Source organism: Saccostrea cucullata, unplaced genomic scaffold, assembly GCF_032062105.1.
Source record: "Saccostrea cucullata isolate Sc308-1 unplaced genomic scaffold, CSIRO_AGI_Scuc_v1 ctg761, whole genome shotgun sequence".
Lineage (NCBI taxonomy): Eukaryota > Metazoa > Mollusca > Bivalvia > Ostreida > Ostreidae > Saccostrea > Saccostrea cuccullata.
In genome coordinates, this window is record NW_026941074.1 from 69,390 (window position 1) to 131,625 (window position 62,236).

The 62,236-nt window shown below is 34.1% G+C and overlaps 1 protein-coding gene across 1 annotated transcript; it reads left to right on the forward strand.

Annotated features, from left to right (window-relative positions):
- Positions 1 to 20,375: 20,375 nt before the first annotated feature.
- On the forward strand, positions 20,376 to 59,714 carry LOC134257058 (uncharacterized; the record flags this gene model as incomplete). The annotated part of the gene is made up of 5 exons (XM_062739708.1): positions 20,376 to 20,497; positions 23,990 to 24,057; positions 57,859 to 57,987; positions 58,135 to 58,240; positions 59,608 to 59,714. Coding segments are annotated over exons 2-5 (405 nt in total), but the record flags the coding sequence as incomplete, so codon positions are not given.
- Between the last annotated feature and the right edge of the window lie 2,522 nt (positions 59,715 to 62,236).

A 62,236-nucleotide genomic window follows, 5' to 3' on the forward strand; every position in this document is an offset into this window, starting at 1 on the left:
AAGCGGCATTTCTCCAAGACAGACCTTCTGGTAGAGTCAGCGGCATTTAGCGGCATTTCTCCAAGACAGACCTTCTGGTATAGTCAGCAGCATTTGTCCAACACAGACCCTTTGGTAGAGTCAGCAGCATTCTTTATGAGAATGATAGTAGGTCATGCTTACCTGCTTGGGGAAGCAAGATTAAAAGATTTTTAGCGGCATTTCTCCTAAACAGACCTTCTGGTAAAGTCAGTGGCATTTAGCAGTATTTCTCCAAGACAGACTTCTGGTAGAGTCAGCGGCTTTTAGCGGCATTTCTCCAAGAGAGACCTTCTGGTAGAGTCAGCGGCATTACGCGGCATTTCTCCAAGACAGACCTTCTGGTAGAGTCAGCGGCATTTAGCGGCATTTCTCCAAGACAGACCCTCTGGTAGAGTCAGCTGCATTTAGCGGCATTTCTCCAAGACACACCTTCTGGTAGAGTCAGCTGCATTTCTCCAAGACAGACCTTCTGGTAGAGTCAGCGGCATTTAGCGCCATTTCTCCAAGACAGACCTTCTGGTAGAGTCAGCTGCATTTAGCGGCATTTCTCCAAAACACACCTTCTGGTAGAGTCAGCGGCATTAAGCGGCATTTCTCCAAGACAGACCTTCTGGTAGAGTCAGCGGCATTTAGCGGCATTTCTCCAAGACAGACCTTCTGGTAGAGTCAGCGGCATTTAGCGGCATTTCTCCAAGACAGACCTTCTGGTATAGTCAGCAGCATTTGTCCAACACAGACCCTTTGGTAGAGTCAGCAGCATTCTTTATGAGAATGAAGTAGGTCATGCTTACCTGCTTGGGGAAGCAAGATTAAAAGATTTTTAGCGGCATTTCTCCTAAACAGACCTTCTGGTAAAGTCAGTGGCATTTAGCAGTATTTCTCCAAGACAGACTTCTGGTAGAGTCAGCGGCTTTTAGCGGCATTTCTCCAAGAGAGACCTTCTGGTAGAGTCAGCGGCATTAAGCGGCATTTCTCCAAGACACACCTTCTGGTAGGGTCAGCAGCATTTAGCGGCATTTCTCCTAAACAGACCTTCTGGTAAAGTCAGTGGCATTTAGCAGTATTTCTCCCAGACAGACTTCTGGTAGAGTCAGCGGCATTACGCGGCATTTCTCCAAGACAGACCTTCTGGTAGAGTCAGCGGCATTTAGCGGCATTTCTCCAAGACAGACCTTCTGGTAGAGTCAGCGGCATTTAGCGGCATTTCTCCAAGACACACCTTCTGGTAGAGTCAGCGGCATTTCTACAAGACAGACCTTCTGGTAGAGTCAGCGGCATTTAGCGGCATTTCTCCAAGACAGACCTTCTGGTAGAGTCAGCTGCATTTAGCGGCATTTCTCCAAAACACACCTTCTGGTAGAGTCAGCGGCATTAAGCGGCATTTCTCCAAGACAGACCTTCTGGTAGAGTCAGCGGCATTTAGCGGCATTTTTGCAAGACAGACCTTCTGGTAGAGTCAGCAGCATTTGTCCAACACAGACCCTCTGGTAGAGTCAGCAGTATTCTTTATGAGAATGATAGTAGGTCATGCTTACCTGCTTTGGGAAGCAAGATTAAAAGATAGCTTTCACCAATGTTTGCTTTTACGGAAAAAGCTGCATGATTAAAAATTGCTAACCTATCCCAGTTCTATATCTTGTACGAAATAAGCTAGATGCATTAGTATTAAACGTTTACCTATCCTAGTTTTATATTTTTTTTATGGAATAAGCTGCATCTTATATCTTTTTTACGGAATAAGCTGCATTTTGTATCTTTTACGGAATAAGCTGCATGGTTATAAAATGTTAATCTATGTCATTTTTATATCTTTTAATAGTTTTATGGAATAAGCTGCATTTTAATAAAAGAATTTACGAAATAAACTGCATGATTATTAAAATTTTAACATATCCCAGTTTCATGTCTTTCACGGAATAAGCTGCATTTTTTATCTTTTATGATTTAAGCATTTTAATAAAAGAATTTACGAAATAAACTGCATGATAATAAAATGTTAACATATCCCAGTTTCATGTCTTTCACGGAATAAGCTGCATTTTATATCTTTTATGGAATAAGCATTTTAATAAAAGAATTTACGAAATAAACTGCATGATTATAAAATGTTAACATATCCCAGTTTCATATCTTTCACAGAATAAGCTGCATTTTATATTTTTTATGGAATAAGCTGTATGATTTTAAAATGTTCACCTATTCCAGTTTAATATCTTTCACGGATTATAAGCTGCATTTTAAATCTTTTATGGAATATTATAAGCTGCATGATTATGTATCCCAATGTCATATCTTTTACGGAATAAGCTGCATTTTATATGTTTTACAGAACAAGCTGCATGATTACAAATTGCTAACCTATCTTTTACAGAATAAGCTGCATCAGTATAAAATGTTAACCTTTCCTAGTTTTATATCTTTTATGGAATAAGCTACATTTTATATCTTTTACGGAATAAGCAGTATGATTACAGAATTTTAACCTATCCAAATTTTATATCTTTTAATGTTCAATATTGGCCATGATTATAATATTTCTTAAGATTCTCATCCCTGCCCACCCTGAATTTATATCCCGATCTCGATTTTTTTTTCTTTGTCTTAATTCTCGTCGGGATTGGTATCTGTCTACCATTCTACTTTCGTTTTAAATTTTGTGAAAGTTGATATGATTTTGACGACTGAAAAAATAGCTGTAGAACGTATTGGTCCTATATTTTAAACAAAGGTCATTGGTTGAAAAAGATTGGTGATGATGTGGAGTAGGAGATAATTGAACATTTACTATGACCTTAAGGTATTATAGATAAAATTACACCGAATGACCAGGTCAATAAAAATCTTTGAAATTGAAGAAATAAAAAGTAGGCCTATAAAATAAATGTCGGCCGCCAGCCTTGATTTTATTTATTATGGCCCAAGCTGCATGATTGTAAAATGTTAACCTATCCCAGTTTTATATCTTTTACGGAATAAGCTGCATGATTGAATCAATAGGCAATGTATTCCTCTAAAATCAGCGCATGAAAGTTTTTGTAGATAATCCTTTACTTGAATTTTACAAATTGGACTTTAAAAAATTAATTTCAACTTTGCATGGTGTGCATCTGAAAGTCTTTTCTTTCTAACTTTATCGATAAAAAATAGTTTAACACAGTCGCATACTATGCTCATAGGGTTTATTTGTTGAATAAATTAAGATACAGCTACTTATAATGAGATAATATTGAAACATTTAAGCTTCTTCTGTTTATGTAATTTATAGAGTAATTACATTATTTTCTTTATTTAGTATTTTATTTGTCATATTTTCATAAATATAACTTAATTATTAATATGTTATACATGGGGTTATTGTTATACATGGGGTACCTACTTCAAATTTAATAGTCATACTCACATAATTGAGCAATATCAAATGCATGAAGCCAGATGTTTAACACCTTTTCCCTAATCATCTCCTGTTTTGTTATATTGGTGATAAATTTGTCTGTATCTGACTTCAAGATATCAATAACTGCAAATTGCTATCAGCATGATACTCATGCTAGTGTTGACCAAAATAAAGATGTTAATTGAATTATTTTCAAAGATACTACCAAAGTACAAAGAGCTCTTTGTACAATTTAAACTGATATTTAATTATTGGGGTAATATTTTTAGAATAATACTGGAAATACCATCAAACCAAATGAAAAAAGTATAAATTACTAATTGAGCAAGTCCCTGCCATTAAGGAAAATAAAAAATTATACTATTTAAGTATCCCTCATTCATAAAAGTGTAAACCATCTCTCCATTAATTACTGTATTTGAGTAAATCCATGTAAAAACAACAGATCAAACTGTAATTATGTTCCCCAAACGGAGTTTGGGAACATATTGTTTTTACTCGGTTTCTTATTATTATTATTATGTCGCCCCGAACGAAGTCGGGGACGACATATTGGTATTGTACGCATGTTTTTTTTTATCCAGGCTGTTTCTCGGAGATGGCTGGGGCAATCTTCCTGAAACTTTCCTCAAAGGACGATCACTGGTTGTAGTTGTGCAGTGAGGTCGTTCAGTTCCAACATGTCTACCGTTGCCATGGAAACCTGTAAAAAGCGACGAATTTTGTCCGAGAGTGTTCTCTCTGGTCCCTTAAACGTTCGTCATGAAACCCTTTTTATTTTAATGATTAGTATCTGTAGTTGTGCGCCATGCATTTAACATTTTCAAATAATCGATTATTGCCATGGAAACCAGGGGAATGTTTAAATTCTTTAATTTCGATTTTCTCAATAACTACTTAAGCAGTCGTTTTGAAACTTTCAATGTTAATTCCTTGCAATGTGTCAAAGTGATTTTTACTTTTAAAATAATTGTAATGAGTCGCTCACAGTTGTCATAGAAACGTAACAGTAAAAAGGTTAAGATGTAAACATGTGTTCTCCAAGGTCTAGGTCAAAGGGTTAAAGTTCTTCGTGTCCAATAAAAGTTCTTTTCACAAGGATTACATATTTGAAATACGAAAACCCTAGCCCTTACCGTTCAAACGTAAGGTACTATGTTCAAGACGACCCCCCCCCCTTTTGAAGCGCACTGGCAGTTAGAATACACATATCTAACATATACAACTTACAAGTAACGTTTTAAAGTTTCATTCATAAAATTCAGTTCTCCTGATGTGATTTCATAGTTTGCCAACCTTCATTCTTCTTCTGTCTTGTCTCTAGATTTTATAATTATTTTATTTTATCTATATATAAAATAACGATTGTCAACTGCATTTATTAGCATTTCGCATTTTTTTTTGTATATGTATTACTTGTATATTATTAATTTCATTAGATAATGCAAGTATAAATTAGAAAATTGGTACTTTATTTCCATAGTTTTTATTCATTCATAAATCCTAGGATCCGCTCCTTACAGGTGCGCTAAGCCTTGATCACTACTGTAAACAAAACATTCATCTCGCCCAAAATGTTCACGATTCCGCTAATCTGAAAAAGTTTACACATGATTTATTATCTCATAAGAAACATCAGCCCTGTACAATGCGGAAATGCTCAAATTGAAGGTGGCATGTCAGATTCGTTTTCCGGCAGAACCTCTAAAAATGAAAGTGAAATTCCAGAGTTCTCACTGGCGTTATAATACACAACATAATTCGGCTGATCTTCTTAAAAAATTACATTTGCAAAGCTTTATTGGTAGGAAAGATACTGCCAATTTACAAGTATGAGGCTCACTTCAGTACATCTGCCCAATTTCTTTTATGCAAGTCTGCAAATTTAGGAACTTGTAAATTTTTCCTGCACTACTCCTACCGATTCTAAAAATAAAATGGGATGTACCCAATTAAGGTCTTCCGTTTCCAACAGAAAGAACTGATACGGCTGGATGGTTGTCCAAGCTAAGCTAATGGACCATTGTTTTAGTGATGATAAAAATGAAAGTCTTGTCCAATACGGGGCGACATATGCTATTGCTTGCAATAGCAGACTTTCTAGTTATGTTCCCCAAACGAAGTTGGGGAACATATTGTTTTTACTCTGTTTCTTATTATTATTTTTCTTCTTCCTGGGCACTTATTTGTCCGCGAATGATCTTGTAAACTGTTCTTCCGATGTAGGTAAAACCTTTTTAAGGTAAGTAGACATGTTATGTAGATTTGCGGAATCAAGGTCATTTTGCGCGCACGTGCTTGTAAGAGCGCGCACGTGCAACACGTGAAATGACCAATGTAATAGATGAAGCCGTAACTTTTCTATTTTTTGATGAAATGTTTTGAAAATAATAATATAAGTATATATTAGTACTATAGACAACAGGATATGGTCAAATTATCATGAACTCACGCGCATGCACATGCGCTTCGCTCTGATTGGCTGAAACTAAAGTCTCAATATCTTTCTTATTTTTTGACAAAATACTTTGAAATTTTAAATATAGTCATACATTAGAAGGTTCTACAATGTGATATACAAGAATTTTCAGGAAAGCACGTGCATGCACGTGTGCTGCAATCTGATTGGCTTAAACTTTAAATGCCTATAACTTTCTTATTTCTCAATAAATCAGGATAAAATTTAGAATATGAATAGGTATAGTAGATACCTACATTATGCTTTTATCAAAATTGAAAGTATGGACATGCAAGCACTTGCGCATGCGCAATGCGTAAAATGACTAAAATACTTGAAAAATAGTAACATTCATCTCTGTATTATTTCCTTTGATTCTCAGGAATTCTTTAGCAAACATGCCATGATTATCTTGCATATGCGTGCGCGGGCATGTGAAACGTTAAATAATATATATAGTTGATATCATTGTAATTTTTATATTCTTAAATAGAATCCGTCGAATCTGAGCAAATAAAAAAAGTCTTACAGGAATAAGGCACAAAAAGGGATCTGGGGAGCGTTTGGGGAACATCTGTAACGGTCCCCGTTACAATTAGCACTAGTTATGTTCCCCAAACGGAGTTTGGGAACATATTGTTTTTACTCGGTTTCTTATTATTATTATTATTATTATTTTTTTTCTTATTTGTTCTCCGGTACTTTTTTGTCCGCGAGTGTTCTCAGAAACTGTTCACCCAACTGACCTAAAACCTTTTTAGGGTTAATAGGTGTGTAGTGTAGGTGTGCGGAACGAAGGTCATTTTGCGCGCATACGCCTGCACGTGCGGGCGCGTGATATGGGTGAAATGACTAATATATTTAATATAGCCATAACTTTAACATTTTTTGATGAAATGCTTTGAAACTCATTATATAAGGATATATTAATAGTGTTCATAATGTGACACTGTCAAATTAGCACGAACTCACGCGCATGCACGTGCGCTTCGCTCTGATTGGCTAAAACAAAAATCTCAGTATCTTCTCTGTTTTTTGACGAAATGCTTTGAAATTTAAAACATAGTCATGAATTAGGATATCCTACAATATGATATAGAAAAAATTTCAGGAAATCACCCGCATGCACGTGTGCTGCAATCTGATTGGCTGACACTTTAAATGACTATATCGCCTTTGTGTTTTGTCGAAATGCTTTGAAATTTAAAACATAGTCATACATTAGGATGTCCTGCAATATGATATACAAAAAATTTCAAAAAATTACGCGCATGCACGTGTGCTGCGATCTGATTGGCTGAAACTTTAAATAACTATATCTCCTTTGTTTTTTGACAAAATGCTTTGAAATTTAAAACATAATCATTCATTAGGATATCCTACAATGCGATATAGAAAAATAATCATGAAATCACGCGCATGCACGTGTGCTGCAATCTGATTGGCTGAAACTTGAAATGGCTATAACTCCCTTGTTTTTCAACCAAACAGGATGGGATTCAGAACAGAAATAAATATAAGGGACTCCTACAAGAGGGTATGGTCATCATGCACGTGCACGCACGTGCGTGCATTTGGAACGAATGAAATTAGAAATACACTTGAATGAGTGATTTTTAATACTTTTGGACTCAATGCTTTCACATAGAGTATATTACAGGGAATATGGAACTAAAAGGGAGTTGGGGAGCGTTTGGGGAACATCTGTAACGGTTCCCGTTACAATTAGCACTAGTTATTATTATTATTCTTTTTTTTCTTCTTTGTTCTCCGGTACTTTTTTTGTCCGCGAGTGTTCTCAGAAACTGTTCACCCAACTAAGTTAAAACCTTTTTAGGGTTAATAGGTGTCAAGTGTAGGTGTGCGGAACGAAGGTCATTTTGCGCGCATACGCGTGCACGTGCGTGCGCGTGAAATGAGTGAAATGACTGATATACTTATCATAGCCATAACTTTTACTTTTTTTTTTTGAAATGCTTTGAAACTTATTCTATAAGGATATATTAATAGTCTAGATAATATGACATGGTCAAATTAGCACGAACTCACGTGCATGCACGTGCGCTTCGCTCTGATTGGCTAAAACAAAGATCTCAATATCTCTTTTGTTTCTTGACGAAATGCTTTGAAATTTAGAATTTAGTCATGCATTAGGATATACTACAATATCATATATAGCAGGTATCATGAAATACGCGCATGCACGTGCGCTGCAATCTGATTGGCTTAAACTTTAAATGGGTATAACTCCCTTGATTTTCAACCAAACAGGATGGGATTCAGAACATAGATAGACATAGTGGACTCCTACAAAAAGGTAAGGTCATCATGCACATGCATGCACGTGCATGCACGTGAGATGGGTAAAATTAAAAATACACTTGATGAAGCGTATTTTTTAATACTTTTGGATTAAATCTTTATTATTTTATTATATTTATGTATATAGATAGTGTAGACAAGATAATATGGTCATTACACACATGCATTTAAATGTGCACGCGTGCAAATGCTAAAATTTGAATATACTCGGTAAACTTTAGGGAAACGTTGTTAAAGTGTAAAATGCGTAGAGTTTGTCTTTTTTAATGAAGTTTAAAGGGAGTATGGCACCAAAAGGGAGTTGGGGAGCGTTTGGGGAACATCTGTAACGGTTCCCGTTACAATTAGCCCTAGTTCAAATTGTTTTACCTATGATCTATACAAAACAGTATTTATGGATTTGTTCCTTAGTCCTACATCTTTTTCAAGATGAAGGAATTTACTGAAAAAAAAGAAAAAGAAATTAAAGCACTCAATCTTGTTAAACAAATTCTCTAAATGTTGTCAGAAGCACTGTCTTTTGGAAATGCCGCTAAATGCCGCTGACTCTACCAGAAGGTCTGTCTTGGAGAAATGCCGCTTAATGCCGCCGACTCTACCAGAAGGTCTGTCTTGGAGAAATGCCGCTTAATGCCGCTGACTCTACCAGAAGGTCTGTCTTGGAGAAATGCCGCTGACTCTACCAGAAGGTCTGTCTTGGAGAAATGCCGCTTAATGCCGCTGACTTTACCAGAAGGTCTGTCTTGGAGAAATGCCGCTAATGCCGCTGACTTTACCAGAAGGTTTGTCTTGGAGAAATGCCGCTAATGCCGCTGACTTTACCAGAAGGTCTGTCTTGGAGTAATGCCGCTAAATGCCGCTGACTCTACCAGAAGGTCTGTCTTGTAGAAATGCCGCTGACTCTACCAGAAGGTCTGTCTTGTAGAAATGCCGCTGACTCTACCAGAAGGTCTGTCTTGGAGAAATGCCGCTAAATGCCGCTGACTCTACCAGAAGGTCTGTCTTGGAGAAATGCCGCTTAATGCCGCTGACTCTACCAGAAGGTCTGTCTTGGAGAAATGCCGCTTAATGCTGTTGACTCTACCAGAAGGTCTGTCTTGGAGAAATGCCGCTTAATGCCGCTGACTCTACCAGAAGGTCTGTCTTTGACAAATGCCGCTTAATGCCGCTTACTCAACAAGAAGGTCTCTTTTGGAGAAATGCCGCTAAATGCCGCTGACTCTACCAGAAGGTGTGTCTTGGAGAAATGCCGCTAAATGCCGATAACTCTACCAGAATGTTTGTCTTGCACAAATGCTGCTGATCTATCAGAAGCATTGTCTTGGACAATTGCCCCACCCACCAACCCATTTCATCTCATTTCGTGACTTCTTACATGAAGTATGAACCTGTTTTAGTATATCTAATTATCCTTTTCTTTTACGCAAAGAATTTACCAACTTCTCTGGAAAACTTGTACACATGTATCTATTTTATTGTGACGCAACATTAGTCAAGTATATGACGTCACTGACACATCAATAGAAACGTGGATTCAAACTGAATAATAGAGCCAATTTTAATCTAAATATTACGTTTGAAGGCGAAAATGAATTCCATTTTGAAAATAAAATAGTCATTTTTTGTTAAATAATTTTATTTAAGTGTGTCTAAATATTTCATGAGGATTCCGATAGTTAGGTGTTTAGCAGATTTACCGATGCCATGTGAGATAACTCTTGCATCGCAAAGTTTCATAAAAACGTCGATATATTTTGCCAGAAATCTACTATCAAAAGTGTTTTTTCCCACTGATTTTATTTTTGAAACAGAAAGATGAACTTTTTCTAGATTTAGTTAAGAGTAAAATATAGTCCTGTTGTTTCTGACCAACTTTCAATGGTTTATATAGGGGAATTCAAGAACACGAAACAAAAGGATATTTTATGAAATAAGTAATTTTCAAATAAATCTTTAATTACATTATTCGTTTTAGACTGTATTGATATTGTTTTCAATAAAATATTAAATATTCGTCACATTCGATGTGCCGCCTATTAATACAATACTGCCTGGTTTTACGGTGAACTGCCTCTTTAAACATTAAAGGCGCTTCATTTTACTATGATGCGCCAAATATTGCACAATGAAAACTACAGTCGGCCCCCTTGAATGTTACTTTTTTGTACTATCGCTTAAGTAAATCTTTTAAAAAAACGAAAATAAGGCGAATTTTTAAAGTTTACCCTATTTAAAAGGTAAATCGAACGTTCCCTGTCAAATGTTTGCGGAGAAGATTTTATTTTTAAGTGAAGGAGTTGTTATCCATCATCTGACACGCCCTAAAGTTGTTAAGGTATGTATTTTGAATTTTGTGTTTATGATAATGTCAATTTTTTTTCCTGTTCAAGTATTTACGTATGATTAAATATACTCTTCAAAAAGAAACGCATAGTAGAATTAAGTGACACATTGAACATATAGATTTTTTTTAAAAAATAAGGTACGTCAATGGCACGATATTTTTTAATATCGTCGACATCGCAGTGAAATACAGATCCTCTTAATATAAAAAAATATTCATTATGGCAATGTTAGATAATGATATCTTTAAATATTACTTTGGTAAGCGATAATGAGTTCACAACTTGTAAACATTGCCTTCTCGTTTTCTGTTGTTTGCTTCGTTCACATCATCGATATCAAGTCGACATTGTGTCAACATTACCCTTCTTATTTTTCTTGTTTACATCGTTCACGTTATCAACATTGCAATGTTGGTCGATATCAATTCGACATTGTTTCAACATTGTCCTTCTTATTAAGGCCCCGCTTGGCGGGCGCCCTATAGTGATCAGACTGTCCGTTCGGCTGTCCTACGGTCCGTCCGAAATCACTTGTCTTTTTAAGATAATTTTTTCCCTTTTTTCCAGAACATTTACATAACTGGGCATACACAATGACTTCGATATATATCTGTTAATTGGCAATATCTGTGAAGTCGTACTGAATGACTTATACTATGTTACACAAATGTTCCTCTCCAAAATAAACCCTTTTAAACGACCTTACCTTTTAATGTTCATCGTTGAAAGCAGTGCCCTTTGAGATGGCCACCATCTCAATGATATCTAGTTTTTCTTGTTTACATCGTGCACATCGTCGACATTGCAATGTTGGTCTTTATCAAGTCGACATTGTGTCAACATTGCCTTTCTTAGTTATCTTGTTTACATCGTTCAAATCGTCGACATAGCAATGTTGGTCGATATCGAGTCAACATTGCCCTTCTTATTTGGTCACCTGAGTAACTCAGGTGACCTATTGTTATCTGTTTTCGTCCGTCATCGTTCGTCGTGTGTCGTATGTTAATATTTGAATATTTGCAGCTTCTTCTCTGAAACCAATGAACCAATTTCAACCAAAATTTGTATACAGCATATATGGTGGAAGGGGAACAAAAATTGTAATTTCATGGTCCCTTCCCCCCTGGGGCCTGAGGGGTGGGGCCAAAACACTTAAATTGAGGAAATCTTTAAAAATCTTCTTTACTCGTGGATATCAAGCAGGCAAACTGTAAGCATGAATGTAATGGGCATTGAGCCCTCTACTAAAATTGTGAAATTCATGGCCCCGGGAACAGGGGTCCTAGTGCTTGGATGAGGCTATATATATTACATAGTGACAATGGATCATTTGTTTGATAATCTTCATCTGTGCTCCTGGGTATTAAGGATTTCAATCTCTAATGGTACCAAATTCTCTACCCTTAAATGTCCGTCAAGTACACAATACTCTGATATTATATTGAAGCATTTTATAATGGAAAAGGATTGCCTACGAGAAATTTTCAAAAAGTTCATTAATTAAGCAGTAGTTAATTAACAAAGATTGCATTGAAGTCCATGGGAAAAAGCGTTTTTTTTTTTCAGAATAAAAATTCAAATAATATGAACATCAATAAATCCTGTGGTGGAAAGATGCATTGAAATATTATAAATAGAATGATAATTGTAAACAAATTTTTTTACCAGCGAAATTTTTTTAATTGATTTTTTTTATTAATTAAAAAGGAGGAGATAACTCTAACGAAAATTCAAGGTTATGAGTAAGAACGCATCCTAATAAACATACTTATATTAATAAATGAGAAGTATGTCTAAATAAACTGAGTATTTAATGCCAACATATCTGTTATGTCTTCAATTTCATTGAATTTCTTCCTATTAGGGATTGAAGACCTTAAATAATCTTACTAAGTATATAGTCTTAGGGCGAGTCTCTATTGATTATATAGTGAAAATGCATTTATTCTTCAAAAAATCTTCTCTGTTCCGGGGTATTAAATAAACTAACTAAGTACTAAATTATGATTTACAAGAGTGCCTCTTCCAAAATTGCGAAGTTTATAACCCCTTAGTAAGAGGTTCTGGTGTTAAAGCGGGGCTCTATTGATTATATAAGAATGAAAAAAAAAATTTTTTGAAATTTTTTCTCTCTGTCCTGATATCAAATAAGCTAACCAAGTGCATAGTTATGATGTGTAAGAGTGCATCTTCTTAAATTGTGAATTTTATGGCCCCAGGGTCAGGGGTTCTGGTATTGGGGCGGGACTCTCCAATTCCAAGAGGGCGGAACTCTCAAAAATTGCGCGATTGTACCCAAAACAGAAAAAAAATTTCATCCCAGTATGTGCAACCTCTGTAAATAAAATGAACGGAGACTGCAAATAATTGTAACTTTTCTAAGTCTAAGAGGCATAACTGTCAAAAATGGCGCGATTGTTCCCAAAACAGAAATTGAACTAGATATTTACGAATACATGAGTATACCATATTTTATATCAGTATGTGCAACGGTGTCAAAGAAAATGAGCGGAAACTGCAAATATTTGAAAATTTTCTAAGTCCAAGGAGCATAACTCTGTCAAAAATGGTGTGATCGTACCCAAAACAGAACCTTTGTTAGATATTCATGTGATATATCTGTATACAAAATTTCATTTCAGTATGTACAGCGGTTGCGAAGAAAATTAATGAACAGAAATTTAGTGGACCGGCAGACAGCAGCAAGGCAATAAGCCCTCCATTCATTGAAAGGGGGGGGGGCATAAATAAACATTAATTGTTCAAAAATTTCCCTCTGCTCCTCTGTTATAAAGGGGAAGTGCATTTTCTCTTTATTACTCTGATCTACCTCTGGGTATTTAGCAAATAGAGTAAGCATGCGAAGATTATAAATATGATAAGCAATGGCGCCTCTTTTAAAATTGTGAATTTTATGGACTCTGGTTAAAATCACGTACCGAATTCAATTGTTGGAAAGTAGTTACATGATACTCAGGTAATCTCTAAGGCCCATAGGCCCCTCGCAGTGTTGGTCGATATCGAGTCGACATTGTGTCAACATTGCCCTTCTTATTTTTCTTGTTTACATCGTTCATGCACATCGTCGACACCGCAAAGTTGGTGCGATATCGAGTCAACACCGTGTCAACATCTTGTTCACATCGTCGACACTGCCATGTTGGTCTATAATGAGATATTGTGTGAATATTACATTTTTACTTTGTTTACATATTTGTGTTAACCTGTATGAAGTCGACATCATGTCAACATTACGCTTATTTCCCTTATGTGTATATATCAACATTACGTTAATTTCTTTGATGTTTATCTATCTTGGTAAAAACTTTGACAACACATTTGAAGCATAAAATCATATTATATAATACCGTTCACAGTAGCTCAGTCGGTAGAGCGCTCGCTCCGTGATCGGGAGGTCATGAGTTCGCATCTCGGCATCGGCTGACCTAGTCGTCAAAATTGGTAGCAACTGTTCCTTCGCCATGCGCTTGGCACTTTGAAGTGAAAGTTGCGGGTCCTTCGGATAAGACCTTAAAAACCGAGGCCCCGTATCAGCGGCAGGCGTTGGAACGATAAATATCCCTTATTGCTCAATGGCCCTGAGTGCCGAGTAAAGGGTCAAAATTTAAAGCCCTTCACCGGCATACGATGACGTCTCCATATGAATGAAAAATTCTCGAGAGGGACGTTAAACAATATACAATCAATCAATCAATAATATTATATAAGTGTCGAATATTATTTTCGTTCACAGTAGAAATAATACCGGTATCAATGTAGACGATGTAAAAGCGATATCGCATAAAAATTGTTTACACTGCGATGAAGACGATGTCGACCTGTAGAAACAAACCAATGAAGACGATATAAACGCGATATTGTTTCAACATTGTTTGTCGATGTCGACATAAAATGTAGAAATAAAAACTTAAACGATGTAAACGCAATATCGCATCAACATTGTTTACATTGCAATGTCAACGTCGACGATGTCGTCATGTAGAAATAATAACAATGTAGACGTTGTTAACATTATCTGAAAGCAATTGTTTTAATTTTATATAGTATTTGGGTGGGATAATTTCTGCATTTTTCAAGACAGCTTCAACGACAAAAACCTCATTTGGAAAAAAATTGTCAATAAATATTTCTAAATTTACGATTGAATGTCAGTTATTCATCGTTATTATTTACAGCATAAATATCACAGGGTGAAGCTTACTTTAATTTTGCACAGGGCATCGTTGAATTAGACGTAAGCATGATAAAAACGCTTCACGTTTGTTTTTTTCTGAATGAGGGAAATCAACTGTGACGTCACATGAAAATATAAACGTTCATATTTTTGTCATTAAATTAGTTAATTACAAATTTGCAATAAAATTTTCCGATGTCATACATGCAGCTCATAATGCTTTTATGAAAAAGTGGTATGCTTTTAAATGTTTGAACATTGACGTTTCTTGGAATTGAATTGAATATTAGGACTCCTAGAAAATAAATGATTTTATTAAATATTCAACTTACTGATTTTCTTACGAGCATTTAAAATTATTTCAATTTTATCAGAAACTTATAGAACTGGGGGTGAGAAAGCTTATAAGAGGAGACACTGACGAGAATAGGAAAAGTGAACAACAGTATTTTCTTCGCTTGTATCAATGTAAGTTATTTTATTTTTTTATTCCTAAAGGTCGTTATAGACTACAAAGATGAGGTTACAAAAAAAATAAATTTAAAAAAACATGACTTCAACTTTTCAATGTCAACTTTCCTTATTTTTGAAATTAAGTCTTGATCACCGGAATATGACGTTAATAAACTAAATTTTACTCAGTACTCACGGGTATGATCAGTGTGCAATCAACTATTAAATTCGATGCACACTATTGACATATAATTTTATAAATGTAAAATATTTTTAAAAACCTCGTTTAAAGTTCATATTTCTAAAATTTAAGGGTCGATATAATTGCCTTCTCAGCAAATATTACCTAACAATTCTACCAATTGGTTATATTATGCTTTTGTTTCTAAATTTAACCACAAAATGGTCTTCTGCCGTATTAAAACATAGAGCGGGGCTTAACGGGAAATAATGAATTCCTACAACTTTTGGCACCTTGTCCGTGATATACCTATATATCTTCATTATAGATGGGTTTTTTTAAAGATAATTTGATTTTGATGCATATCTTTGGCGTTTTGAAGCTAATGTCCACTAACGCTTATCCGTTAATGCAGATATGGCCATGAAAGTGTGCCATCGATGAAGTAGGTCACCGTGACCTTATTTTTGAAATTATTATATAATTCTCAAAACATTGAAGGTCATTATTTCAGATGAGAGGAAATTTACAATTTGATGCATTTTAATGCTGAAAATAAATTTGAATTATGCAGGCATCCTTTTTAGCTCACCTGAGCCGAAGGCTCAAGTGAGCTATTCTGATGAAAATTTTTCCGTCGTCTGTCGTTGTCGTAAACTTTTTCATCTTCTCAAAAACCACTGAGCCAATTTCAACCACACTTGGCACAAAGAGTCCTCGGGTAAAAGGAATTCAAGTTTGTTCGAATGAATGGCCATGCCCTTTTCCAAGGGAAGATTATAATGAATTAGAAAAAAATTAATGGCGTTTTAAAAAAATCTTCTTCTCAATAACCACTGGGCCAGGAAAGATGAAACTCATGTGGAATCATCCTAAGTTTGTTCAAATCATGACCTCCGGGGGTAGGATGGGGCCAAAATGGCCGATCAAAGTTTTACATAGGAATATATTGGGAAAATCTTTAAATATCTTCTTCTCAAGAACCACTGGGCCAGGAAAGATGAAATTCATGTGGCATCATCCTCAGATATTGTAGATTCAAGTTTGTTCAAATCATCACCTCTGGGGGTAGGGTGGGGCAAAAATGGCCAATCAAATTTTTACATAGGAATATATAGAAAAAATCTTCTTCTCAAGAAACACTGGGCCAGACAAGATGGAATTCATCATTCTCAGGTAGTGTAGATTCAAGTTTTTTCAAATCATGACCCGCGGGGGTAGGACGGGGCCAAAATAGCCGATCATAGTTTTACATAGGAAAATATTTGGAAAATCTTTAAATATCTTCTTCTCAAGAATCACTAGGCCGGGATAAATGAAAGTCATGTGGCATCATCCTCAGGTATTGTGGATTCAAGTATGTTCAAATCATGACCCCCGGGGGTAGGGTGGGGCCAAAATGGCCGATCAAAGTTTTACATAGGAATATATAGAAAAAATCTTTAAAATTCTTCTTTTCGAGAACCACTGGGCAAGAAAAGATGAAACTCATGTGGCATCATCCTCAGGTAGTCTAAATTTAAGTTTAAGTCATGACCCCTGGGGGAAGGGTGGGGCAAAAATGGCCAATCAAATTTTTACATAGGAATATATAGAAAAAATCTTCTTCTCAAGAAACACTGGGCCAGACAAGATGGAATTCATCATTCTCAGGTAGTGTAGATTCAAGTTTTTTCAAATCATGACCCGCGGGGGTAGGACGGGGCCAAAATGGCCGATCAAAGTTTTACATAGGAAAATATTTGGAAAATCTTTAAATATCTTCTTCTCAAGAATCACTAGGCCGGGATAAATGAAAGTCATGTGGCATCATCCTCAGGTATTGTGGATTCAAGTTTGTTCAAATCATGATCCCCGGGGGAAGGGCGGGGCCAAAATGGCCGATCAAAGTTTTACATAGGAATATTTAGAAAAAATCTTTAAAATTCTTCTTTTCGACAACCACTGGGCAAGAAAAGATGAAACTCATGTGGCATCATCCTTAGGTAGTCTAAATTTAAGTTTAAGTCATGATCCCTGGGGGAAGGGTGGGGAAAAAATGGCCATTCAATTTTTTATATAGGAATTTATAGGAGAAATCTTCTTCTCAAGATCCATTGAGACAGGAAAGATGTGGAATCATCCCCAGGTAGTGTAGATTCAAGTTTGTTCAAATCATGACTCCCGGGGGTAGGTCGGGGCCAAATGGCCGATAACAGTTTTACATAGGAATATATGGAGAAACCTTTTAATATCTTCTTTTCAAGTACTTCAAAGCCATGCTAAGTGACATTTTTAGGGAATCATCCTCAGGTAGTTTAGATCCTATTTTGATCAAATCATGACCCCCTGGGGGTTAAAATTCAAGCCCCCCCCCCAGTAAACTGGTATCTGATATGTGCTTTTTCCTTGCCAATTCCTCAGGTGAGCGATGTGGCCCGTGGGCCTCTTGTTTAATAATTGTATACATGATATAGTTTGTACACTTAAAGATTGTTATGAGTTTTCAACGAACTTTGTCAAGTGATGCATCATAAAACATAAAAGTACTTATACCAAAAAGAAAGTTTGAATGGCTTTCGTTTTTACTTTTATGACTATACTCTAACATTGAATATACCTATTTGCCTAGAATAATTAATTTTTTTAAGTTTTTCAATTGATGCACCTCGGGTTTTTGAAATGTCATACCTGAAGAAATACTTTATTTTTCTAATTTTTTGACCATATTTTTAATACATTAACTTCGTGCCTGTGAATCATCAGTTAATCCGTCATGCGTGTGTTAAAAATTGATTGATTGATTGTATGTTGTTTAACGTCCCTCTCGATAATTTTTCGATCATATGGAGACGCCACCATTTGCCGTTGGAGGGCTACAAATTTTGTCCTATGCTCGGCACTCAGGGCCTTTGAGCACTGAGAGATCTTTTTCGTGCCACCACCTACTGTGACACAGGGGACTCGGTTTATACGGTCTCATCCGAAGGACCAGTCTCCACGACCCGCAGTGGGATTCGAACCCGCGAAGTGAGGATTGACTCCTTACTTCGCGACTCTAGAGCAGACGCTCTAACCACTGCGCCACGCGGGCTGTGTGTTAAAAATAAAAAATAGGTTATGATAACCTGTTTTGGGAATTTATTGTTATTTTCGATACTATAATCAAACTTTGTCAAATAATGCATCAAATATATTGCAAGGGATGCATCTGATTACAAAGTTGACTTAAAAATGAAGAAGAGCTTATGTCCGTTGAGATAAGCCTAAAGGGGAAAACCTTCCTATCCCAGGAGGTCCTAATTATTTGTTAGCTCAACTGATCTGAAAGCTCAAGTGAACTTTTGTGATCATCCATGGTCCGTCTGTAAACGTGTCAAGAACTAATAGGCCAATTTTAATCAAACTTGGTACAAAGCATTCTTGGGTGAAGGAAATTAATTTTTTTAATTTAAAATAAAAGTTCCCTTCCAAAAAAGATGATCAGAAAATACAAAAATAGAGTTGGTCATTAAAAAATCTTTCTTTTAAGAACCATTGGACCAGAAAAGCTGAAACTTATGTGGATGCATCCTGGGGTAGTGTGATTTTAAATCGTTCAAATAATATGATCCCGGGGGTAGGGCGGGGTCACAATAGGGCATCCAAGGTTTAGAAATATATATAAAAAAAACTTTTAAAATCTTTCTCTCAAGAACCACTGGGCAAGAAAAGCTGAATCTTGTATGATAGCATCTAGGGATTAGTGGATATTTGAAATAATGCAAATCATGACCCCCCGGGGCTAGGGCGGGTTCACAATAGGAAATCCAAAATTTACATAGAAATTTAGAGGAAACATCTTTAAAAATCTTCTTAAGAACCACTGGGCCAGATAAGTTGAAACTTATGTGAAAGCATCCTTGGGTAGTTAGTAAAGATAACAAATTGATCAAATCATATCCCAAGGGGTAGAACGGGGTCACAAAAAGGAATCTAAGTTTTGTATGGAAATATGGAGGAAACATCCCTAAAAATCTTATTTTCAAGAACCGGTGGGCCAAAAAAGCTGAAACCTATGTGGAAGCATCCTAGGGTACAATAAATTCTAAATTGTTAAAAGCATGACCCCAGGGGTAGGGCAAGATCACAATAGGGAATCCGAGTTTAACATAAAATTATATTGGAAAATGTTGAAAAAATTTTCTTGTCAAGAATCAGTGGGCCAGCCAGGAAAGCTGAAACTAGGGTGGAAGCATTCTGGGGTAGTGTAGATTCTAAATTATCAAAATCAAAACGGGAAGGGGAGGGTAGGGAGTCCACAATAGATAAAAGAAGAGGGGAAATCTGGTAAAGAACTGCATCACAAAAGTTACTCAGGTAAGCGATGTTGCCCGTGGGTCGCTTTCTTACAATTTATATTGTTTCACATTACTTCTAAACAGATAAGTGTTATGATTACTTTTAATGTCAATGTAAAATCATAATATGATCGAAAAATATTTTAATTAATTTTTAAACATAAAAGCATTTTAATTTCATATTAATAGTTTAAAAATCAGTTATGTGAAATTCACAGCATTCAATAAGCTTAAGTTTAACTGTGAACAACTACTGAGTAAATAAGAAATAATTGGAAGCTACATTTATTATTTCAACAGATCTGAATGAGAAAATTCCTTTGCCGGTCTTTATTTCTCTACGGAATGGTGTACTTTCTCCAGACGCATATAATCATGCCTCCAACGATAATATCCCTGTCATCTGTTTTAAGGTTTTGTCTTTTTTCATATTTTTTCGTATGTTATGATAAAATTATGCCATAGACTGTGGCACTGAAAAATAACTAAGCATAAAGGGTTAATAAGTTCTTTCTCAATTTAGAGAAAAACAGAAGACGTTTTCGTGTTTACAATCAAGGATCACAATACTCAGATCATCGAGCACAGACTAAATCTGAAAACGCCTTTGAAATTGGTGACATTAAAGAATCGCAATACTCAGATCTTCGAGCACAGACTAAATCTGAAAACGCCTTGGAAAGTCATTCAGTGGAAACGTTTCTGGAAAGCAGAGGAACTTAAAAAGGATGATGAAATAACAAAACTTTCTGACATTGGCCACAACCTTGAACATTTGGATGCTTTAGTTTGTCAACTATTGATTGGAGGTAATTGTGCACCGGGGACGAAAATGTCCAATTCATACAAACACTAAATTAGATATAAATAAGACCAAAACTAGTTTTGTGCAATTCGATTTAAACTAAATACCTTCTAAATTGTTAAACAAATCGCAGAATAGCGTGATGTACATTTTCCTAAAGAGTACTTGTGTTTATCTGTACATCATTTTTTTAAGGAATTTTTATTAAAATGAATACGAAAAATTAGTATAATTTAAATTTTCTTTCCATCAAATGAAACTAATATAACTTTGTATTACTGTCAAAATTGTGATTTCTAAAAATAATTACAAGGTATTTAACACTTTTCTTTAAGAAAAGCTTTAAGGAAATTCAAAGTACTATGATTGAAATTAATTAAGCTACGTCATAAGAATAAAATGTTAAAGGAACGAACATTAATCAAGTCGATTGATTGTATACTGTTTAACGTCCCTCTCCAGAATATTTTACTGACATGGAGACGTCACCATTGCCGCTGATGTGCTGCACATTTAGGCCAATGCTCGGCACTTACAGCCTTTGAGTCTTTATTGTGCCACACCTGCTGTGACACGGGACCTCGGTTTATACGGTCTCATCCGAGGTACCGTCCCGATTAGTCGCCTTTTACGACAAGCAAAGGGGTACTGAAGACCTATCCTAACCCGGATCCCGACGGGGGGTAATCAAGTCGAAAAGTCCACTAAAATAAAAATTTAGAGCAAGTTCAGTGGTTCTCAGAGGTCGTATCAGGTATCATGGGGAAGAAAGCTTCAATTACAAATAATTTTATTTTACTTGTTACACGTCATTTGATTGGATTTTATCTATTTGGTGTAACAAAGCTTGCCTACGTCACAATGAATTACGTCAAAAAACGTATTAATCCGCTTGACGTTACTTTTAAATTTAATCAATATGAAGCCTTATTCTTGGGGGAAATTGTCTCATTGTCTCACAGATATTAAATTATAAGGAATGAAGCTTATTTCAACTTATATTATCCGATGTAACAAAACTTGGAACAGTTTACGCTTTTTTTATAAACTGCTTCGCGGTTTATAATGCGTAAACTGCCCCAAGTTATGTTATATCGTATAATATGTTTAAATAAGCTTCATTCCTTAACATAAACCACAATTTGTCCTTATATATTTGGCAACATACGGCACATTTTTTTTTGCTGACAAAGGGATTCTTATTTTATTCTAAATTTAATTGTAGTAAGTTCATTGCACGGTTGTTACATGTGTAGTGGTTTAGATTTTTATTTCATAGCCATCGTTTCGTAATTCCTATTTTACAAGTATTTGCAGGTATATCAGTCTGATAATTCTATTTACCTTTTGTTTTCAGTTGTTACTTAGGTAAAAGCCCTTTATTATTTGTCTTTTGTAAGTTAGGACATGAGTTGACTTTCCACATGTTTTGCTTTCTAAACAGGAAATGTCATCCATGTTGGCAGTCTTTCCGTAGTACTTTTGATAGCTGCGTTCTGATTGGTTTATTTAGCTTTAGGATCTTTGATAGTCATTGGCTTTTATTTTGGGCCTAGCTAGGGTATTTAAACCCGTGTTCGAGCAGTTTTCTTCACTTGGGTTGGGGAACACAGCCTAATGGTTAGTTCCTCTTTTCTGTGCTAAGAAAACCTTATGGTTTATGAGCACTGTTTGAGTAGATACTTAGTGAGCTAAGAAAATCTTATTGTTTCACAAGTTCTCTAGGTTTTGGCTTTAGCTTTAGTTTCACGTTTTTCTCATGTTAGGAAACAGTTAGGATGTAGAGTATTCTAAGTAATTTAAGTTTCGATTCCCGGTCCAGCCATACATTTTCTCCTTTCCTGTTACAGATTTGGTGCCGTGCCATGCCCTGGAATTGACAGGTGAAAGACCTGCCAGGGATGAGCCTGGGTTGGGGTCTTTGGAGGGCCAAAGACCTTTAAGGAGGGAGGAATGTAATGGTTCGGGCCGTGGATATCGGCCTGGATAGCTCAATCGGTAGAGCACCTGACTAGTGATGCAGGGGTCCCGGGTTCGATTCCCGGTCCAGCCATGCATTTTCTCCTTTCCTGTTACACATGTATACCTCAGTGTCGCGGCATCAGTTTTTAAAGGGAGAAGCAAGATACTTGTTTTTTTTTTTTTGGCTTTGTTTTGTAGTTGACGTTCGGGGAACATACCCCGTGACCCAGGGAACTTGCATTTTACAATTTTGGAAAAGGCAGCCTAATTCAACAAACCATGAAATTGGGTAATATATTTAATGCCCAGGAGCAAGAAAGATGATTTTTGCAAAGATATAATGCATTTTCACTAATCTTTTTAGCCCGGCCCTAGCACTAGAATCCCTAATCCCAAGGGCCTAGTGTTTTACAATTTTTATAGTGGACTCAATGCTGATTACTAACATGTCAACAGCGTGATGTCTAAAAGTTAAGAAGAGGATTTTTGTAAGATAGTTTTAGTCCAACCCCTCAATTCCCAAGGAGGAGGGACCATAAAATTCACAAATATTGTTTCCCATTACCCATGGATACTTTCTTTTCAAATTGGTTAAGGGGTTGCAGAGAAGAAGCTAATAATGTTGAATTGGTGATGCACGACGACAGACAGAAACAGTTAGGAATATGTCAAAATTTGTATCTCTCCACCCAGCAAGTAGTGGCGTTTCCACATAAGTGACAAATTCTTAAGAGGGACTTTAAACCATCAAAAAACCGACGTGAAGCAAGGAATACCTTGACTGATGTAACCAAACACAAGCAAATCTTGAGTCACCTGATCCCTCTTAAGTTCTCAGAGATTAGCGATGTCTCTGTTTATAAATTCTAAAGTCAAATTTGATTTCTGCACAAAATGAATTACCTTCACTTTCACAATTTTAATGTAATACGCAACGTAGTTTAAACGAAAATGGGTTTTTCCTTGGAGTTGAAGAGTTTCACTAAATAAAGGACCCGTGTGCAATACCTTGAATGTCTAAATAATGGATTTGAATTGTACACCTCTTTTATAACAAATTTTGATGAAAAAAATCTGGAATTTGTTTTATAAGTTTTGTACATTTTTCTTTGAATAATGCAACCATTTTCATGATTATTTTTATCAAAACCCCTGGTGCATTGTAACATGCTGATTTTCTGTCTAAAAACAAGTAATGGAGTTATAAGTTTAAATTTAGAATACCGATATCTTGAAAACTTATCAGTAGGTAACGTACCTTGCATATGTCCTTGAGTACGAGAATTAGTGCTTCTTTCAATTTCTTATAATATAATATCGTTTGCACTTAAGGGTTAATGAAAACTTAATACATCTAAAACTATGCTGAATTGAAAATAATTTTGTATTATCATGTATTATGCCTATAATCTTGACGGAAGCCCGCTACAAAATGGCCTTCGTAAGTAACAGACAACTCTGCATTTTCTTTACCTCAAAAACTGTTTATGGACAGTACAGTTGAGTTCACACTTATATTAATTTTGTTCTTCAGTTTACATGTATAGGTACCTGAAGACGAAAAAAGGCGATGGCGGCGAAAAGGAGAAAATGGATTTTTTTGTAAGTAAAAAGATTGTTTTTTGTTATTTTAAGATGGATAAATAGATTACCATTACTATGTGTCTAACACCATTTCTTCCAGCCAGTATATAAGGATTCATAAATTTTCGAATGTACAAGTGAAGGGTAAGGCTAAATTTGTTCAAGTTGATTCGATAAACAAATGGATTTTTAATTTTTTGTTTCAACAACCGTCAGTAGAAGAAACAATATTACTGATAAAACTTATTTATGTGTTTATTTTAATTATTTTTCTTTTTGAATTCAGTGTTACAGTGCAAAATGTAATAACAACGCGAAATGTAATAAACCTCGATTATCACATTTTGCGTTATTACATTACATCAACGGAAAATTTAATATCACAAAAAGTAACAAGACACTTTTAAGGATTATTACGTTTCGCGTCATTACATTTTGCGTAGATATCAACGCAAATTGTAAAAACGCAAAATATAATAACACAATTATAGGCTTTCGTTTCCGGATAAAGGCTCAGAGACCACTAGAGCTGGAGCAGAAATTTTACTTGTTTTAGATAACAGAAGGATTGAAGTTGTGCTCAAGGGTTTTTTTTTCGATTTCTGCATTCAAAATGGCGCTATCGGGTAAAAAATTAGAACGCCTAAAAGAGCGAAAATTTACAGATATTTTCCTTTTTATCTTGAAAACTAAAAATATTTTGTTAAAATATGTAGAATAAAAGTTGTGCATAATTACAAGCGCTTTCATTTGATATCATTGAAAAGGGGCTGGCCCCTAAAATAAGGGATCTAGGGCCCTTGGAAGTTTTTGTTTAATATCTAAAAAAATATTAAGAATTTATAATACGTCAAATAAGCCAAGTTGTTCAAAATGTCAAGCTTTATTTAATGAGGTTGGCAAAATACGTCCTGGAACGTTACTTCCGGTCAAACCGGGAGTAGTCAAAAATTGCATATTTTTGTTGTTCTTGACAGGTTTTTGGATATCATATGTCACTGGAAGCTTAAATCCTAATTTTCCGTCCGTTGACGGTACTTCTGGTCAAACCGGAAGTTGCCAAAAATAGCTTGATTTTGCAAAAATGAACATAGATTTTGAGGATTAAACCATTTTTCGACTTCATTACTCTTTTTGTTTCAAATGAAAGTTACTTCCGGTAAAACAGGACGGAAGACCTACTCGTTGCTTTGCAACGAGCTCGGCTCTAGTTTTATTTATGATTATAACCATCGATAACTAAGCCGGCATTTCTTCGATTTGTAACAAACTTCTCAATGCATGGTTACCATAATGTTTAGATGACGCTTGATAATTAAATTTCGGCTTCAGAGTTATTTATAATTATGTACTCGTTTTAATTAGATAGTGAGTAAATTCTGTTGATTAGAACTCATATACCGAACCATACCTGGCTAAGTCGGTATGTAGTTGTAATGAGTTGTTTTTGGCTGATTCAGTATGTAGCGGTAATTAGTTGTTTTTGCAGGGAAAATGTAGCGGTATAATGATCGGTCGAAAATCTGACAAAATGTATTGACAGTGTGCTTTTTTTTTGTTTTTTTTTAGACAAATGCAATGAATCTAAAAAAAAAACTATTTATTTGTACTGGCAGGTGTGAATGTAAAGCGGGAAGGGGTTTATTGACAAATGATACCATACTGTTCCATGAAAATCACCAGCATTGCAGACGAGCAAAAAAAAAACATTAATGCAATTATTAACATACAAAGTAAACACCCGACTCTATCCCTGCCCTTCACATACACGTCTAATTTGTTAACCAATGTATACATACATATCAAGAGATTTATTTTTGGTAATTAAATAAATTAAGTGTTATTGGTTAGAAATTTTATAAGACTATAAAAATAAGCCAATCAAAGTTAAATTAATTCTTTATAAATAAGTACAGTGAATTCAATATAACTAAAATCAGAGTCAGAAAAAACGATACTATTAGATGTATTTATGTCCTAAAAAACCCTAATATTGGTCTCAATGTTTTACTTTTAAATATTTTTACAGCGTGCGTGTTTCCCATGTTGGTAACATGTATATATTTAAGTGAATGAATGTTCTATTTTATTATACGCAATCAAATAATTAAATTATATTTGGTTTTATTACATATTGTGTTATTACACTTTGCGTTGTCTTCAGTGCAAAAATAAAAACTACGCAAAATGTAACAACGAAAAAGCACGTTATAACATTTTGCGTTGATCGCGACGCAAAATGTAATAACGCAAAATGTAAAAATTTACAAAGTATGTTATTATATTTTGCGGTATTACATTTTTGGTTGATCTCGACGCAAAATGTAATAATTGAGGTGAATTACATTTCGCGTTGAAACAATGCAGCTGTTCATGTTAAGAATTTTACAAAATGTTAAGTGTGTGTGTGACCTTCTTCCTGCATTTCTACATTGCTGGATCAGTAAACATGACTTCAACAGAAGAAGCCCATGGCCACATCGCTCACCTGAGCACTGTAGCTACGGAAAAAAGCAGAAATCAGTTTATTATTGTACACTTTAAACCAAAAGTATTCATAACAAATCCTTGAAAGGGGGAGGGCATGATTTGAACAAACTCTACACTAATTAAGGAAGCTGGAAAATGTATAAATATGTAATTACATCAATTGCATATTAATCACTAGGAATTGAAAATAATATCCTGCATTTTTCAATATTATATACAGCTTAAAACACTTTTTGAACTCACTTGGTTTTTGCACAAATTAATGTCACATTTTTCTTGCGATAAAATTTAAAATTATTGAGATTCAGTGCGCGGCATAAATCTTATATTGTTAAATATTTTATGCTAAAAGAGCCTATTCTCTAAAATCGTTATACAATGTATATCTTGGGTTTTAAAACTCCGTTTTTTAAAAGGGATATTTTTTAATTAATTGCATCATGTTTCTTAAGAAATTAACAACGTTTTTCAGTAAACATGGCGTTATGAAAAGCAATTGCTCTGCTGGCATAATCCATGTTGCGCGCTAGCACATTAACACTATGATGGAAAAAGACAAAATTTTGATAAAGATTATTACTCCAGAATGCTCTATATGGTGAATTTAAGTTCTTATATTTTCTTAGAACCGAAAAGCTTCTGAAAATAGATATTCTATTATACAGAAACGTTGCTTTTTGAAATGTTGAAACGCCCAAATGTGAAGAGTTATCGTTCTTTGAACAAAATGCGAAAATGAAAAATATAAAAGTATGGCAGTTCTCTTCAATTAAAAAAAAAAAGTTTTGTTATTCAATTCAAAATACTGACCAAAATAAAATTTTTAAAGATGTAAATAATCAATTTTAATTTATTCTGAATTTCTTTTTTTCCAAAGAATTTTATTAAAAACTAATATTTATTCCTTTTGCAAAACATTTCATATATATATATATATATATATATATATATATATATATATATATATATATATATATATATATATATATATGTGTGAAAAAAATGACAAGGCAACAATGTTAGTCAAACGTAAGCGCTTTTTTCATTATTTCTTCAGACGATTTACATTTCAAAACAATTCAAAAATATGACGTTATAACGTTACCTGTTGATAACGTCAACAACAATGCAATGACGTCACAATGCTTATAGAGGAACGTATTATAGAGTCAAAGTAAAATAACATGATTCATAGCTTAATAAATAATAAAGTCATGAGACAGCCTATATCAAACTATTTAAGGATGGTTTTATAATCTTGATAAATTGTTTTTCTTTTTCCCGTCTTTCTAAAACGTTCTCTGTTTTGAGTTTATAAAAGGGATAAACTGTGAATTGTCCCTGTCCACAAACAGCAAGATGTTCACTGAGTTTTATTTTTCTGTACTCGGGTTGGTTGATATGCTGTCTGTGTATACGTACATACGAGTGCGTAGGGCAGTCCCGGTTTCTCTATGTATAATTCTCTGCATCCGGCGGATGTATACAATTAGTGAGGTTTTTTGATGCACAGGTCATATCTGCATGCAGTAAAAATAAATTTCAGAAAAATAAAACTCAGTGAACATCTTGCTGTTTGTGGACAAGGACAATTCACAATTTATCCATTTTATAAACGTTACGTCATCAATTTTAATTTCGCGCCATTTTGTCCTCTTGTTGGAGAAAACAATAAATTTACCATTCTGAAAAAAATATCAAGAAAACGGGTAATTCATTTTTCTTTTTCTTTAATTAGAAGACCTTAACAATATATTCTAATTTGAAAGAAATAACCGACTTTAAATCGCTTCCACATAAGAAATTGAAAGGGTTTATTGAATACATGACACATAATTTTAAAATATCCACAAAGAGACAAAGGAATTTAACTGAGGAATGTTTTTAAGTTTTGTGTGAGTAATTGGTAGCAATGCCCAAGCAAGGGGGAGATAACTTTCCAGATTTCCTCAGCCTCGTTTTGATTCCGTATCAAAAAAGAGCTTGAAAAGTACGGCTAAATACACTACTTTCTCTCGTGTTTTCAAACGTTTTGATGACTTTTCTGTGAAGTTTGAGATGCCCCCCTAGCATTACCAACCCTGAATGTTTGAAGTATGGCGCGATTTGTCGTTTTAAAAATAGATTTAAAATTTAAAAAATCTCTAATTGAGTACAGTGTCAAAACATTCAAAAATAGTTTCTTCTGATATACCACTACAAATGCATATCACTTACAGGCAAGAATTTAACCGTTCTTGTTCGCCACACGAATTTTCTAAGGCGTACTGGAGCAAATTCGGATTGTAGCAGCCAGCAAACACGTGTGTAGAAAAAATGTACACAACGTGATTTGAACGTATGATGGTCTGTTTACTTCATTGTCAAGATGATTCAATGTTATATTCTTGTTTTTGAATTATCCTAAAGCATTTTAATAATGAAATTCCGTTCAAAGGCTATTTCGTGCGCGAAAACGAAAGTAGGGTTCATCTCAAAGTGAACAAGAATAAATTTCAAGATTGACTTGCATTGGTGAAGAAAACAGTGAAAGTCAAATGAAAACTTCATTTATAATCATACTTTGATTTTTATTGCTAAGTTCATTTCTTTAAATGACAACACAGCCTACGAATAATGAGACATAAGCTATTCTGTATAAATAAAGAAAACAAAGGAAGACAACTCTTGCATTTGACATTCTGTGTCAAATTTTCTTCTGTGTCTCAACAGTGGCATGAGAAAATTATGACATTTAAGATAAAATTAACAAAGTGGTACATAGGTTATATTCTAAAATTGTTTTGATCTAGTATTTCTGCATTATCTGCTTTTAATCTGCTGATGTACACTTTCCAATCATTTTCCTCGGAAAGATGGATAACTCTGTAAGAATTCTGAATTTTTTAAACATTCATTTAAGGCTCATTTTTCACCCAATTTAAGAAATGATTTCTGATATGGAATCAGTGGGTCATACTTTACACAATGGACATAAAAAACTAACAATTTTTTTACTCTTTAAAAATCACTGGGTATTGCTATTATTGGTGTGTGAATCACACAGACTTGTCACGTAGGCATATTTCATGAAGCGCGCTAGTGCTTCATGAAAAAATATGCCTGCGTGCAAGCATGTGTGATTCACACACCAATAATTCACAATAAAGTGAAAAACATTCCTTATATTTACATTTTACATGTTTGGTAGCAATTAAAATATACTCAATATTTGAATTTCGCAGTACAGTTAAAGCAACATTTTCTGTAAAAAGTCACCGAAAATGATACACTTAATGTTTAATTGTTTAATTTTTCGGCAAGACATTCTAATTAAAATAGCTTTATGTTATCTTGAAGAGTATGTCCATCGCTATTCACATCGGTATTTTTGTCATCATGTGACCCTTTTAAGTCACATGGTCTCCGATTTTAGGTCAACAAATGAATTGTCAAATCTAACCAAAAAAGGTCAGGGGCAAGGCAAACAAAAAAGTAACTGCACAATGTTTTAAATTGTCCCTATGTATCTATACTTTTGCAAAAACAATGCTCATTCAGTTAGTTTTCCGATATATTTAAGTTATTCAACTAAAACAGACAGTAGCATATGAAAAATAGGGTATTTTCCTAATTTCATAGATAATTATAAATTACCTAAAGGATTACAAAGAAATGAGCATCACTTTTTGAAAACTATATAGTAAAACGAATAATTTAAAATATAAACCTACTTTTTAGATTGTCGCCTGGCCCTTGTACTTTTTGATTAAAAATTGAAATCTTGGTACAGTCAATCTAAATAAAGATTTCAAACGCATCGCCGACCCAGCATGGGAGATAACTCTTTAGTACTTCATTGGCGTCGGAAGCAAATTGAAAGTGGGGGGGGGGGGGCTAAGTGTAAGAAGAATTTTTTTGTACTTCCCTTCCAAAAAAACTGACAAGCATAAAAAAAATGTCTATTTCCTAAACACGAAAATCCTTCCGAACACACACTTTTTTAACAATTTTAACCTATACTAAGACGTATCTGTGCAAAGTGAGGGGGCTAAACTAGAATATATGTTCAATATCTATACTAAGTTCATGTTTGGAAAAAAAAGTGGGGGGGCTAAGCCCCCCCCCCCCAGCCTCCCGGTTCCGACGCCTATGTACTTGATATAGTTTGTTTACTTCGTAGATTTTAAATAAATATACTTGAGGACTGCTTTGGAATTTTTTACTAAATCAAACTGTATGCATCAAACATCCTGAACATTTGGTTCTTCTATTTTGTGACTTCGTTCTCTATACAATATATAAATGATGTATGCTAAAAGACGTCTTTTAGACCTTCCGCATTTCCTCAAATATGTGTCAACACACAATATCATGCAGCTACACGTAGTGTAAATTTTGCTGCAGCATATAATCCAAAACGCCGATTGTTAATAAAAATGGAATTATTCAATTATAATTTTAAATAGTCAATTGATAGGCTCCATCAATGCAACATTTAATTTGAAGTTCTATACAACTCTGTCACTACTATACATACACTGGACAAAATTGCTAACGCACCACCTAAGAAAATTAATTTTTTACTTTTAAAAACCTTTTTATGGTCTATTTGATATATAAATATCTTACTTTAACAAAAAATAAGGCTTATTAATGCTAAACCTTATAAATAACTACAATGTTTATTGAAGTGTGACCAATTCGTAGAAAAAGATATAATCGTGTCTATTCCATTTTTGAAGAAAACGATTTCAATTTTTTCTTTGTTTTTATGTTCTTTACATTTGTACTAATTTAAAAAACAGGGAAAAAGTACACCGTATGCGGCGTTTGACGTTAGAAGAGCGTGCAAAAGCAGACAGGATGGCGTCTGCAGGGGGTTTCTTTAGAAAAAAAATGTAAAAAATAAAAACAATAGAAAGGTTATGAATTTCTCTCTTAAAAATTGTTCCGAATAGATTAACAAACATAAAAATACTTACTATAGATAATCACGGCATTAAGTTTGCAGCATAAAAGAAATTTTAAACTGTTCCACAAAACTGGGTAGACCGGAAGTGGAGTGGATTTGGTATGGACACTAAGGTATCAGATGATTACTAGGAGATATGAGAGTCAATGACTCTTTGTAATTTGATTTTTAAGTGAGGACTACTCCTACAATGTAGGGCAATCTCACAGACCCCTTAAGTGATCAAGAATTTCATACATGTGCAAAATTGGTGCGCAGTACACAGCTGGAAATTGGTTTTCGGACAATAAGGGTTTTCGTGGGTTTGTTCATGATGCCAAGACATTTGTCACTCCCACTGCTTTTGTAATCATGGCATATCATATACACTAGAACTGATCCGGCAAATGTTCTACATACAAATGAAAATTTACAAGTGGTGCGTTAGCAATTTTGTTTAGTGTACACTTGTGTACACATCAGAAAATGTTTTGGTTTGTTTCATTTTATTTTCGCATACGAGGTTCTATCATGATGGCTTTCATTTAAACCTTCAACTCCTAAGGAATTTAAGTTGTACGTTTTAAGAACTAAGTGGATAGCAATAATATTTCTGTATTTGGTAAGAAGACTACCATTTCATTCCGAAAGAGGAGGGGGGGGGGCATTTCTCGAAAATGTTGAAAATACACATGTCCCGGACTGGATAAGAAATAAATAATCTGCCCCAGACCAGCGATCACCTCTTATGAATTAGAGAGTTTTTTTTTTGCTTGCCAGACATTTTTTCAGTGAAGAGGAAAATAAATAATATTATTTTTTAAAAAATGACTTGGGAAAACATGCCAACCAACCCTCTCCTTCAGAATAAAATCGTGGTCCCTTTACATGTACCTGTTTTGAATCAATAATCTCCTTTTTAGTTCCTTTAATAGAAAAACAAATTAACACTATGTACATGCTGGAAATAATACCTTGATGGAGATTGACATCCACCACACAAAACAATAATTATACAGTATAAGTAAATGTATATGAAAAAGTCAAAGCATAATTTATTGATCAAGAAAATTTATTTCATAAACAGCTTTTCAAATTCATAGGTAGACTTTATAAGGAATACTGAGAAGGTGAAAATTATTTCCATCACTTCATGTTCTTGTGGATGAAGTCAATTATGAAAATACAAGTATGAGAAAGTCAGGATATACATGTATACATACCGTTATTGAGAGTAAATTGGTGTTTAAAATTAAATTAAATTCAAAACAATGTATTAAAACATGAAGCATTGAATGCACGATTAATTGCAAAATAAATTAAATGCAATTCTACTGTTATATTTTATGATTTTGCCAGGAATATTGCTTGATTTATAATAGCTAATATCATGGAGCATACCATTTTCCTTAAATGATGGATTAACTTGCTGCCTGAATGAATTCATAGATCCAATTCTTTGAGAATAGCTGCAACACATTATAATGCTATGAGATTACTAAATGAAAATATAGAATAATAGAATAAAATGACATTACACTCACAAAACAAATCATGATATACAAGATATTTAATGTGTTACAAAACATTTCTGGGAAATTAAAACCTCTGACATTTACTAGACAAAGTAATAAGAAAAAAAATCATTCTTTCATCTTTACCAAAATGAAAAATAAATGTCATCACATGCTTAAAATATGTGAAATACTTTAGATGCATACATACCCTGCGGAGAAATGGAAAGGATTTTTATTTATTCATCCTCAAGCCTGGAACTCTTGACAGCTAGCTACAATAGTAGAAGTTTTATATATCATATAATTAAAACAAAAAAGTTCCAAAATTTAGTTACAGAATTTCATTGACTTAACATGCAATCAAACTAAAAAAAAAATTTATTTCCTCCATTAATTTAGAAATTCTATAAATTTACAAACATAGATTTAAACTGTAGGTTTTGTTTTCAACATGATGATACAGAAAATATTTTATAATTATATTATGTAGCATGTTTATATACTGTCAGAAAGAAAATAACCTAACATGTTCAGTAAATCATTTTCAACTCATTTACTAAAACAATGAAATTTCAAATTTAATTTAGTGTAAATATGTATTACTGTTGTCACAGTTGATCGCCATTACTACACATAATGTCTCAAAGAAAATAAGCGAATTGACAAGAACTCTGTACATGTACCATATATTTATGGTCCAATTACATAATAAATTCTAATATACTTTGTATGTGTATGTTGGAACTGTTGGGGGGGCATAATATACACACAATCGCAATACACTGCATTAGGTTTTCACTGACTGTGATACATGTAAATGATCATATACACACTTGCTATCGGTTTTTTCTATAAAATATTTAGATATACATGCGCATACATACCTGAGCTAAATGTACTGTAGAGATGGATCTAGGGAGCTAGATGATGATCGTCTCAGTCTTCCATTATCTTCCGAAATAATGTTCTCATATTCTCGTAATAGGGTTAAACAATGCTTTTCTCTTATCTTATCCCTATATTCTTATCAGATTCCCCGGTTATTGCATTAAAATCCACTGCATATCTCAGCTGATGTCGCCACATTTGTAGATGTAAACAACATTCCGTGTCATCGAGTGCAAGCGTTTGGCTGAAGCCGAATGCTGCCAAGCGGCACATAAAAAAGTGAATTATTTTATAGATATGCTATTCTTTGTAGAAGAAAATCACTATTAAGTATTTATTTAAACATGAAAGTACATGTATTGAAGTTTGCTACAAATTCTTGCAAATATCGGTAAATAGTTATTTTGAGCTCTATTTCCTTATAAGGATTAATCAGGGTTGAGCAACTGTCATGACGTCAGACCTCATTATGACCTCATTACCATATTTTTAGCTCTACTGGTCAGAGACCAAAAGAGCTTATGCGATAGTTATGCGTCCGGCGTCCGTCCGTCTGTCTGTATACAATTTTTCAAAATGCTACTCCTCCCACAGTTTTGGTCCAATTTCAGTATAACTTGGCACACAAGTAGACTACACTAAGATACATAAATCTGTGTATCGGTTTTTGATTTTGATGAACGCTGTTGCTGTGGTTACTAAAATTAGAAATTTCTGTGAAATTCTTTCAAAATGCTACTCCTCCTACAGCTTTGGTCTTATTTCAATATAACTTGGCACACAAGTAGACCACACTTAGAACAAAAAGATACTTTATCAACGATCATTATTCTATTTATTGCTGTTGTAAAATTTCAAATCCGAGCTGCTTAAGTACTTTTCTCTTCCTTTGCTAAAAGTTCAAACCAGTAGAGCTTCAGTCTCGACAGATACATCTGGTTTTCATGTGTTGCCTTAATTGTACTGCGTTATCGCTGTCTTATATCGCTGCATTTCTAATACCGTCGCTGCAGCCTCATTGTGACGTCATGTTAACGCATGTTTCTCCGTGTTTTTTTTTTAGCTCTACTGGTCATAGACCAGAAGAGCTTATGCGCTAGTAATGCGTCCGTCCGTCTGTCTGTCTGTCTGTCAGTAAACAATTTTTCAAAACGCGCCTCCTCCTACAATTTTAGTTTGATTTCAGTATTACTTGGCACACAAGTAGACTACACTAAGATACATAGAATAGTGTATGGGTTTTGATTTCAATGAACGGTGTTGTCATGGTTACTAAAAATAGAATTTTCTGTGAAATTCCTTAAAAACGCTACTCCTTCTACAGTTTTGGTCTGATTTCAATATAACTTGGCACACAAGTAGACTACACTAAGATGCATAGAAAAGTGCATGGGTTTTTGATTTCGATGAACGGTGCTGCCATGGTTACTAAAAATAGAATTTTCTGTAAAATTCCTTAAAAATGCTACTCCTTCTGCAGTTTTTTGTCTGATTTCAATATAACTTGGCACACAAGTAGACTACACTAAGATACATAGAATAGTGTATGGGTTTTGATTTCCTTGAACGGTTTTGCTATGGTTACTAAAAATAGAATTTTCTGTGAAATTCCTTAAAAACGCTACTCCTTCTACAGTTTTGGTCTGATTTCAATATACCTTGGCACACAAGTAGACTACACTAGGATACATAGAATAGTGCATGGGTTTTTTGATTTCGATGAACGATGTTGCCATGGTTACTAAGAATAGAATTTTCTGTAAAATTCCTTAAAAATGCTACTTCTTTTACAGTTTTTTGTCCGATTTCAATATAACTTGGCACACAAGTAGACTACACTAAGATATTTAGAATAGTGCATCGGTTTTTGATTTCCTTGAACGGTATTGCTATGGTTACTAAAAATAGAATTTTCTGTGAAATTCCTTAAAAAACGCTACTCCTTCTACAGTTTTGGTCTGATTTCAATATAACTTGGCACACAAGTAGACTACACTAAAATACATAGAATAGTGCATGTTTTTTTTTATTTCGATGAACGGTGTTGCCATGGTTACTAAGAATAGAATTTTCTGTAAAATTCCTTAAAAATGCTACTTATTCTACAGTTTTTTGTCTGATTTCAATATAACTTGGCACACAAGTAGACTACACTAAGATATTTAGAATAGTGCATCGGTTTTTGATTTCCTTGAACGGTATTGCTATGGGGTCTAAAAATAGAATTTTCTGTGAAATTCCTTTAAAACGCTTCTCCTTCTACAGTTTTTGTCTGATTTCAGTATACCTTGGAATACATGTAGACTACACTAAGATACATAGAATAGTGCATTGGTTTTTGATTTCGATGAACGATGTTGCCATGGTTACTAAAAATAGAATTTTCTTTGAAATTCCTTTAAAACGCTACTCCTTATACAGATTTGGTCTGATTTCAATATAACATAGCACACAAGTAGACTACACTAAGATACATAGAATAGTGCATGGGTTTTAGATTTTGGAGGACGGTGTTGCCATTGTTACAATAAATAGAAATCTCTGTGAAATTCATTTAAAACACTACTCCTTCTACAGTTTTGGTCTATTTCAAAATAATTTGGCACACAACATAGGCGTCGGAACCGGGGGGGCTAGGGGGGGCTTAGCCCCCCCACTGTTTTTCCCAACATATACTTAGTATAGACATTGAATACATCTTCGAAAGTTTAGCCCCCCACATTCCTTAGAAACGTCTTAGTATAGGACAAAATAGGTAAAAGTGTTGGTATTTGGAAGAAAATTTGTTGGTACTAGACTTCAAACCTTGCCCCCCCCCCCCCCCCCCCCCCACACACACACACACACAATAGGATTTTCGTGTTTGGGAAATAATAATCCCCTTATTTTTTTTTTTTTTTTTTTTTTTTTTTTTTTTTTTGCTTGTCAGGTTTTTTTGGAGGTACAAAAATTTTTTTCTTACACTTAGCCCCCCCACTTTCAATTTGCTTCCGACGCCAATGCACAAGTAGACTAAACAAAGATACATAAAATAGTACAATGGTTTTTTTATAAGTACAAACAAGTTAAGCTACAGTCTCGACAGAGACTTCTGGTTCTAGGCGTGAGTATGCACCAAAATGAACTTAAAATCAATTTCACAGTTGGCTTAGTAGTAGAACACAACGAATGTAAATATTTGAAGATAAACTTCAGTTATATAATACCTGAATCGGTACATGATGTCGCCAATTACATATTCTCGTTCATCAATTTTGGCTTTTATTTCTGCAAGAAACGACCGTAACATTGAAGTTCTGCATGTTTGTATGTTACGATTTCATTTCATCCATTCTGTTTGTTCAAATGACCAATATAAATTTAAATATTTTTTTAAGCACGAATCATCGATTTTAACAACTGGGGATGTAGCTGGTATAAGATTTTTTGGCTTGCTTATCGTGTTACATCATATTCTCGCTATTAATTAAATGTAAGAAATTCAGCAGGTATTGACAACCAGAGGACAGGCGCAAAATATTGTGTTGGTCGCAATTTCAAAGAACCCCCACCCCCGGGCAAATATCCTTTAAATATCTTTATTACTCCCAATGTAACTCAAACCACAGTACAAATATTATATGATTTCTATTTTTTTCTTACAGTTATGCGAGCGATTTCAAATAAATCATACATGTATATCAATTAATGCATCCCTTTGCTCAAACATTCCTCACCGATATAATTGTGAAACATACTTAAATACAGTGGGAACCTTGACAGTTATCTATTATGAAGGATCAACAACATTTTTTTGCATAATTGTGTTCTCTATTTAAAAAACATATTTGTATTGAAAACGTTTATACTTCATGTAATACTTGCATGCATGTAGATGCACATTGTAAGCTTTATATTGACAGAATGTTTAGTTGTACCAAAACTGATTTTAAGGGCCTAGCCTTAAAAGTCTTTGTACACAAAGCAGGCAATTGTGTTAAAGATACTTTTATAAGTTAAAAATCATTACAGAGATAAATCTCTGTGATACAACTACAGTAATAAACTCTGAAGAAAAATAATGTAGTAAGTTTCTTGGATTTCTTACGAATGAGCATCTTCATTTGATTTGAATCAGACATTGATCCGTATATTGCATGTGTACAAGTTTCCGATCAAGGTAACTTTAAAAGACGAATAAAACATACTATTGAAAGTAAAGAACGTCTAAGTCGATGTATTCCAGTTTTGATTTGGAGGAAACTTTTTAAAATGAGTTCAGAACAATTTAGGCTTTTTTTATAAACCATTTCTACGGGCATCGTGCATTTGATAATATGTAAGGTATAAGATAAGATATTCTTTATTTCCTCCAAATTAATGGTGAGTTTGTATGAATTAACAGATAATTAACTAATTAACAACAAAAATTGCGAAAAAAAAACATATATATATATATATATGTACAATTTTTTGCTAGGACATTACAGGTTTCGACAGTCTATGGCAAACAGACTTTTGTTTTTATAAACTGTTGAGGCAACTATTATCATTATGCATTTCCATTTTGTGACTCAGCTATGTTTAGGACCAATATGGAAAATGTAACCTTTGCACCGTTTAAATATGTATTGCTTCTTTAAAAAAAATTAACAAAGCAACTGAATACTTGTAGAAAATGTAATATAGCTATCAATTATGGATAGGATTGGGCCGTAGTTATTACCAGTTATATCGCACGTATCAGCTGTTTGTCACGTGACTTGTATAAAAATAGAATTGTTAAGATGAAAGTAGGAAATGGGGATAGTGCAAGGGCATACGCTTGTTTTTAGCTCTACTGGTCAGAGACCAGAAGAGCTTATGCGATAGTTATGCATCCGGCGTCCGTCCGTCTGTCTGTCTGTCTGTCGTCCGTCTGTCTGTCCGTCTGTCTGTAAACAATTTTTCAAAACGCGCCTCCTCCTGCAATTTTAGTCTGATTTCAATATAACTTGGCACACAAGTAGACTACACTAAGATACATAGAATAGTGCATCGGTTTTAAATTTCGATGAACGGTGTTGCCATGGTTACTAAAAATAGAATTTTCTGTGAAATTCCTTTAAAACGCTTCTCCTTCTACAGTTTTGGCACAGGAGTTCGCGTACCTATCAATTTTACCGAAAATTTCAGGAAATAAAAAAAATACGTAATACCTATAATAATAACACAAGGAGTGCAACGGTTGTCCGCGACGCCATGACGTGACGTCACGGGCGGTCCATTTACCCAAAAGGAATAAAAATAAACAATAATACACAATTAACTAGAGATAACTACATTGCGTTTAGATACGAGTACAAGTACTTGTACCTCCCCGTTTTAAATTTTCTTGAATGTCTACCAACTTGTCTCTGGTTTATTTTCGCATATGACCTCAATCATCTAGATTAGCATTTCAGGCAGTTTTGTTTCTTTTTGGGTAAATGGACGCGCCCGTGACGTCACGTCATGGCGTCGCGGACAACAGATATTTGAGCGAAGTTGAGGAGAAATGTCACCGCTGCTGCTGTAAAACATGAGTTTGAAATCTTATGCATTAAGAGCCATAAAAAATGGTCCCTTCCAAAAAGATTGGTTTGTGTTTTATAATTTTCGATTGAATATTCATTGTTCGACAGCCTTTATATTAAGCAAGGGGTACCCAGGTGACGTAAAATGCGTTGCACTCCTTGTGTTATTATTATAGGTATTACGTATTTTTTTTATTTCCTGAAATTTTCGGTAAAATTGATAGGTACGCGAACTCCTGTGGTTTTGGTCTGATTTCAATATAACTTGGCACACAAGTAGACTACACTAAGATACATAGAATAGTGCATCGGTTTTTGATTTCGATGAACGGTGTTGCCTTGGTTACTAAAAATAGAATTTTCTGTGAAATTCCTTAAAAACGCTACTCCTTCTACAGTTTTGGTCTGATTTCAATAGAACTTGGCGCACAAGTAACCTACACTAAGATACATAGAATAGTGCATCGGTTTCTGATTTCGATGAACGGTGTTACCATGGTTACTAAAAATAGATTTTTTTGTGAAATTCCTTAAAAACGCTACTCCTTCTACAGTTCCAGTTTGGTTTCAAAATAAGTTGGCACACAAGTAGACTACACAAAGATATATGAAATAGTGCAATGGTTTTTGATAAGTACATACCAGTAGAGCTACAGTCTCGACAGAGACTTCTGGTTCAAGAAAGAAATTGATACACGTTAAAAGATGTTTATATCCTCTACCCAAAAAGTGCTGGGAGCTACTCAGTGCTGTTTGCGAAGTACTTAAAATTTTGCCAAAAATGCTGATAATAGCAAAATATTTCCACTTCGCTTAAATTCTGCTATGATTAAAATTAATGTTATGCAGAAGAGGATCAGCTCCCAGCACTTTTCAAAATATACACTACATGAGCAATAAATATTCCAAATTTCAGCTCAAACAGAATAGTCTATGCCCTTGCACTTTTCAAGTAAATCACGAATACGCTCATCGTTTTAGCGATAATCTCTATACTCCTTATCCCTGTGCAGCTTCAATGCTACTAGATAAATTCATATTCTATACACATTGTATTAAATAAATTATTTTCTTTTAGTTTTAATGATTAGGTCTTAAAATTAGCAATGGTATCATATTTATTTAAGCATTCTTGTAATTATTAAACCAGTGAATCTACTCCTCTGGATCACTAGTGCTGCGTCATGTCAAGGCTGATGACGTCATATTTGACAAAAGGCTTTCTTCTATTACTCGTTTGTATCGCTATCAAGTATTGCAATTTTACAAGATTTTATGAATAATCGATAAAAATAAATAAATTCAAGTTGTTATTTACGCATGATCATGCTGTTAATAAATTTTTGTGGCTTGTTAAATTTCAATGACGTCACAATTAAACTTCCAATACGATGTACAAGGAATGTGAACTCTGACCTTCCTTAACATAGCCGAGGAATGATATGTTTTCAAAGCATGTGCCTTGAACACAACCCATTAAAGATAAAAACTGTAGTTCAGGATCTTGATCCTCAAACAAAACATACTCATTTACATCAAGTATCTCTAAAATGTCTTCAAACATATTTTCTCTGTCGTCTAATAGTGTAAAGCAACTTAACATCAAGTGCATATTATAGTTACAGTCCCTGAAACGTACTAAATTCCCATTTTTCCGTTCGCTCACCGTTCGTTCAGCGTGCGTTCACCGTTCGTTCAGCGTGCGTTCACCGTTCGCTCTCCGTTCACAGTATTGCGTTCACCGTGCGCTCGCGTTCACCGTTCGCACTTCGTTCCGTTTACATTGCGTTCACTTTGCGTTCACCGTTCACTTATGGTTCAGTCTTTATTGTCATTCGGAACTCCGAAGTGAAAAGACTTATCGTTTTGATAGTAAGGATTTACACGTTTTTTGATTATATAACTTAGATATCGTGTTTTAAAAATAATTATTTCACTGCAAAAATTATCTATGGTATTTTTTATTATTTTTTTTTTGTCATTACTCAGCTGTTACTTTATTCATGAAATTTCCCTGGAAAATAATACATTAAGTACCTACTGTACATGTATGTAGAACGATGCTAAAATAATAAATTTCAAAAAGGCAATGCACAATTGCTTTACGCACGGCAAAAATTTGTTATAATGTTCAAGACGACAAATCACCAATGGATGTATAATAATTAATGCAAGTCTTTTACAGGACATGAATACACAAAACATTATTCCAACAGTAACACATGTTTCAAACTACACGTAGATCTTAGAATTATGAACAGTACTGCTCATATTCAGTTAATTAAAAATTTTAGGGCTTATTAAATTGATAGTGTGGTTTTGAATTTTAGAAAACACCAACTTTTGAAAAAAAATCTTTTATTTCAGATGGAAAATTCCTTCCTTCACTGTATAAAAACAGACCTGCCTACCCTTCCGCTTTTGGCGTAATTCTTCCGCTTTTTACCACAAAATTACGCTATTACGCCACTGAAATTAATATTACGCTTTTGATATTTTGGTTTAAATCCATTATAAACGTCTAAATATGAGTCAAAGTACAACCTGCTGAAATGATACGAGAAGTTTTAGTTATAAGTTTAAAGTCATCATTTCGTAAGTTCTATGGTCGATACAAGGACCTTGTCAGCAAATACAATTTTTCATTGAGTCAAACGCTGATTGAAGTTTTTCATACCAATTGTTAGTCCATTATTTATACACTGAATTGACGACGGATTTTTTCCGTTATTTCCTGATCATGACAACGAGCACATGGCGGGTGTGACCGGTCGGCAGGGGGTGCTCACTCCTCCATGGCACCTGATCCCACCTCTGATCGATGTTTTGGAGGTCCGTTTTTGCTCTGCTCTGATTTTGTAGATTTAATAATGTTCGTTATCTCCATATCCTTCTTAAAGTAATTAATGGAGGATCAGTTTGATAACTAACGTTATATATCTAATACTTACATGTAAACCGGTATGGCAAAGATTCGGGATGACTCCTTACTTCGCGACTCTTAAAAAACACTCTTACCACTGCGCCACGCGGGCGACGAAGAACACGAGAAGGTAGTGCTTACGTTAACTATTAAATGACATTGCAATAAGAACATCCATTTCAATGCTCAATTTTAACATTGCTTTAACATTGCTTTGAACCTGATAGAGAAATGGAAGTGTTGAAAAGAAAAATAAGTGTTATGTACAATTTGTATAAAAATGCAAACGCAAGCTTTAAATTAAGTGATTTGATACAAAATGACCAAATGTTTCATTAAGGGTTTGCGGTTGATTTGAGTTAAATATAGGATACTGATATTTTACAACACGTTCTTGCCAATAGATGATTCGAAAAATAAAAGTTTATGCCAGTCTTGCTTAGTAATGTACAATTTTGGTGGGTTTGAAAGAAAGAAAGTATTATTGTAAAACAACAAAGTAGGAAAACATGATTGATTACGCTTTTACCTCTGAAATTCCACCAAAAATTTTCTGAAATTACACCCTTGAAACCAAACGGGTAGGCAGGTCTGTAAAAATAAATGTTTGCCTTTCAGTATAATTAAGCTTTCCCCCCCCCCTTGCCTTTACTCCCGAAATAAAATTCTTATAATTTTCAGTACACTATACTTAATATTAAATGTGTATTGTAACTCAAGAATATCAGTCTGAAAACCAACATCAAACAGTCATTAAACAATTATATTTTTGAATGAATTTGTGCCAACAATAGTATTTTCAAAACGAAATACGGCTTACATGTAATACTGATTTAAGATTTCAAAGCATTATAAATATTATTCATTGATTTTTTTCTGGAACTAAATATAAGTAAGACTTATTTTAATATTTTATATTGTAAATAATTATCTAAGTAATTCTTACACTTAAGAAAACGGATTTGTTTGTTCTATCAGAAGATGTACATGTAAGTGGACCGTAAAATTTGATTAAATTGGATTTCATAATATGCAGAAAATGGAATACGGTTGGAAAAAAACGCAGCATGAAATGACTTAAATTACAAGTTATATCCATGTGTCCATTGATTCAATGCTTGCGAATCTCTAAAAATGATTTTACCAATTATCTATCAATTTTTCATTTGCAGAAATTAAAAAAAAGCTCCAGAACTAAATACTGATAAACAATTTCCCGAAAATTATGTCGTGTGTATGTACATTCACCGACGAAATATTTATGTAAGCTTTAAGAAATGTTTATTTGTATATATATATATATATATATATATATATATATATATATATATATATATATATATATATATATATATATATATATATATAAATATATATATTTATTTTTGGTGTATTTAAAAATTTTCAAATTATCTTGACCACAATAACCAATAAACAAGAATGAACATCTAAAGTGTACGGTTTATCACGATAGGGCACCCTATATTTGACGTGAACATAGTTCTTAAGGACTTACTATATTATTTGTATACAAGCGATAATTAGTTCGTTCATGTATGTACCGCGTACAATGTAATTAATTCATTCTATAAGAAATGGTTTTATCTTCTGAAGTCCACATTATTTTATTCGTTAAAAGAATAAGCATGTTAACTATAATATTGATAGATTAATTTTATATTCAAACTACACGCGTTCGGTAACAAATACACGTTATACGGCAATTAAAATCGTGTTGTAAAATAAATCATAGGTACATATATGTACAGAAAAAATACTTTTTTTATTCATTTAATTTTTAATTCATCTATTGTTAATTTTTATATTAAAGCACCTGAAATTAGAATTAAAAAATAATAGAATAATTTCAATACAAGGAAAAGATCGGAGGCATTCCGAATAAATCGTTCATCTTGCGTTCACCGTTCACTTTGCGCTTGCGTTCGCGCTCCGTTCGCGTTCTGCGTTCACCGTTCACATATCGTTCACCAAGTTGCGTTCAGCGTTCGCACATCGTTCACTCACCGTTCGTTCTGCGTTCGTTCACCGTTCGTTCAGCGTTCAGGTGGGAAAGTAGAACGTTTCAGGGACTGTACTTGTTACCTTATTACAAAATTTACAAACAATTTTCATCGATGAAACCTGAATAAAAAAATTCATTAATAATCTTTTTGAGGGATCCTCTCTAGCAATCTGCCACAATTTATTTGGGTTCAACATAGTGTGTATTTTACTGAAAAAAGACATATCAGGATTTACAGACAGAGCAGCACGCCATTGGTTTTCCTCTGCTGTCCATATTGTTTTGATAATCATTCTTGAAAATTCTTTTTTACTGTATATAATGCTACAATTGTTTTCAAACATATCTAAGAGATTGTATTTGCTAGCCGTTTGTAACATGTTTTTGGTTACAAAAATTTTTTCAGATACATGAATATCAGAAATAAACTTATTGATCTGATAATGTACAGAGTTTTGTTCTGACCTATGGAGTCTACCAAGGAAAAGTAGGCGAAATTTATCAATGTAGCCCTGTATGGTCCACAGTCCAATATTCGATATGCTTGAAAGCGATGGAGAAAACTCTGAGAATCCTTGAATAATCCTGGCGAAGTGTCTTTGAACATATTCAAGTTGTTGCATGTCTGTCAGTGGTAATAACGGCTATATCTCGCAAGAGTAGAGGGCAGACGGTAGCACGACCCGTTTCCATATTTTTGCGGACACAACGAGATGAATGTCAGAGTTATTAACACCAATAGAATATAAAGAGTGGATTTTTGATCTCGTTGTTTTACACACTCGTTCTGTAAATTTGTCACTTTTCATATTTGCCTAGAGAAGACAACCAGCATACACTGTACTTTCAGACGGAGGTATTTCAGTACCAAAAAGCGTAGCGCTTCAAGATATGTAACATTTTTTGGTTTTTCTAAATACAATAAAAACACTTTTACTTGGATTATAATGGAGTCTCCAGGTAAATGCATAGTTTTCTACAAGGTTAAGTAAACACTGTAATGATGTTGGTGAATTGCTCATTAAAGCAGTATCATCAGCTAATAGAATACCTGGAATATGTAAATCACCCAGTAAAAGGCCTTTGCCATTTTTGCATAGCTCATATAATAAATCATTAATATACACAAGAAACATAAAAGCACTAAGTACTCTTCCTTGTCCTACACCTTGTGAGATTTTAAACAAATTGGAGTTTACACCACAAAACGAAACAAAACACTTGCTGTCATTATACCAGTATTTTAAAATTTGCCAAAATCTGGGATCTAATCCAAGATTTTACAACTTAAACAACAAACCATTGTGCCAGATTCTGTCAAAGGCTTTTTCATTGTCTAAAAATGCACAGAAAACTGGAGAATCTCTATCTACATAGTAACTAATAGCTTCTTTTAGAACATAACAAGCTGGAATTGCTCCGTAATCCTTTCTAAACCCAAACTGTAAATCATGTGGAAATGATTTGCCACTTCTAACTAAATCATCCTCAATTTTTGACAAAAGTATTTTTTCGAATAATTTACTTACTACAGATGTCAATGTAATACCTCTGTAATTGGTAGGAATACCTTTATCTTTGTTTTTACCTTTATGGATATATATAATTTTTCCTACTTTAAAAATTTCAGGTACGTATTTTTCTCTAATTATAGCATTAAAAAGTAAGCACAGTTGTTCTGCTACAAAATGACCACTGTATATGAGGTGTTCTTTGGTGAAAAAATCTGGTCTAGGAGCTTTCCCTTTTGTAAGCTGATCAATTTGGTATTTGACTTCTTCGATCGATATTACGACTCCGTCCGAGAGTAAGTTCGCGTTGTTCTGAAGATCATGGTCAATGTTCTGCACAGCTTCATCTATAAATTGTTTAAAATTTTCATCAAATTTATCTGGATGGTACTCTTCATTAGCAAGGTCAGAATAATATTCTTGCCATAAATTACACATGTCATTAATGTTCTCAGCGATTTTTCCTTTATAGCTAAGTTTGGATGGAAAAGATGAACCTGATCGTTTTTTATTTTTCCATGCTGTCCTATAGAAGGTTCCTATGTCAATTTCAGCAGCTTTGTCAATTTCGTCAAATATTGAATTGTTCCAATCTTTTTGTGCAAGTCTGTGTAGTTTTCTGAATTTACGTTTTGACTTGTTATAGCTTTCGTAATATTCATTTTGTTTATCTCTAGGTGATCCCATAGATTTCCAAGTCCTTCTAGAACATCTCATTTCATAATGGGCGTTGTTTAGCTCGGATTTTTTCCAGTATGGTTTTAAATGCGGGTTAAATTTTCCATGTGGTATATGTTGGTCGGAGGATGCTAACAATGAAACAGTAATATGGACAAGGAGAGTATCGATATTATCCTAATGCAGGGAACTTGTATTTGCTTGGTTAAAAAGATTAGAACACAAAGTTTTGAACGCTGCTAGTTTGGAGTTGTCAGCCAATTTCCATTTTGGAACGATTCTTGAATAATCGGGAGGTAACTGATCGAAAACACTATCTATGTCAATTTCACAAAGCAAGGGAAAATGATCAGAAAGTTTATAGGCAAAGTCTTGATATACTTCTTTATATTTTACTTCTTGAGAAAGACATTCAAGAACAAAAATATAATCTAAAAGTGACTTAATTTTCTTATCCTTTGTTTGAAATGTATGTTCAATTTGGTTACCAGTCGAAAATATACTGCAAAGGTTTCTGTCTAGCGTATTTTCCGAGAGCAGCTTTGATTTTGGACTGCCAGTTTTATTTTTAATATCTGTATTAAAATCACCACATAAAATTACAGGACCAGTTTCACTAAGTTCATCAAACAAGTCGAATACATCCTGCATCACACGTTTATATTCCTCATAATTATGGTTTGTTGAGGGAAGGAGACATCCTATAATAAAAGTTGATTCGATCCGTAGGTAATTTCAATTCCCATTATTCTTTCATTCGTTGTCTGAACACCCTTTATAGAAAAGTCACTGTCATTTCGAATCAAAAATGCAGTTCCTCCTCTAGTGATGTTATTTTTGGTTGTTCCCGGTGTTGCTAAGCTTGTTATATTATCCGGCATGGATGTATGTAAACATGATAAACAGTTTTACACTTATATCACCGATATAATTGTGAAACATACTTAAATACAGTGGGAACCTTGACAGTTATCTATTATGAAGGATCAACAACATTTTTCGCATAATTGTGTTCTCTATTTAAAAAACATATTTGTATTGAAAACGTTTATACTTCATGTACTACTTGCATGCATGTAGATGTACATTGTAAGCTATATATTGACAGAATGTTTAGTTGTACCAAAACTGATTTTAAGAGCCTAGCCTTAAAAGTCTTTGTACACAAAGCAGGCAATTGTGTTAAAGATACTTTTATAAGTTAAAAATCATTACAGAGATAAATCTCTGTGATACAACTACAGTAATAAACCCTGAAGAAAAATAATGTAGTAAGTTTCTTGGATTTCTTACAAATGAGCATCTTCATTTGATTTGAATCAGACATTGATTCGTATATTGCATGTGTACGAGTTTCCGATCAAGGTAACTTTAAAAGACGAATAAAACATACTATTGAAAGTAAAGAACGTCTAAGTCGATGTATTCCAGTTTTAATTTGGAGGAAACTTTTAAAAATGATTTCAGAACAATTTAGGCTTTTTTTATAAACCATTTCTACGGGCATCGTGCATTTGATAATATGTAAGGTATATAATATACGTTTTATCAAGTCCTCCTGAATTTATAAATTGAAGAATTGCATGTAGTTATTTATGTATTTTAACTATATTCGTATTACGTTCATTGAAATATTGTATGTATTTGACCCACGAGTACTTAACGTTACATCAATTATATTTCATTTTTCGCAAAAAAACACCATTCTCCCCGTAGTCTACAAAAAATATATTACTTTAGCACAAATTTGTATTATGTTTTTGTATTTTTACGAAAGGTTCTGCTGTTGTAGAACTTGATCTTTATTGTCTCTATTGTAACCATTTTATGCTAAAAGTGAAAAGCGAAAAGTCTATACCTTTTTCGACATTGTTTGTGACGTCACAGTTACGATACATCATAGGTTCGACGTAATAGAAAACTGTCACGGCACTGTACGTAATTTGAACCGGAAATCTGTACGGCAATGAAAAGTAAATATCGAGAATATTTTGTGAAATGCATTTGTAGTTTAGTTACTAAAACGGGTATGCTATTTGATTTATTTTCATTTATTATTTTCTTTTTCAAAGACAGTCAGCTATATACGTATCCCAGTCGGCCTTTCCTCTATCATTTGTGACAAAAATAATGCAACAGAACAACAATAAGCTGTATATTTCAAATCATAAGATTTGTACAGATGGAAAGTTTACCTCCTAAAAAACTTGAAAAGTGCTTCTAAAATCCCGATTAAGGCATGGTTTTACAAAAAAAAAAAAAAACGCGGTTCATATGTATAAATTCAAAACATCTGATTCATGCGAATGTGCGGAATTATTATTTTACTGACGGGACATCCGGAATCTAGCAGCACTTTATAGGCAAAATAGATGTTTTTCAACAATATTATTTACTCAATTACTCCGGGGTATTGTTGCTCTTTTAGCTTTTTAATTAAGGAAAATGTCGCTTTATTAATAGAAGTCACGTGATGCCGTGTTGGTCGTACACGTCTTTGCATTAGACAATCTCTATATGTAAAAGATAATCATAGTTTACGTTTATTAGTGGTTTTAGTAAATTACAAGTGGTTGTCGTTTAAAAAAAGGACTACATTACGTGGACCATATGCATGTGTTTCTAAACGAAATTCCGTTCCAGACAGTTTTCCATTATGATCTGCCTAGTCTGACTGATAGTACTTACACATATAGCAAAACTGTTAAATGTTATCTCCGATTTGCCTATAGCTATATAGTCTTGTCATTTAATAAAAAAAATTGGGCTTTACGCAGGGGGGATAAGGAAGCATACGAAATATTTTACCTTGTCTAAATCAGTGCTGCATTATGACGTCATAGTAGTCGAGATGACGTCAGTTTAAGAAATCAGGTTTTTGTTATATTGGTTTAAGCGATGTAATTTAACTCTAGAAAATGATAAGAAACGTGTAAACATTAACAAAAATAAAATGTTTTTATTTTGTTATGCTGTAACAGTCATTATGATTGAAATCTACCACCGATGACGTCATATGTGTACATCAAGTAACTTGGAAATTGATCATGTCGTGTAAAGAGAATTTGGCTAAGACGGCATGTTCAAACATACGTTAAATGGAGTTTAAAAGGAAATATCGGAAATATTGTGTTTAATTCATATGGAGTTCAATTAATTAAACAGGTATGTTAATTTATTTTCATCGATTATATTCTCTTTCGAAGACAGTCAGCTATATTACGTTTCCTGGTCGGCCTATCGTCCGTCATTCTTAACAAAATAATGGAACAGAACAACAATAAGCTGGATATTTCAAAACATTCGATTTGTACAGATTAAAAGTTTGCATTTTGACAAACTTTGAAAGTGCTGCTAGAATCCCGAGTTAAGCATGGTTGTATGAAAAATCTCGATTCATATGTATTCAAAACAAAGGGTAAGGTTTCGTGCGAATGTGTGGTATAAATGTTTTACGAGAAAATAGTGGGATTCTAGCAGCATTTTCTGGATAAAATACATATTTTTCAGCTATATTACATGCTCAAAGAAATTATCCAACTCCGGGGTATTGTTGTTCTGTAAGCCCTTTTTTACTGAAAATTTTGCTATTAATAGAAGTCACGTGATGCCGTGGCGGTGATGCACCTCTTTGCGTTAGACACGCTTTTATCTGTATGCAATAATAAATAACAGTTTACGTTTATCAGTGGTTTTGGTAATTTATTAAACTAATTTTTCTTCAAAAAGCCTAATTTTTCCGAGAAATTACTTATATGCTTCCTTAACATACCCGCGTATTGATACGTGTAACCCATAATGGCTGGGACTTTACATCTGTTCTGGATTTTAACGGAAGAAATCTACAATTGGAGAACATATCTGATGATACACGTGTAGCACAGCTCTGTAGTTCGCAGATTTTTTTTCAGAGCCTCCCCCCATAAACATGGAAAACCGTTGCTATAGGCATGTATCAAGCTGTATTTGGATTGCTGTATATCAAATTATTTTTGCAAGTCATGATGCACAAAACAAATGCCGAAGAAGACTTATTTATTCTATCTTTTAAAACCTAGAACTATTCGTTGAATAAAGATCTTAATTCAAGTTGTTATTCTCTATTCTGCAAGTTCTTCCTAATTTTAAAATGCATCTGTCGTAGAATCGATTTTTAATTTCTATATAAATGTGTATGCATAAGAAAGAAATTCGGATTTTCCAATAAATTAATAAATACGATATGCAGATTTAAATGCGAGATTTGCCGATGAACATGGTATATTCTAATTCAAATAGGGCGAATTATTCTACGGGTAAGCTGTCTTATTAGGGGAAGGGGGCGAACTCTCCAAATCTTAAATGCTCAGGCCTTTCCGACTTGCAGAAGTTGTTATTCCGAAATATTACGGAAAGACCCCAGATGACTCTCCAGCATTCTCGCTCATGCATAGCCTGACGCGTACGTATGCCCATGGATCCGGTTTAACTTCGCTTATATATTTACTGCATGGACCTCAGGGTCCACGCAGTGAAACTTAATTTTCTTTAAAAAGTCTAAATTTGTCGAGAAATGACTTATATGTTTCCTTAACATACCCGCGTGTCAACACAGTAAATTGTTAGTATTGAAAAGAAAATCCTTTTACATTTATGGTCTAACACCTTGAAATTTTGCTTTGGAAGGTATCTTTTATGAAACTAGATTTTAGAAAGTTAACCTGGAAAAATGCCATCTTTTTAACTTGGAAAGCAGTCGAACAATTGAGAATGACTTATATAACCTTGCGCCTTACTGTTATACTCATGAACAGAAAATACAAATGTTACATAAACTGCACCGTTTCTGTTTTACGCATAGGCAAAGCTATGCCTCAAATTAAACTGATACAAAAACGACTGTCTGCATTTGACGAGAAAACATGAAAAAACATTTTGGAAATGTCAAATTCCATCATCCAAGAGCATATAAAGTACTACCAATTTAATACTACGTTTGAATCATGTTACAAGTAATGGAATGAGATCAAAATTAAGTTATAAATCACTTTCAAATATATTTTGTTGTCACCTTACACATTTTTTCATTAAAAGAATTTAAAAAGCGCGTTGAGCTGTAATAATTAGAGCCTCATCCTACAGACCCTGAGACGTGCTACTACCCCACACGCTCGCTGCACGAACGGTACACGAACGCTACACGGTTTGCACGAAACGCTGCACGGTTTACACGAAACGCTACACGGTTTGCACGAAACGCTACACGGTTTACACGAAACGCTTTGCACGAAAGGTTGCACGGTTTACACGAAAGGCTGCACGAAACGCTTTGTACACGTTTCTCACACGCTTTGTACACGATTCTCGCACGTTTTGGCCTCGGTTTGGATTTTATACTCGGAATATTTCGGGCATTATTACGGTTTTATCATTAATTAAATGGAAATCTTCCACAAAGCCACATTTAGCAGCTGTTTAATATCAGTACACTAGTATTATATAAACCGATAGAAATATTTAATACTTGCAGTTGTAATTAATTAATAAATAATTTTCATTTCCTATTTATTTATTTATTTATTTATATATTTATCCAACTGTTTATAAACGGAATGCCGATATCATGAATGACTGTTTAATAAAATACAATTTTTATATATTAGCCATTCATTTCAATGTAATATATTTACGAGTATAATTTAATAAATTAAACACAAATTCGATTTCTTACTGCAGGAAAATGAACTCATTGATTTTAAATAATATTGATTATATTGTGTTTGATTTCCGTAGGCGGATTATTTTTCTTGATTTTTGATCTAGAAATAAAATTTGCTGATATACTCTACTAGCGATTATTGATACATTTATAAAGATTTTTTTTATCTTACGTAAGCATTATCTATAGGAGGGAAACCGGTAAGGGGGAGGGTTAAATGTGACGTCTTAATATATTCTTATTCAATTTCTCGTTTTACATAAAGCTTATCAAGTAACATCAGCATGCGCGGATCTAGAGGGGGGGGGGGTCAGGGGGGTCAGGAACCCCCCCCCCCTGGAATTTCCACGGTTAAAAAAGGTATATATTAAAGCATGAGAAAAGTCAGCTTGGAACCACCCCTGGAAAACGCTGACCCCCCCCCCCCCTGGTGAACATGTATATGTGTGAAATGGGTATGAAATGTTTGATATTTGAGGCAATATAAGTCATTGACTCCCCCCCCCCCCCCCCCACGAAATAGGTAATGGGTTTTTTTACGTTTGGGCGAGTTAACGTTTTTTTTTTTTTTTTTTTTTGCTTGTCAAGAAATTTCTGGGATTGGATTTTTTTTTAACTGGGTGGACCCCCCCTGGCAAAAATTTCTGGATCCGCGCCTGATCAGTATACCCGTCATACTGTAAAATCCTTCATTTCAAAACCCGACTAAACGCATGTATATATACATGTATGTACATTTATTAATAGTCGCGGCATTTGACTATACATTGTACAACTGTACATACAATGTAGATCGATCTTTACACCGGCATTCAGGTATATTATAAGAAAACTGAAATATCTTAGATGAAATAAAAAGTACGTGATTTATAATAAAACAAATAATATACAATTATTCATGATTTACTCCTAAGCTTTTCTTACATGATATTTATGAAAAAACTACCAAATCAGTTCTGTTTATTTTACTGTTTACGGCTAGAAATTCGGATTTACAAATAAAAGATGAAATCCGCTGAATTATACATTGTACCCATTAAATATTTATAGAACCATTTTATTTAAAAAAGATAAAATCCAGTCGTTATTTTCAGGTGTCATTAAGCCGTGAACTCAACATGTACATATAGCAAAACAGGTTTTCTTTTGACATGCACTCGGAGCCCGTGATCGCTGTTGTAAATGACCTTGATCACAGTTGAAAGGCGGAAAGAAGATTCCAATACGTTTTTAAGGGGTGTATCTTTATTAAACAAAGGATTTAAAAAAGAATATAAAATTAAGCATTTACTAGTATTTAAAATAACATAAGATTGAAAGTTACAACAAAAAATGAAAGACTGTACTAGTAATTTAATTTAACCCCCCCCTCCCTTAATTTCTAAACATGTGGTCGTCAGTGCATGTGAATTAGAATAATAAAATCCATTTATTTGACAATAATGAGCAACGCGCTTTATGTATTAAATGAAACATCGTTTCAAAACTTTCTTTCACGTTTTAAATGTAAAGAGATGAGTCCTGATATATTTTTGCTTTAAATAAAAAAAAATACAGGTATTTCTTTCTTTCTTTAAGAAAAAAATATTTAAGAATCTATGATCGCATTGATAGTATATTGAATTCAATGCCCTTAAAATTGTGTACATAGTTTATTAATTTGAACACATTTTCTATAGAAGGAAAAGAAAACAAACAAATATGTATTATACATTACCGTGTAATGTCATTTTGTTGTTCCATTCTTTAAAATTCTACTCCTAAAATATCACACGCTTAACTAATTCAAAAAAATACTAATACAATTTGACATCCTGACCCATCGATAGCCATATTTAAAATGAAATGAATTCCGAATGAATCTTACACGATTCTTGCACGAAAGTCACACGTTTCTCACACGGTTCTTACACGAAAGTCGCACGTTTCTCACACGCTTTTCGCACGCTCGCTAAACGGTTTGCACGAAACGCTTTGGAGCTTACACGAAACGCTGCACGGTTTACACGAAACGCTACACGGTTTGCACGAAACGCTGCACGGTTTACACGAAACGCTACACGGTTTGCACGAAACGGAAAGCGCACGAAAGTCACACGCTTTTTTGGGGTAGTAGCACGTCTCAGGGTCTGTAACAACAGAACCCCTGAAAATCACAAATTGAGAACAGGCACACTTATACTTATCATAAAAATGTATACTATGTATATTCCTATCATACTGGTGGTTCTACATTACTGGGCTATTTCTATATTTAGGTCACCTAAGTAAACTCAGGTGACCTCTTGCTATCCGTTTTCGTCCGGCGTCGTGCGTTAACATTTTCAGCTTCTTCTTTGCAACCACTGAACCAATTTCAACCAAATTGAGCAGTAAAGGGGAACAAAAACTGTGAATTTCATGATCCCTGCCCCCTGGGGCCTGTAGGGTGGGGCCAAAACCACTGAAAATTAATGAAAATTAAATACATGAATTATGTGAAATTTCGTCTCTGGTCCTGGGAATTAAATAAACTAAGTACATAGTTATGATGGGCAAGAATGTCGCTTCCAAAGTTGTGAATTTTATGGCCCCAGGGTAAGGGGTTATGATGTTAGTGGGGGCTCTATTGATTTTATAGTGAAAATACATTAAATCTGAGAAAATGTTCTCTGCTCTTGGGTATTAAGCAGATGAACCACCTATATAGTTATGATGAGCGAGAGCCCTAATCTTCCAGAATTGTGAATTTGAAGGCCCCAGGGGCAGTGTGCAATGTGTTGATCTAGGCCTTAGGGTCAGGGGTTCATGAGTGGTAGGGGCACTACTGATTATTGCTGAATATTACTAATTGCTTGAAATGCATTTTTTGTTCCCCTACCCTGCCTATGGGTATTAAATAACCAAACTAAGCAACTGCTTTGTGTATTGTACTGATGTTAAATGGTGCCTCTTTTAAAATTGTCGGACGATGAATTAAGGTCATATGTCATTTTGAAAAAAATATATGGCACCCTGTTCTTGTTAAAATAGTATAGTTTTTTAAGGGCGAAATAATATTGAAGCTTGTGATGACATAACTTCATATTAACCTGAAAAAGTGTCAAAATACATACTTGGTTAGTTTATTTAATACCCAGGTGCTGGGAATAATATTTTCAAAGAAATAATACATTTCAAAAAAAATCTTGAACCTGGGACCATGAATTTCATGCACAATTATGGTAGGAGACTCGATGCTGTTATTTATATATTCATATGAAGCAGAATTTATGCAAAATCTTTTACGTGAAAAGAAGAAAACACTTGCTGTGGCCTTCAACTCGACATTTAGATATATCGACGACGTATTGTCAATTAATAATGATAATTTCCATTCCTACGTCGACACGATATATCCTGGTGAGCTTGAGATAAAAGAGTCCTACACTTCTGCTTCATACTTCTATATTTTACTTGAAAAAGACACTAATGGTAATCTAACAACCAAGCTATATGATAAACATGATAACTTTAACTTTTCTATCGTCAACTATCCTTACTTATGCAGCAATATACCTTCATCACCTGCCTACGGAGTATTTATATCTCAGTTGATTCGATACGCAAGAGCATGCTCTACGTATGAACAATTTCTTAAACGTGGTAAATTATTGACAAGCAAGTTGATGAAACAAGAATATCAACACTCTCGTTTAAAGTCATCATTTCGTAAATTCTATGGTCGATACAATGACCTTGTCAGCAAATACAATTTATCAATGAATGAAATGCTGACTGACGTTTTCATACCAATTGTTAGTCCATTATTTATACACTGAATTGACCACAGATTTTTTCCGTTATTTCCTGATTATGACAACGAGCACACGGCGGGTGTGACCGGTCGGCAGGTGATGCTCACTCCTCCATGGCACCTGATCCCACCTCTGATGTTTCGAAGGTCCGTGTTTGCTCTGCTCTTATTTTGTATATTTGTTTAATGAACGTTGAGATTGAATACTGTTCGTTATTTCCATATCCTTCTTCCAATACTTTGACTGCATGATGTCCAGGAGAAGATTTTTAAAGATTGCATTACTTTTAGTGTTTTTCCCCAGGGACCATGAAACGCGACAGACAAAGACAGATACATGTAGCAATAGGTCACCATCTTCACTACTTTCAGATGCTTACATGACTGTTTATTTGACCAAACAAAACTTATCTGCTCTGGAATTTTTTACTTTATATTCTCATGAAAAATTTGATTCCTCACTATGACCACACCCTAACCCCGGGAGTCATAATGTAATAAAACCTGTATCTACCCGGTCAACGATCTAAGCATTCTTCCAATAGTTCTAGAAATGAAAATAATATTTATTCAACCCTCTTATATGGGAAAACAGAGATTGAAGTCAAGACAAGTTTCCGATCTACTCCAGGGGCGTAGTATCAGGGAAGCCATGCCCCCCACTGTTTCTCCCGACATAACCTTTACTATGGAAAATGTTTACTGAAGGAAGGTTGGCCCCCCACATTTCAGCAAAGGGTAGTGTTATAAAGAACATTTACCCCAAAAAGTTTTAATTGAAAGGTAGTTGGTTTTGAAAAAAGTTAGCCACTTCCCCCCCCCCCCCCCCCCCCCCCCCCCCCCCCCCCCACCGAAATAGGATTTTCGACTTCGGGCAACTTTAAAGTTTCCTTTTTTTGCTTGTCAACTTTTTCAGGTAAGTAAAAAAAAATTCTCAGGTTGACCCCCCACTTCCAAAAACGATGCTACGCGCCTGTACTCCGCTGCACATAAACCCTTGACCGAATAGACTAAGTTTGACGGGGTTTACTGTCTCGTCATCTAGTGAGGTTACATATTTTGAACTCTCCTGACCTCTGCTATTAGCTAATCAGAGTAAACGAATTCAAAAGTGAATTCGAGTTAATATTGTTAGTCGATAATAAATTCAATATAACTCAACTAAAAAAACTGAGGCAAACCTTTAAAATGGCTATCTAATGAAGAATACGTTATTCTTGGGACTAAAACTGACGTGTTATTCTGTTTACGATGTAGTTTCAGTTTGAATAAAACAATGGTTTTGATTGGTTCATGCAAACCTGCATGAGGTCATTCAGAGAATGCATTTCTAACCCCGTCAAACTTAGCCTATTCGGTCAAGGGTTTATGTGGAGCGGAGCGGATCAGAAACTCTTGACTTGGGAAGATGCGGGATCATGAAACATCTTAAGCATAAGTCAAAATTAACATGTTATGTTTACAAAATTTTTGCAGTGCAAACAAATCAAATTGAAATGTGTTTCAATTTTGATTCATGAAAATGGTGTTTTTTTGCAAATTTTTAGATCAATTTAATGATAAATTAAAATTTTACGTACAGTTGATGAAAATTTGACTTAAATCTAAGTCTGTTTTATTATTCTGCGGCTTGGTCTCTGGGTTATAATTTCAAATGCCTTTAATATTAACTTATATATAACCTTTAAATAACCACTGCTGCCTATCTTCGTAATGATAAGTGATGAAATAGTAAGCCCCACTTCAACAAGAAATGAAGGGATCATATTTTTACGTTCTTTATATAAATTGTTCAGTCAGACAAGCTATTTGCAAAGTTATTACAAGTATATGGTGTTATATTCACTAGGGTTGCAAAACGGATTTATACCCAAATGCACTGTCGATGTATTTGATGAAAAAAGGAAAATGGAAAATACCTAAGAACATTATAAAAACATCATTTAACCAGAAGTCAATCGAATACATTTTTGAAAAGGTGTGTATGTCTTAAGTAACTGTTCTATGTAACAATCATCTTTTTTCACATTTTTTTCATTTGAGTTTCTAGTGATTTTTGTCAATTTGTTTCTTACAAGGCCGACATATTAATTTCTCTCCAATAAAACTTTCTATACACATGTAGGAAATGTCAAGTGATTTCCAAGAGGGCCTTTGGAAGGATTTGGAATTGAAGACAAGATATGCATATACGGCGCCAAAATGGAAAGGATATTCAAAAGACAAAGGAGGTACCGAAAAAGATTCCATAGATCATACATGAAAAAGATGTTTCGAGAATTCAATATAACCGAGCTTAAAAAAATCCTATTTTATCATGAATATTGTTGTGTCTCTGGTATCAATCAAAACCACGTATCGAAATGAAATTGGGTATAGACATTAACCATAATGAATATCTTGGTAAAGTTTTTTTCTGGATAAAACCGATACATGTTTGACAGGGTTTTGTCTCGTTTTATTTGGAAAATTTCATTTATTTACCGGAGGTGGTGTTAAATTTTTTCAAACATCATTTGTTAATCTTTATAAGACCTACTTCTTACATCTCTGCCTTTTCTGCCAAATATTTTTGATTCCGCCATATTTTATTTTAATTTTTTTTTCGGTAACTATGTATGCTAGAATCCAAATGCTTACCTTAACCCTTGTTGCTTAACCCTAACCTTAGCTCTAAAGAAGAAAACACTTGCTGTGGCCTTCAACTCGACATTTAGATATATCGACGACGTATTGTCAATTAATAATGATAATTTCCATTCCTACGTCGACACGATATATCCTGGTGAGCTTGAGATAAAAGATACCACAGAGTCCGACACTTCTGCATCTTACGTGGATATTTTACTTGAAAAAGACACTAATGGTAATCTAACAACCAAGCTATATGATAAACGTGATGACTTTAACTTTCTATCGTCAACTTCCCTTACTTATGCAGCAATATACCTTCATCACCTGCATACGTAGTATTTATATCTCAGTTGATTCGATATGCAAGAGCATGCTCTACGTATGAACAATTTCTTAAACAAGGTAATTTATTGACAAGCAAGTTGATGAAACAAGAATATCAACACTCTCGTTAAAAATCATCATTTTGTAAATTATATGGTCGATACAATGACCTTGTCAGCAAATACAATTTATCATTGAATGAAATGCTAACTGACATTTTTTCATACCAATTGTTAGTCCATTATTTATACACTGAATTGACCACGGATTTTTTCCGTTGTATCCTGATTATGACAACGAGCACACGGCGGGTGCGGTCGGCAGGGGATGCTCACTCCTCCATGGCACCTGATCCCACCTCTGATGTTTCGGAGGTCCGTGTTTGCTCTGCTCTTATTTTGTATATTTGTTTAATGGACATTGAGATTGAATACTGTTCGTTATTTCCATATCCTTCTCTAACACTAAGTCTAAATCTTTAGCTCGAATCCAAACACTAAAACACAAATCAAGTGAATGATTTTTTTTTCATTAAACATTTAGCAGCTTATGCAATACAAGATTTTCATAATATAGCAATTTAATGAGTTGAAAAATAAATCGTTGAACGGAATATAAGTAATTTTATACTGAGTTGCAGATGGAAAATTGAACGTTAATACTTCTGGTCTATTTGGATTGATCTTCTTTGCTCTCTTGAAAAGAAGATGCTACGAAGGTGCCAAGCAGCTTATAGAGACAGGATGTGTAAGATTTCTTTTTTTATTATTACATTTTATAAGTTTTTTGTTGGCATGAGCTTCTTTCAAAATTTGTATGACAATAAAAAAGCTTATGTACGAAAGCCTACAAGGGTCAAATCAGAAAATGAAAAAAAAAAATTAATTAAGTCGTAATAACGACTTTTTATCTCGTAATAACGACTTTTTATCTCGTAATAACGACTTTTTATCTCGTTATTACGACTTCCTTAAGTCGTAATAACGACTTTTTATCTCGTTATTACGACTTCCTTAAGTCGTAATAACGACTTTTTATCTCGTTATTACGACTTTCTTAAGTCGTAATAACGACTTTTTATCTCGTAATAACGACTTTTTATCTCGTTATTACGACTTTCTTAAGTCGTAATATTATATAACTTTGTGAAATCCGGTAATCTGATTGGTCAATACGAAGTACTTATTTTTTAATAACGACCGCTGAAAGCGAATAATGACTTGCACGAGCTGCCTCGTTTTCACTTTCGCTTTAGACAAACATGGAAGTTCGCAAGTTGTAGGTGAGGAAAATTTAAAACATATAGTGAAGAACTCTGAGACTGATAATACAAAACAATTACTAGGATATTCGTGAATATTTTTCGGGAATAATTAGCATATACCATTTCATGGTTGAATTCGACCTTTCCACTCAGCCAGCAGAGTTTTGACGCTGTTTGTAAACACGATAACGGAGACTAAAGAAAATATAGACAAGCATACCATGTAAGATTGTATTTATTCTTAGAAGACATAGGTATTTATATTTTGTCAGTGCATTCCGTCTGAGACTGATAATACGTGTGTAAATAAAACAAGTCCAAATATTGTCAAAAATTACAGATTATGATCATAAATAAATTGTCTGGTGTAAATGTGTTTGACAATTTTATAACTAATTAAACTATCGCGATTTCAGATACACGACAACGTAATACCAGCTACGTTTCCGTTCTTCTCCTGGAAGGATCAAGTTAAAAAAATGTTCCGAATGAAAAAAAAAATAAATTAAAAAAAGTCGTTATAACGACTTAAGAAAGTCGTAATAACGAGATAAAAATTCGTAATAACGAGATAAAAAATCGTTATTACGACTTAAGAAAGTCGTAATAACGAGATAAAAATCGTTATTACGACTTAAAAAAGTCGTAATAACGAGATAAAAAGTCGTTATTACGAGATAAAAAGTCGTTATTACGACTTAATTTTTTTTTCTTCATTTTCCAATTGACCCTTGTAGGCTTTGATACTTATGAATAAAAAAACATTGATAATAATAATAAAACTTTATTTAAAAAGGGTGACTCAATAAATGCGAGCACTATTCTTCCTTGAAGCCCTCTATAAAAATACATATATAAAACACAAGGATAAATAGTACATTCAACAATGTTATACATTCAACAATGTTCAACAGTATGACTCGATATACAATAATAAAACATGCATCATTTCATTACATTTGTAATAATACAGTCCACATGTATATACAATTTTGTAATAATTTATGTTGATTGTTGGTCTATTATGTATTTTCTTGACTCGATTTTAAAATTTTGAAGTGATGGAGACATTCTTATATTTAAAGGTAAATTATTCCACAATACTGCACCTGAATATTGAATTTTGAAATATTTTGTTTTTGTGCTTTGGAACATCTTCGCCGAAAAAAAATATTTTTTTGTCTTTCATCCTACATGTTCATACAATTTTTTATGACACAGTAGAAAGCAATGTTTCTTTCACAATTAGGTTCGTATTCAGCATCTTTTAGTCGGATGTGTAATTCTGCAAGAAGCGGCAGATGACTGGCAGACTAGTCAACTTGAAAGGGGTCAATTATTAAGGATGAAAACGTAAGTCTATTTTGGAGTCTTTTGCTGTGATAAAACTTTATAGAATGGTCCAGGAAACAAGTTATCTTGATGTTTTCGTCTTACTATAAATAGCACAGTATACAAATAAGGGGCCCAATGCCTTATAGGTCACCTGGGTATCATGTAACAGCTTTCCAACAATTGAATTTTGTGCGTTTAAAACCAGAGGTAATCGAATTCACAATTTTTAAAGGAGCCATCATTACTCATCATAATTATAAACTAAGCATGCTTACTCAATTTACTTAATACACAGAGGTAGTTCAGAATAACAAACAGAAAATGCACTTCCACTATATAACCAGTTTTGCATCCCATCCCCAGGAAACCATGACGATATTGCAAAATATTTCATTTTATCCCAAATTTTGTTTCAGCATAAACGGTAAATTAAGCCAACATTTTTTTATTTACTGTGTTACGGGAGCGCCGACCCTAATTTGGGCTAAAATGAAATAAAATAAAAGTCTCATTTTTCAAATGATAGCTTATTTATTATCACTGAAAAAAAGTAAACAAATTTTTGACAAGAAGACCTTGTAGTCAAATTTGATAGCTTAGGTTTGATAAGAATTTATATTAAACATAACAACTGAACAAAATGTTATAAAAAAAAAATTAAATGAGAATA